Source organism: Acipenser ruthenus, chromosome 50 (assembly GCF_902713425.1).
Source record: "Acipenser ruthenus chromosome 50, fAciRut3.2 maternal haplotype, whole genome shotgun sequence".
NCBI lineage: Eukaryota > Metazoa > Chordata > Actinopteri > Acipenseriformes > Acipenseridae > Acipenser > Acipenser ruthenus.
In genome coordinates, this window is record NC_081238.1 from 1563262 (window position 1) to 1623747 (window position 60486).

Below are 60486 nucleotides of genomic sequence, written 5' to 3' on the forward strand. Positions count from 1 at the left end.
GGCTGTTCAATAATATCAGCATTTAAGTGCAAAACAACATGCAAATTATAAATCGCTCGGTATAAGATGTACTGGAATATTGACACAGATTAACAGTAGACTTCTTTATACACGATTTATAAATATGATCTTTAAAAACAGGTAAGAATTTAAAAACGGCAGGAAAATATTTGACCGTTGGGTTTTTTTTTTTTAGAATTTTTGTCTTGGAAATTCTAGATTTTTTTTTTTGTATTTTATTGTAGAAAAAGACCATTTCTCATTTCCAGGTCTATACTGGGACTATCATACAGTTTGTGTAGCTGCTACAACAAATTAATAAATTCAATTATCTTTCTTTATTCTCGGGTGTGTGCGGCTGTTGGCAAAAAAAAAAAATATGATAAAATCCTTACAGAAACCTTTCGTGTGCATGTGTGCGTTCGTGTGTTAAAATCGCCATCATCTGTCCCTTGCCAAGAATTCCTGAATCTGAAGATCAGCTATTGGTTGATTCCATTCTTTTAATAAAAATCAGGGGAAATAAATCGCTGGCCACTGTCTGTGTAAAAGTACCATTGGAAAACTTCCATGTGGATTTTTGTAGATCCTGAAAGTCGATTCTTAATAATAATAATAAAAAAAACACTGGGAAAAGTAAGGTGGGGGAGAGGGAGGAGGAGAAGAGACCAAAAAAATGTGTTGCTATTCCCAGTGCAGTCCAGGCTAAACGAAACTCCAGAGCAGAGAGCCAGACAGCACTGGCGATCAGCGGGGGGGGTTGATGTAGTAAGGCAGTCTCCCCCACCCCTCTTCTGGGTCAGGCTCAGCGAGGGATGCAGGGGGGAGGGTGTGGGGGGTGTCGCTCGCTCTTTCAGCCTCATCACTAGAGCCGGTGTTGATGTAAATTCCGACTCAGGACTGATCGGACGTCTGCTGTAAACCTGCCAGGAAAAAAAAACAACACTAAAAATGAGTGCAATTATTCAAAGATTTCAAACAGAACACCGCTTCGGTGGCAAACGTGTTTGTATTCGATCATATAACTGAATTTCGACGTGACTAACAGAAAGACGGCCCTTGAGAGTCCAGATAAGGGCAACCAGACAAATCCCTCAGGACAGAGGGAAGGAGACATTTCTTCACACAGAGAGTGGTGAGGGGATGGAATGGGTTACCTAGTCATGCTGTTGAGGCTGAATCACTGAGATCCTTTAAGACCCGACTTGACAAAGTTCTGAGATCAATCAGCTGCTCGGAACCGGACGAGCTTAGTTGGTCTGAACAGCCTCCTCTCGTTCATGAATTCTCTTATGAAGTCAAAAGCATGAATGACTTCTGAAATAAGCCACATACATTCTACTGAATCGCAGATATTTTCTCTCCTTTCCTTAACGATGGGGTACTAAGTGTTTTTTTTTTTTTTTACTGGAATATGAATTATACTTTCGTTTTCAAACGTTCCTGGCAGTACAATCGAAGGCTGGATCTATGTCATGCATTTAGCTGCAGGGTATATATAGCCATGCAAATATGAAATAAATATTTGAAATGGTTTCTGAGATATGAGGAGATGTGGTAGCTGCAGCTTTGCAAAATAAAATAACAAAAAAAAAAAACTGTCAGAAGAGAGTTTGTTTTTCTCGTATGACACAATCACCATACAATGGTAACACATCGAAAGCTCCTGATCATCCGGAAACCAAAGTCACATGACCGGATGTGGCAGTCTCACCTCAGTGCATCCAGCATGGGGATCAGGTTGAGAAGGGCTGTGTCGCTGGGATCGCTGAACCACGACTTTATAGGAATTGCGTTATCTGAAAGAGAGAAGAAGGGGTCTTTAAAATCCTTTAAAAGCTGGCCTTTTAATCTGAACACGATACGGTAAGAACTGGACAGTTTTAAATTGGGAGGATAAGGGCTGGGTAAAATAATAGATTTTAATTTGTATCCATGGAGTCATTCATATTTCATGCAATTGGTTTCAAAAGTATTACAAAAAAATAAAATGACTTTTTTTTTTTCATAGCTAGGAGATAAAAAGTCCTACGTAGGACTTTGTTTCTCCTAGCTAGGAGATTTTTTTGTTCAATTTTTTTTTTCATTGGCAGTAGGACGCTTCTGTAGGTGTCTCATATACAAAAATAAAAATGTAGAGAAACTGAATTTAGGTCTTCCTGCCACTTGGGGGAGCCATTTCCCTGTGCAACAGGCTGGTCAGCAGCGACAAGGGAATTCAGAGCACCCGCCAGCTTATTTATAGAACTATCCCCAGCGAAGGGGTACAGTGGAGGTGGTGAAGTACAGTACGCATGTCACACGTGACACATTTTTTGCATATACCAGGACAACTGCCTATCCAGTTGTCATGAAACTTGGCATTAACATCATTTAACAGACCTGATTGAGTATATCAGACTCTGAAGTTATAATAGTTATTACAATCTGATAAGCGGTTCTCCAAACACAGTCAGCCTCCGTTAATTTGACACCCTCGCTTAATTCGACAGTCTTTGTCCTGAATTTTCGCCATATAAAATATATGCATCCTGCCTCAATTTTTTTAATTTGACACCACGCTTCACTCGTAACTCGACACTTATTACCAGCACCGAAGGGATAAAAACTATTAAAGACACTAGCGGATAACTCGACACTGTCGTTTCACATGACTGACCTCTGACTGGAAACTGATCATTCATTCATTCATTCATAACTACCGAGTGCAGCTGGTTACAGTGTCCGTTCACAATGCAGGAGAAGCGAAAAATGACTTCTCATTCAATTGGCTTCAAAGCTCAGAAGAACTTTCAAAGCGCACGTTTTTGCATGCGAAACAACTGAATGTTTGATATCTGTGTGAAAGTTATTTATTATTATTATTTGTTAATTCTGTATAAATGTACATTTGTTAACTTTTGCTATTTAAGCCGTCATATTAGACAGTACAAGCCAATAACTTAAAGTATAGTCAACAGTTTGTGGTTGGCTTGTTTTTGTGAAAATAATGCTGTGGTTATTTTATTCATTCTTATTTCAATCTATACGAGTTGTACCGAGTTTGTACAGAGCTGTATACTGTAATTGATTCATTCACCGCAGTTCTTGCAACTGTTTTCATAAGGACATTTAACTAAAACTAAACGTGTAAATACTATAATACAGTAAACGTGTGAGATCTGTTACTTGTATGCATGTTAACGTCATGGCTCACGTGCACCCGTGGTTAATGCGACACTAGATGGAATCCCTGTGGGGTGTCGAGTTAGCCGAGGATGACTGTATATGCAAAAATATAAGTGCGACAGAGAGACTGGCTGTATGGACAGACAGACACCTCCATATATGCCCAGTATCTCAATAACATCTGCTAAATGTGTGACATACCCTCCTATAGTCCCAGAATCTGATATACTCAAGAACTTGAATTAAATCATGTCAATACCAAGTTTCATGACCCTTGGATAAGCGATTCTCGAAGATCAAGGGGAAAAAAATGTGATGCGTGACATTCATATGAACGAGTGCCCCACACCCCCTATATGTAGGGCATTTCAAACCTGGCACCCTGGTGTCCCTGCTCAGCTTGCTAAAGCGAGGTCGGATTAAAGATATGCCAATAAAGTGTGCCAATGGAGGGGGTTCAGATCCTCTTCTTACCTGGATGATTTCGATAGGCCCCCGGAGAGTTGTCTAAAATGACGATGCTGGACAGGTCACTGTGCACGACGGACAGGTCTTTAATATAGCTGCCCAGCTCCAGTGTACAGTGCTGCAGAGAGAGAGAGAGAGAGAGAGGATATTATTATTATTATTATTTATTTCTTAGCAGACGCCCTTATCCAGGGCGACTTACAATTGTTGCAAGATATCACATTATTTTTACATACAATTACCCATTTATACAGTTGGGTTTTTACTGGAGCAATCTAGGTTAAGTACCTTGCTCAAGGGTCCTCCACCTGGGATTGAACCCACGACCCTCCGGTCAACAGTCCAGAGCCTTCATATCCTATCTAAGAGGGTGGCATTGATACACTGACCCATATTATAATGCAGTGTCTTGCTGCACGGTCACAGTGTGAGTTTTATTATCCACAGTGGAGGTGTCTTCGTGTCCGACCAGGTGTAGATATGTCACACTGCCAGTTTTGGGCATATCTTGATAACCTTAAATCAAAGTGTGGTCCTGAACACACCCTCCATACTGAGAGACACAGTTAAGGCGTTCGCTGAGTATTAGGCCTTGTATGTAGAGCGATCTATTAGAAATAAATCTACAAGGGTTTAATAGTCTTTTATACAATCTTAACCCTCTGCGGTCCATTTATTCAGCGTGTGTCAGGTCCAATTTATTTTCACACGCGCAGTTTATTTTAGACACGCTGTTTAAAAGTATTCCCCCCCCCCCCCCCCGTAAAACAGGTTTAAAAGGCACTGCATATCAACAGGACACCCAGTACTGCATCATCTTTTTCGCTGTATTTATCACATATCTCTTGATAGTAGTGCATACTGACAAATCATCTCCTGATCACTCGTTTTATCACTAAACTCCTCAATAATGCGATCCAAGTCATTATTTTATTACTGCAACATCTAAAAAAAGCTCTGCAAATGTCTGTGATATTCTTTGAGCGCTGGATACAGAAGCAGCTATCTTGTTTGTTTATGTCCGTGTTATCTATGTGGTGTCGGGGATATCTGTATTCATGAGATACGCCCCCTTTTTTTTTTTCGGCTTCTCTCGGCTCCGATCGATCTCACTCGGCCATCGAATGGTTTTCTCAGCTTTTTCCGGAGAAAAAACGACTAGAGACCTGTTTTTTGCGTCTTTTTGATGATTGTCGGACAGGGTCCGAAGGAAACACTTCTTCACACAGAGTGGCGAGGGGATGGAAGGGGTTAGCCATCATCGGGATCCTTTAAGATCCAACTTGACAGTTTTGAGATCAATCAGATACTAGGAACCGCTGTTAACTGTTGTTCAGTTTAAGTTGACATTTCCTTTTCTAATCTTGGCGTGCAAAAAGCCACAATAATGAAAGCTGGGCTAATGCAAATACTCCGCCCTGCATGGAAAGACATAACCAATATTCTAGGTTTTAAATATTACAAGGAAACGGTAGGTAAACGGGTTTTCCCACCTTGTGTGAACTGTCATGCTCCTGTAAGCACACATACCATACATACAAATTCTGTATTGAAAGAACACCCCTCTAGTCAATGTAATGGAAAACGGGCATAGGGTGACGTGCCAGGTATCCCCACATTCTAGTCTGTGTTGGGAAAGGGGGTCCCCAACTGCCCACCTACCACTGCCCTCCACACAGTGTCAATATACATGCTTAACCTCTGAATAGCCCTTTTGGATCTGTGTAACTTTGTTTCATAGACAGCACACGCTTTATAACATCCATGTTCACGCACACACACTTGCACACAGAGGCAGAGGGCGCTTACCTGTCTATAATATCTTCGTTTCAGGATCTCTCGGTTATTGTCAAGTTTGTCAGCCACTGCAGAGCCGTAGATCTCCATGCTGGCTGTGAATACGACCAGCTCGTACCACTGGCTCACCTGAAAGAGCCACAGAGAGATTACGATCACAGAGAGCGTTCAGCACACACCCAGCTCAGAGACTGCCCTGAACTGCAGGGACCCCCTTTAGGGGCTGAGGGAGGGACAGACAGACAGGGCAGATCAGTCTCCATGCCTCAAGCCTGGCCTGGACTAGAGGGAGCACCCCCCCCACTCCCACCCCTAAAATTTCCATTTGGAACTGTGCGACTCATTCTGTCGCTGGATTTGCATGGATGCAGGGCTTGAAACTTGCACTAGCCCTACACCCAGTCCTGGGTTTCATTACTCCCATTGTTCACGTTTATTATTGAAATGAGCAGGCCTCTGGTACATCTGCTTGGCGTTAACGGATCGCACTTCTCATCACAGCACGAGTACGTCAGACCAGAATTTTACAAACAGGAGCGGTGCATGCAAGGGAGGAACCCTTTAAAAACACACCCCAGATCACTTAGATTAGGCAGTTCTGAAACCCAGCTAGTGCGAGTTTCAAACCCAGCAAATGTTTAGATTGCAAATTAAAAAAAATCCCTCAGCAGTGATTTTTGAAAATGATTGTATGCTAGATTTATCAACACTTGTGTGTCTATCTATCTATCTATAATCTGCTGTTTTGAGTCATTGTTACTGTGGTATTGAAAGGAGTTCATTCCTCCCCAAAATCATCCACCATACAGTATGTCACAAGCACAGTAATGCAGGACAGTGCGACTGTGAGTCCGTGTCACTCTCTCCAAGAACACAGCGCTATTTTCAGACTGCTGTGCCAGAGCAGACACCCGATCCCAGGGCCCCTGTCCCATCCCACTCATAATCGATACCGGGGCAACCCAAAATCCTTCCAGGGCACTGCGCAGAATCCGAAGTTCTACTATCAGAACTTCCAGTTTGATCCTCTAACTTGACTTACTCTCAGATAACATCTTCATCAAGTAACTGGAAGAAACCGAGTCAAGCAGGCAAATGTTTCTGCTCGTGCCTTCAGTGTTATTGATGTCAGACTAGAAGCTGACATTGAATCATTGGGATCCTTGAAGACCCGACTTGACAGAGATTTGAGATCAATCAGCTACCAGGAAGAAGATTAGTACCGACAGGGTGACAGAGTCAAGCAGACCAGCGTTTGGGCTCTAGTGCCTTCATCAGTTATTGAAACTAGAAGAGACTGAGTCAAGCAGACCAGCGTTTGGGCTCTGGTGCCTTCATCAGTGTTATTGAAACTAGAAGAGACTGAGTCAAGCAGACCAGCGTTTGGGCTCTAGTGCCTTCACCAGTGTTATTGAAACTAGAAGAGACTGAGTCAAGCAGACCAGCGTTTGGGCTCTAGTGCCTTCATCAGTGTTATTGAAACTAGAAGAGACCGAGTCAAGCAGACCAGCGTTTGGGCTCTAGTGCTTTCATCAGTGTTATTGAAACTAGAAGAGACCGAGTCAAGCAGACCAGCGTTTGGGCTCTAGTACCTTCATCAGTGTTATTGAAACTAGAAGAGACTGAGTCAAGCAGACCAGCGTTTGGGCTCTAGTACCTTTATCAGTGTTATTGAAACTAGAAGAGACTGAGTCAAGCAGACCAGCGTTTGGGCTCTAGTGCCTTCATCAGTGTTATTGAACTAGAAGAGGCCGAGTCAAGCAGACCAGCGTTTGGGCTCTAGTACCTTCATCAGTGTTATTGAAACTAGAAGAGACTGAGTCAAGCAGACCAGCGTTTGAGCTTGTGCGTTTGTAAGCTTCATACACTTTAAAAACACAATAGACGCAAAAGATCTGCAGTCAATACTCACCACTTCCAGAAAGAAATCCACGTGCGGCCTTTTATGTACAAAAAACCTCACTGGGTGTTTGTCTATTACAACCTGCGAAGGAAGGAGAAGCACAGGGGTCAAAGAACGGCAGCCGCTAAACAGTCTCTTAGGCAGTCAGTAACACCGAAAGAAACTTCACTGTGAGACGAACTTCAAGATGAAAAGTTTGACACTGAATTTCATACATTTATTTATGCAAAGATAAATCAAGAATTAGGGGTGGCATGATTGAAGTCTTTATAATTCATAAAAGGACTTAGTTAGCCCTAACCCACACTTGAAGCGCAGCACAGAAATCGGGACCAGAGGAAACAGTTTTAAGTAGAGATAGACTTAAGACAAAGGGAAGGAGATACTCATTCACACAGAGAGTGGTGAGGGGATGGCATGAGTTCCCTAGCCATGTTGTTGAGGCAGAAACACTTGAATTCTTTAAGACCACACATGACAAAGTTTTGAGATCAATCAGCTACTAGGAATGGGCAAGCACTGATGGGCTGAACTGCCTCGTCTTGTTATTTTCTTAATACACATAGCACCACTGAGTGATAGTTATGCATGCTATGCTCCAGTTAGCAGGAATTATGATGTGACGGTCAGTTTAGTTTTCGAATGCCGAATCCTACTGACAGCACTTCCTTATCAAGTTTTCCCAATTGGAGAAGCGTTTCTCTAGATTCAAAATGAAAGTATTACTGAATAAACACAAATCCTCAGACTTTGATACTCTGCTGAGGAATGTCACGTCTCATCCCAATGGGAAAGCGTCTCTCTTACCTTTAATATAAAATCAGGCGGCGTGCCCGGCCGCACTGTCGGTCTTAAGACCCCGTCGTGATGCGAGTGGATTAACGTTTCATCTAAATCCAGCACCAAAATCTTCCTCTTTACACTGCCTGCAAAATCAGATCAATGCTTTATTACACCTGGGGGGTGGGGTGGGGGGGGGGGGGGATCGACAGAGCACAGCTCCTCACAGGGCCTGGGTTCAGGGAGGAGGGGTGGAGAAAGGGTTTGTTTGTTTTGAGAATTGGAGTTTTAAAAAGGACTCCAACTCCCAGAAGCCTCACACTCTGTAACCAATCGCTGCTTTTCCAACGAGTCACGTGATTCCGGGGTCCTTCGTGTGACCTCTTGAAGTGGAATGCGGCAGAATTGAAACATGGCAAAGGAGCGAAAATATAGGCCAATGTTAGCTTTGAAAAAAAACTCCCATAAAAAACTTATATAGGAAAATGTAAGACCTAAGAATGTAGGTGAGATTTAATCAAATTATTTTTTAGCTTTTGTACGTCATTGCTGTCCTCCATTTTCTGACTGAGTGCAGAAGAGCAGGGAGTTAATAAATAACAAAACAGAAAATCCTGAATGATTTTTCAGTGACAGTGAATCTTATATTCCTTTGGCACTGCCATCACTTGCAGACACAGAAGGCATTGGGCTCCATTTTCATAAACAATTCACCCCCCCACCAGTGTATGGAAGACTTGGTTTTCTCTTTCTGTATCTTACGATAAAACAGCAAACCAAGAGCGGACTGATGTGTGAACGCAGCGCTCCCCACCTCCCTCGCGTCCACATGACGTCTCTCCAGATTGAATTTCCTTGCCCTCAGAACACAAAACATGCAACCCAAGCCAGAGAACACCCAGCCCATAGCGACCGGTCTGCCACATTGTACAGCTTGGGGAGGGGGGGAAAATAAGAAAAGACAATGCTATCAGAACTTACAGAGTCTGTTTCTGGAGATGGGTGACAGCGGTAAGATGTCGTAACGCACCGTCTGGTACTGGATTATCTGAAACACAAGAGCCCACGGTTAGTGCTATAGAGAGGAGAGGTCATGAAACACCAGGACATACAGTAGTTACAGGTCGTGAGCGGACACCGTGACTTTAACATGACAAGAATACCATATATCTTATGTCATGAATGTTTATGTATTTCTCTACATAAGATATCATTAAGATAGCACTGCAGCTGGGGCTCCAGAGTGGCGCATCTGGCCAGGGTGTCCTCGGCTCACCGCGCACCAGCGACCCCCTGTGGTCTGGCCGGGCGCCTGCCTGTAAGCTGCCCAGAGCTGCGTTGTCCTCCGACGCTGTAGTGCTGAGGTGGCTGCACGGTGAGTCTGCTGTCTGAAAAAAAAGCGGGCGACTGACGGATAACGCTTCGGAGGACAGCGTGTGTTCATCTTCGCCGCTCCTGAGTCAGCAGCGCGGGGGTGGTTGTGGTGAGCTGAGCCTAAATAATAAAATTGGCAATTACTGAATTAAAAAAACACGCTTAGCAACAGAATGTATTTGCGATGCAGTGTCACAATGGAAAAAAAAAAAAACTTAACTGTAGCCACATGAGTGGTATGCAGGACGCTTATCAAGCGACTACACACACATTGCTGTTCTCCAGTATTTCTGTATGTATTTCACAAGCCCTGGTGTACACAGGGAAATGTTTGACTACAAAACCTTGGAAAACTACAACTGCAGGTACAAAGATGGGAGTTTTTTTTGGTTTGTACTTTTAGTGCAGTTCTTCTGCTTACAAGTGTTTTGACATGTGGTTTGAATGAAAGCCCTGATGTATCTGCACAGTAAGTACCTTGTTGCATATATTTGTACATAGGTATTGTAGGGTCTTCATATTCCTTGTTTAAGTCTGTTATTTCAGACTTTGGACTTTTGAAAAAAAAAAAAAATTGACCATCACCTTCATTGTAGAAAAATATTTTTTGGAATTCATTATAAAAAGGTACTCTTTGTTTAAGTAGTCCGTATTTAACAGATATTTTCACTTTTATAAAACCACACATGCTGCCTCACTTTGGTGACAGCTTTTGTGGTCAGATGTGCTTTATAAAAACAAAATTCATGACAACCAGCCTCCCTCCATATCTTTCTAAAGATCTACCTTGTGTTATTCCTTCATTTAAACTGTAAAAATAAATTTGGGGTTTGCATAATTTTCATTTTTTGCTTGCACAATTCCCTGGGGTGTCATTTTAGAAAGGGAGAGTTTTTATTACACTTTGATAGAATTCAGCTCTATAAATAAACTCAACTGTTGTCTGCAGTTACATTGCAAGACTGTGCATAAATATACTAACAGTGCAACACATTGTGTGCTGGTAGAGCCTAGCTGTGCTGTACACAGCACAATGCTAGCATGCCAGCACTCTGAATCCTGCTCTACCTACAGCAACGATCACAGTTGGAAACTAGGGCATAAAATGACGTCCTAAATAAACCCCACGCTATACACAGAACAGGGTTTCTCTCCTTAATATAGAAGGCAGTGTGATGGGGGAGCAGGTGAAAGAATTACTGTATTCAATACTTCTTGAATTTTCAAAGAATATTTGAACAGGAATGTTTAGCACTGGTACTGCCTCCTGTATGCTGGGCACAGCCTCGCTTTACTGTACACAGGGCAACGCTTGTGTACTAACACTAGACAAGGCAGGAGATGGATTCACGTTTGAGAAAAGCACTCGGAGCAAGCTACAAAGGAAACGGCTACCGTGTCACAGCAATATGGAATACCAAAATCCACAATCAATAACCACAGAACAAATTCAACTGAAGTCCAAAGAACATTACAGGTACAGCAGGTAGGAGAATCGACTGAGTAGTTAAAAAAAATAAAGATTAACAGCCAAGGACCTTTAGAAAGATGCAGAAGCATCATAATATTGCACGAAAGACCTGTACGCAGACATCTGAACACAGAGGAGCTGTATGCATGTAGACCTCACTGCAAAACACTTAAAAGAAAATTCATAAAACACGCCTGAAGTGTTTAAGCACATCTGGCATTGGTTTAGAAAATGTGTTCTAGGAGCTTGAGTTTTATTTACAAGTTGCCTGAATATATTACTAAATACAAATAATAGCTTTTTCTTTGCAACATTCAAATTCAATATACAAGATTAAAAAAAATATATACAAAAAAAAAGAAACTCGATTAATTGTCGTAGACACTGTATGCATCTCCCAGTCTGGTATGTGTGTGCATCTCTCATGTGGTAGTAATGATAGTCTGCAGGATAGTTTCAAACGCAATGAATCAAAACGCTTCCAGATACACTGCAGGTTTTAAGATGCTCTCAATTGCAACAAACACAATATATCAGTCTTCTGCCCCCTAGAGGATTGCAAACAAGGTATTAAGTCAGTCCAGTGACTCTTTAGACAAAGAGACTCACTAACCTGTTACTGACATGAATACCTGATGTATATTTTCAATGCTATTTTGTTAAATTAATAAAGCACTGAGTTCAACACAATTCTGAATGTGCAAATCAAATGAAGTACAGTTAATTTAAAACGTAGACCATTACAACAGCTGATGCTTTAATAAAATTAATAAAGTGAGTAAAAGGTTACATTTCTCACTGCAAAAACCCTGCCTGGTGGATTTCATTGACTTCTACTAAAAAGAAGCATTGGTACAGTTATACAAAACGTTTGGACCGTTGCTCCAGTTTCTGATAACTATTCAACTTCAGGTACAGAATATCTTCGCAGTGAGTGTTACAGAAATGGAGCTGACACCTGTATCCCGCTCTCTTCAGTGCTGAAAGAGTAACTTACTATCGTCTGTAAAATCCACCTATTCATTTTCACATGAAGAAAGCCATTATAAATACACACAAATCTAGGATGAGGAGAAATGTAAGGAAACAACATTATCCACACAGGAGGCAGAAATGATCAGTTTAACCCCGAGGTCTGTACTGAAGCTGGGGGGAATCAGTGGATCCTGAACTTTGCTCCCTGTTGCAGAGCTGGGGATGACCCACAGATAGTACCGTACCAGCTACTGTAGTACAGTCCTGAGTGGCTAAATTCTCAAGTTCGTTGCAACTGACCATCTCAGTATGTGTGTGCGCATGTGGGTGTGTCTCTCTCTCTCTGTGTGTCCACCGTCACCCGACACTGACAGACACACTTCCTTTGGCAGAGTCCGGGGCAGTGTCCCTCTCGTCCGCTCTCTATTCTGGGTGCTCAGCTGTCCCTGTGTGTCAGAGAGACGGGACGGGGTCACTTTCAGAAAGACTTCTTGCAGAACTGCCTGCTCTGCATGGGCACAACCCCTTCAGTCATCTGTGTGTGTGTGTAGAAATACTAAAATAAACTGATCTCGTGTACACGGTCTGTGGCAGGCAGCTAGAACCGAAGAGCAGCTCCAATGCTTCAGTGAGATATTATTATTTGTTTATTTAGCAGACGCCTTTATCCAAAGCGACTTACAGAGACTAGGGTGTGTGAACTATGCATCAGCTGCAGAGTCACTTACAATTACGTCTCACCCGAAAGACGGAGCACAAGGAGGTTAAGTGACTTGCTCAGGGTCATACAATGAGTCAGTGGCTGAGGTGGGATTTGAACGGGGGACCTCCTGGTTACAAGCCCTTTTCTTTAAGCACTGGACCACACAGCCTCCAGATATGGGATCATGCGTTTATATACCAGCTATAAATCACATTTATTCATCATGCATCAAGTGCTTTTGGTCACAACACGCAGAACGCATCCCTCTATTACGATACGCACCTCGCGTAAGGAGACGCAGTGAACCGTGACACCCTCGTTGCTGATTCACCCTGGTTTTGCTCAGTCCCTTTGAGGTGAAAAGGGGTGGACTGGAATTTTGGGGACTGTACCCTAACTTGCATTCCATTTTAGATTCAATCTATTCCACTACAAAACAATGCTACCTTCCTTCAAAAACCTTTCTATTTAAAACTATTATTCAGATTCCGACAGGGAAGTGGTTTTTTAAAGAGAGAACAACTGGAGCTACAGCACAAAACTCAACCGAGGCGCGCAAGGTTAAAAACAATATCAAAATTAAGCTAAGGAAACCCTGCAATATCAAAACAAATACTTTATTGGTTAAAAATAAAACAGTGACGCATATCGGCTTAGCGTTGCTAACCCACAACATTTTGTAATGGTTGACCAGGCTTTTAAAAGACAGGACAGAAACGCTCCAATACAGAACAGGGTTGTTTATTTCAGACGTCACTGATGGATTGGTTTGCATTCTTTTTGCTACATTCATTTTAGCAAGTTTGTTTTGTGAATGAATAGGAACTGTCGGATCTGCCATTGTAAGCAGATATCCATTTAATGCCACTGCAGTGCCTTTTGTAAGATCCAGCGAAAGGATCCCAGTGATTCTGCCTCAACATTATTATTATTATTAGTTTATTTAGCAGACGCCTTTATCCAAGGTAACTTACAGAGACTAGGGTGTGTGAACTATGCATCAGCTGCAGAGTCCCTTACAATTATGTCTCACCCGAAAGACGGAGCACAAGGAGGTTAAGTGACTTGCTCAGGGTCACACAGTGAGTCAGTGGCTGAGGTGGGATTTGAACCGGGGACCTCCTGGTTACAAGCCCTTTTCTTTAACCACTGGACCACACAGCCTCCTTACATGGCTGGGTAACCCATCCCATCCCCTCACCGCTCTCTGTGTGAAGACGCGTCTCCTTCCCTCTGTGTATTATCACTTCGCAGATCTCACATTTACCTACATGGACGATGCAAATATCAAAACGTGTATTTGACGACAGTACTGTTTTCATAACATTTGTTAACAAAAGAGGTTGGCAAAAGTCTCTTTTCCAGGCTGCTCTTCCTGTTGAAGGAACGACATATGCAGAGTTGCTTCATGGAATTCTTTTAGGAGATGTGCTTCAGAATGTATTATTTTATTGTAGATAATGGCTTTCCATTTAGCTCTGAAACCCCAGAGGGTGGGTGCAGGGCTAGTGTGAGTTTCACTGCTCATGCAAGGCAGAAAATATGTTATTTATACCTGATAGCACACAGTCTGAATGAGCAGCTACGCGATTAGTACAGTAACTGAAGTGTGAGGACAAAATTAACTTGACAGTCCAGACGCTGGATATGCGCCTCCCTTTAAAAACGTTACTAGTTAAGCAATAGTAAAGACTTTTTTTCTTGTGAATGAAATATCAAATACAGAGGATTGGTAAAGCGGAATCGTTCACCTGATTCCCAATCACCGCGCTTTAATTAATATTTTAAAAACATTCTGATATACAAAATAAAGCTGTATATCGGAGGAAGTATAAAGAAGGTTGCTGGTTTTAATTAACGAGTTTACAAATGCGTCTTTAACACAAACCTCTATTTAATTCACAAAAACTACATTTAAAAAGCACACTACAAATAACTTTGTTCACCCGCAGACATTAGAAAAAACACAAACTGTATCCGAGACGCTGAACAGTTGCTGTGGGTTATTTTCTCTTGGCATTCATAATCGAGGCCCAGTTTTGAATTCTGCAAGTGTGTGTGGGGGGGGGGGGGGGGGGGGGGGCAAAAAAAAATAGGAATTTCCTTCAAATTCTGCTTTGCTTAAGAATAAAACTGAAACTGAAACGAAATGTTTCTGCATTGCACTTTCACACACTGTAGACACTTGTTATTGCTATGGATGACGATACATTACATAGAGAGAGACTCCTTGAATCAACAATACAAACGACAGCGTGTTTGACAGCACATTACAGCCCAACTAACACGTAAAACGCGTACAGTTGTTGCTATATTTGTTAATGATGAACTGCACTTAAATTCTGTGCAAGGTGATTTCTGGTAAACACAAATTTAAACTAAATAGGTGCATGGCCCCAGTACGTGCTTAGGGCAGTTATTCTGAAATAGAAATACACTAATATTCTGCAATGGAGGAAAGTTCAGTCGTGCATCATTTCAACGACATTAACACACAGACACACGTCTGGGAGTTTTAAACGAGCTCAGCTCTCAATATTGTGGAGTTTATACTGACTAAACTCCCATTTCCCTCCAACTGCTAAACTAACGACGCGTTTTAACGACCGATTTCACTTTAAGTTATGAGCATATAACGCAAATGAAGTTTGTAACGTCGCGTAAAGGTGTAAAACATAAAATTAATATATCATTAAAACAAATACGCAATATTGTTACGTCTAAAAAATGCACCAAACCGACACACACTCTGAAAATTTCAAAATGACTCCCCAACGCGGGACAGCTATTATTAATACTGGAAGTTAGCGTGTGTATATTTCAGTGTAATAATAATGTGTGTAGGTGAAGAGGTTGTGTAAGATGCTTGTGTTTTCTTACCGTGCGGAGGTGCTTCCTGAGTATATAGAGAAAGAAACCCCAAATCCGTGACGTGACCCCGAGAAAAGTGCGGATCCCGAGGAGGCACTGCCGGGTCTTCAGCATGGCGAGAGCCGGGGGAGCAACTGCACACACCGGGGGCACAATACTGAGATCGAGACGGACCACCTGCGACCCGTAACTAACCAGGCAGGCCGTCGGTACCGTGCCGTGCCGTGCCGAGCCGAGCCGAGCCGAGCCGAGCCCACTTCCAGGTATCGAGTCTAGCGGTTTCCTCGAACTGCTTGCAGTTTTTTTTTAAAAAAATACAACATTTAAAAATATTCCACCCAAAGTTTCTTGAGACTTTTTTTCTTTCTTTTCCCCCAAAACCAGCGAGTCCGCCTCCTTCCTCCAACCCGCTTCACTCACAGCGAATCCGGAACCGCACTGACAGCCGCCATCGTCTCCAGCGCGTCACTTCCGCGGAAAAAAAACTCACGCTCCGGCCAAAGACGCGTCCGCGGGCCCGGCACAGTAACCGGGAGCGCGCACGCCGTGGGGACGCGCCTCAGCTTAAAGAGTGCAGGGTGCGAGCAACTTAAAAAAAAAACTGAATTTGCTGCAAAGTTTGACTGGCTAAAAGTTCCATCTTCAACTCTATTATAAACATTGCTCAGTGTTGTTTTTTTAAATTAATTATTTATTTCTTAGCAGACGCCCTTATCCAGGGCGACTTACAATTGTTACAAGATATCGCATTATTTTTTACATACTATTTCATTATTTTTTACACATTATTTTTACATACAGTTACCCATTTATACAGTTTATACAGCAATCTAGGTAAAGTACCTTGCTCAAGGGTACAGCAGCAGCGTCCCCCCCCACCTGGGATTGAACCCACGACCCTCCGGTCAAGAGTCCTAACCACTACTCCACACTGCTGCCCGTTTTAGTCAGTAAAGGACCAAGCAGTTTCAAATATCACTCTCCTCGTACCCTTTTTATGACATCAGCAGTTGTTTTTTGGTTATTACTGCAATTAATTAAACGCTGTTTTGGATGCTTTTATGAGTCAGTATTAAAGTTCTTCCACCACAGGGCAGGAGCGCCACTTCGTTCTATTTGTCATTGACATTAAAACCCGCAGCCCCGCGGCAGTCACTGCGCAACCAAGCAAAACCAAACGGATATGTAAGATCGCTGTTTGGGTGATTGTAAAAAAAAACCTGAAATTTATCATGATCAGCATATGCTTGTATGCAACACTCCATTCATTAACGGGTTCTTAATTCAAGTTGCAGATGATCTCATTTTAAATGAATCACTATTTGTTTTTCTTGTATTGGGTCGAAATGTCATTTTAATAATTTATGTCCCATGAATCATTGTCCATAATGTTCTTTAGGAAGGGGGATACCCCGAATCCTCTCCCCTCCCATCTCCTGAAGCAAAAGCAGTGATGTGTATTTTTACAGCGCTAGCTCCCTCTAGTGGTTGAGAATAGGAACTGCATGAAACAGTGATTCAGTAGCAGTACAGTAACACACTCGAGGGCCTTCATTTTCATTTTTTTTTTTTTTATTTCCTGGTAAAGTGAAAACGGGCGAAAATTAGTACGTAGTTTTTGTTAAACCCAGGGATTTTTAATGCAAACGAAAAGGGCTGTGAATAAAGGACTGTGTACATACTGCAGTAATCAATTTAACAATTTTAGTTCATGATAATCTGAATTACAGTAAGTATACACAACACCCAGGTTTTTCTGTGTGTTGTGTATGTCTTACAGCACTGGGGTGGAAGGTGCTGCAGGATCATGAAGGTTACAGTCTGGTGTAGAAGCTGAATTTAGAGGAACGGATGTCTGAGAGACACTTGTAGGTCACTGTGGTGTTATATAAGTTCTTAGAAAAGTCCCCAGGATGTGACGCGTGAAACAGAGAACGAGCTCAAACGAGTAGAGCCAACGTCCTCTTTAACTGGGACTGTATAGAACACAGCATACTAAGACAGTAATGTCACATTTAGCATAGTGTTACTATAGCCCAGAATTCACTAGCCAGTCTTTCTTATGTTTTTAAATGGTAAAATTTTTAGTGTATGATACCCACGATCACAGGATACTGCTGTGCACCGGGTATGAAGCCAGCATCTCAAAGGGTGTGGTCTTTCTCATCACAAAATCCCACGACCCCAATACAGCAGCCGTCTTGGGTCACAGGTCAAACTGCAGACCGCTGTTAGATGTTCCATCCTTTCCAGAACGCTGAGAATATAAAGTCAGCCCCTACAATACTTTATGAGATATTCCCAGTTGAAACAGACAAGGCAGTGAACTGACAAGTTAAAACACAAAAACACACACACACACAGCAACTCCAGGGTTTAGAATGAATTTATTCAAAAAATATATACAGAACTCGTGGTCCAGTAAGTATTCTCCTCCGTTCTGAAAAGTATTAAGGTGGATGCTAATTCACTAGCCTCTCATTCACGTCTTTCGTTTCAGCAGGCCTGGGTTCCAATCTGGGGCGCGAGGTGGCACAGACAGACAGAAAGACAGACAGACAGACAGCGGGCTAATTCACTAGCCTCTCGTTCCTGCCTTTCACCTTTCTCTGGAGGTCTGGGTTCCAATATGATCAGGTCACAGATGGGCGGTTAGTGGTTTCAGCCCCTAGACAGACACATTTATCAGTCTCTGCTTGAGATAGGCCCAGGACTGATTGGCAGGCAGGCTGGCAGGGGGTGTTCAGGTCTGTCTGTCTGTCTGTCTCTCTCTGTGTTAGTGGAATCTCTCATGGTGCTGACTATAGCCAAGGCTACTGTCCTTCTCCCTTCATCAGAGACTTCTTTCACAAACTATAACTAAAAAGAGTTTGAATCAGGCAGATCTCTAGATGTCTAAATCGTCGTCGGGGTCCTCTTGGTCGAAGTCGTCGCTGGCGTCCGGTTCGTACAGGATTCTGCCCCCGCCAGAGCGAGGCTGCAGCAGTGACGACTTCCTGTAGGAGACAGAGCTCGTTATCCAAGTGATATTCCAATACTTACACCTGCAGTGCACTGCGCCCTGCAGCTGTGATATGCAGAGTACACCTCCAGGACTCACTTCTCCTCGCTGAAGGTGAACGGTAGAGACAGGTTCTCTCTCGCACGGCGCTCGTCCTCCGACAGGCGGAGGTTAAAGGTCAAGTTGGCCGCAGGGTCATCCTGCAAAAGGAAACATGGAAAGTGAATGAACGATACATTCCAGTGACGTTCACTACAGGTCAGAAGGTTGGAAGCAGCACACGGCCTGCAGTGTAACTGGGGAGGGGGAGTTTGTTGCCAGATAACTTCACTCTGTATCACTAAATCTCTTGCTATCCCCGAATAGATAATTGTGTCCTCTTTAAAAAAAAAAAGGCTAATGATTTTAATGAGTAATCCATCTCACAAGTTCTGCAATACCCTAACAATACCCTAACTGGGAGGGGTGTGGAATGCACCTGGGAGGGGTGTGAAATGAGCCTGGGAGGGGTGTGGAATGCATCTGGGAGGGGTGGAATGAGCCTGTGTGGTGGAATGAGTCTGGGAGTGGTGTGGAATGAACCTGGGAGTGGTGTGGAATGAGCCTGCAGTAGTGGAATGAGCCTGGGAGTGGTGTGGAATGAGCCTGGGAGGGGTGTGGAATGAGCCTGGGAGGGGTGTGGAATGCACCTGGGAGTGGTGGAATGAGCCTGGGAGCGGTGGAATGAGCCTGGGAGCAGTGGAATGAGCCTGGGAGGGGTGGAATGAGCCTGGGAGCAGTGGAATGAGCCTGGGAGGGGTGGAATGAGCCTGGGAGCAGTGGAATGAGCCTGGGAGCGGTGGAATGAGCCTGGGAGGGGTGTGGAATGCACCTGGGAGGGGTGTGAAATGAGCCTGGGAGGGGTGTGGAATGCATCTGGGAGGGGTGGAATGAGCCTGTGTGGTGGAATGAGTCTGGGAGTGGTGTGGAATGAGCCTGGGAGTGGTGTGGAATGAGCCTGTAGTAGTGGAATGAGCCTGGGAGTGGTGTGGAATGAGCCTGGGAGGGGTGTGGAATGCGCCTGGGAGGGGTGGAATGAGCCTGTGTGGTATAATGAGCCTGGGAGAGGTGGAATGAGCCTGGGAGAGGTGGAATGAGCCTGGGAGTGGTGGAATGAGCCTGGGAGTGGTGGAATGAGCCTGGGAGGGGTGGAATGAGCCTGGGAGGGGTGTGGAATACGCCTGGGAGGGGTGTGGAATGAGCCTGGGAGTGGTGTGGAATGAGCCTGGCAGGGGTGGAATGAGCCTGTGTGGTGGAATGAGCCTGGGAGTGGTGTGGAATGAGCCTGGGAGAGGTGGAATGAGCCTGTAATAGTGGAATGAGCCTGGGAGTGGTGGAATGTACCTGCTTGGTCTCCCCCCTGCTGTCTGGGGCAGGCTGCTTCCTGGTGCTCAGGTCCCTGAGAATCTGCACTGAGAAATCCTCCCGGACGCTGTAGCACTCCTCCTGAGCAGGAAAGGAAAGAAAAAGATCCAGCAAAGGGGCAGAATGAGAGCTAATCTGAGTCCATTGTGTACCTGCATAGGATTCGGTACATAAGACAACAGACAAGCTCTGCAAATATCCCCCCTGTGGTAGTTCTATTAAGGGGGAAGCAACTTCCAGAGGAAAGATTTCATTTTTGTCTGTCCCATCTTGTAGAGCATTGTGTTTGAGGGATCTTCCCTGTTCACAGTATAACTCAAGGTCGATGAAATGCACTTTCTTACCTCTCGAGACACTCTGCCAGTTTTTCGGCGCAGCAGCGTCCTCACTATGCCATTTGGCTCCGCCTCCGCACTCACACTCCCAGACACAGGGGTCACTGTGACAACCGCAGTGGCCATGTGACACACGCTACCCACAACCCCCTGCTCATGGAGGTCAGAATGCAACAGTGCGACGACACGCTTCACTTTCAATCCTGAGGAAACAAAAACATCACTAGAGCCCAAACGCTGGTCTGCTTGACTCAGTCACTTCTAGTTTCAGTAACACCAATGAAGGCACTAGTGCCCAAACGTTGGTCTGCTTGACTCAGTCTCTTCTAGTTTCAGTAACCCTGATGAAGGCACTAGAGCCCAAACGCTAGTCTGCTTGACTCAGTTTCTTCTAGTTTCAATAACACTCATGAAGGCACTAGCTGAAACACTTGTCTTACCTCCCCTGCTCAGCTCCTGCAGTGATTGGCAGACTGCAGTGGGTGGGGTGTGGAGTAACAGCCAGCTCAGCGAATCAATGACCAATGTTACAACCTTGGGGTCATCCGATTGGCTGATTCGGTTCCTCATGTTCTGAGCGCTGTAGTCTTGCACTGAGAGCTTTCCCTGTCCCAGCCACTGCAATGGATCAGAGTACCCATCATGAAACACCAGCCTGGGAAGAAGGAGAGGAGAGGACAAGCTAACCACTGCACTGAGACCAAAAAGCTAACCACTGCACTGAGACCAATACACCACTGCACTGAGACCAATAAGCTAAGCAAAATTAGTGACTGTCTAATTTAATTGATGACTTTAATAGGCCACACCTGCAATTCATTTAAAATAGTAAGAGAAAAGGAACAGAGCCACAAATGGTAAAAAGCATGAGACTTTTTGACGTTGTTTCAGATGCCTAATTAAAGCACAAAGTGGTCTAACATTTTCACACACGAGTGCCTGTTGTTTCTATATCACTGATTACTGAGCGGAAATTGAGATTCTCACACCCAGAGATTTTCATGCAGGCGGGTATATAAAGGATACCAGAGACACATCTTGAGGATACTGGCAGCGAGATGAGATTGAGTTTTACACACTGGTTTCATGGTGCAGCTGAAAATGTGACAGAGTTGCGTTTGCAGGATTGTACTGTGGTCTGAAGGTCAAAGGTTAAAGATGACAGTCTTACCTCGATGCTGGACCACTGTCCAATCCGGTGCAGAGTTCATCTTCCGAAACTTCAAACCCCAAAACATGGACCGGCTCATTACTGAAACAATGCAAATTACACAGATATTTCTACACTTTGTAAAGCACTCTTAACATAGTAGCAAGCAAACATGCACCACCTCACTGACTGCATCCACCACAACCTCACTGCATCCACCACAACCTCACTGCATCCACCACCTCACTGACTGCATCCACCACCTCACTATATCCACCACCTCACTGACTGCATCCACCACCTCACTGCATCCACCACCTCACTGACTGCATCCACCACCTCACTGCATCCACCACCTCACTGCATCCACCACCTCACTGACTGCATCCACCACCTCACTGACTGCATCCACCACCTCACTGACTGCATCCACCACCTCACTGACTGCTTCCACCACCTCACTGCATCCACCACCTCACTGCATCCACCACCTCACTGCATCCACCACTTCACTGACTGCATCCACCACCTCACTGCATCCACCACCTCACTGACTGCATCCACCACCTCACTGCATCCACCACCTCACTGACTGCATCCACCACCTCACTGCATCCACCACCTCACTGACTGCATCCACCACCTCACTGCATCCACCACCTCACTGCATCCACCACAACCTCACTGCATCCACCACAACCTCACTGCATCCACCACCTCACTGCATCCACCACCTCACTGACTGTTATAGTTAACAAAATAATTCCATACTTTCTCATTCCATTCAAATCGTGTGACAGTGACCTTTACACTCCGAAGCCCCACCTACGCTACACAGAGAGAATAGAAAGCGGGCGGACAGCTGACAGGTCACTTCGTCACATGACTTGTATGGGATGAGGAAGGCTGTTCAGTCCCGAAGCTTAGAATTCTCCAGACAAGATCAAAGCCAGGTCAGGCAGACTTAAAAAAAAATGATAAGAACTCAACTTGGAGAAAAAGACTCCAGAACCACTCTGAAGGATTGCAAGTATATCCCAGCTCCCTTCCTCTGTGCCTTACCGCAGCACTGCAGCCTTGATGAATCCCTTCAGCAGGCTTCGGCCGTCACATTCAGCACTGTCTGAGGGGATTAGAGAGACATGCAATCATCCCATAAACCATACCTTATGGGCAGCAGTGTGGAGTACTGGTTAGGGCTCTGGACTCTTGACCGGAGGGTCGTGGGTTCAATCCCAGGTGCGGGGACACTGCTGCTGTACCCTTGAGCAAGGTACTTTACCTAGATTGCTCCAGTAAAAACCCAACTGTATAAATGGGTAATTGTATGTAAAAATAATGTCATATCTTGTAACAATTGTAAGTCGCCCTGGATAAGGGCGTCTGCTAAGAAATAAATAACAATAATAATAATAATACCTGCTGGACTCTGCCATTCACTGTGTGGGTCTCCATTTTCCAATTGTACTTATGATACAATTGATATAAAAGTATGATAGTGCTGATTACACCCCACTTAATATAACTGTGGGAAGCATACGACATGGTTTTAATGATTATGTTGTACAATATCACACACTGTTAGTCTTAGTGTTATTGATGTAGAGTAATCACTCAGTACCGTATTCTGAGTTCCACAGCAAAACAGGCAGATTTCACTATTGTAACCATGTATGGTTAGTGCCTTAAAATTGATATTAAGATAGTCGCACTTCATACAACCACGGGGTGTAAGCTAGTTGTTTTGAAATTGTAACCACGTACAGCCATGACTTCCACGGTGTGCTCTGTACGTGTGTTAGAGTTACCGCAGTGTGTGAGCGTTATGTGTGGTCGATAATGGAAATCAAAAATAAAACATAGAATATGCATTTACCTTTAATGACGACCAGCCCTCCCCCCTCGCTCCCCTGTATGATCTCCACCAGCATGACCCAGTCTGTGTGATGAAATCCCGCTCTGAACTCGCAGCCCTAACGCTGCATCTGCTTCGCTTCATACTACAGAACGGTAGCGAGAAATACAAACACACCCCCCAGCCCCCTCTCAACACATCACCGCGGCGACTCTCACTCTGCGCCGGGGATCACACGCGGTCTCTTGAATTGACGTGGGTGTTGCCTCAAGGAACTACAATGTGGATTTTAAGATATTTTTAGCGGGGGACTGCAACTGTAATTAAAATAGTCTGTTGACCACACAAGGGCTCTATATAGCTATAAAAACTACTGCTTTAAAATGATGTCATTAAATCCTATTCCTGTGACGTAAACAGTTCGAATTTGTGTTTTGAATATAAGGTTTTAAATTTGCATTCATGTAATTTATGTTGCTTAAATAAAAGACAGAAAAGTTATGCTGTTGTATTTATCGTGTTATCCTATAATAAAATATGATAAACCAGCCCTGTGGGAAAAATCAGAAACTGCAGTGCATCACTCTTACCAGTAATTCTTAATCTTGGTATTTTTTTTTTTTTTTTTTTTGCAATAAATTATTCAGAAGAGAATATTGCACACATACAGACAACAATGTTCATAAGTTACTTTTGTTGTGCAAATCCTGCCTATGCGTTAATAAAAACCTGCCATTCAAGAGTCAGCCAAAATATGCATGTCATGTTGTGTTTCTTATATTTTTCGACAACACATCGTTGACAAGCATTTATATTTACATTTGTTTTAATTGGTATTGCTACATTAGTCAAATAAATGTGAACCACCTGGCATAAACTTTCAAATCCCACCGTTCCCTTGCTGTTTCTAGTGATTGACTCAGACCTAAAGGCAACATGACGTTAAAGACAAAGGGGCTGTATGGAGGATGTAGTTTTTTAGACACATTTGACTTCTGTTTACCTCCTTACCGCTAAGTCAAACGTTTTGAGGATGCTGGGAAATGTAGTACAATTACCTGTAGCTTTCTCATAGATATCAATAGGACGACCTCAGCCAATGAGCACATCTCCCTAAAGCCCCGCCTTCTCAGCAGTTACAAGGAGTCGTGCAACAATCCCGTGGATGTGTAGTTCTTTATCCATACCTTCCTCATGCATATGAATGGAATGACCACCCTTGTAGAACTTCATCTCCCAGACTCCGATGCGTGTCCTGGTGCCGCGAGGGGCCGCCCTGGAGTCCGTTGACAGTGGTAATGGTGGCACTCGACTGGAGCGCGCTGAGACGACACGGAGTCGTTTTTTTAGGAACTTTTGTCTTTTTTGAAAAAAAGGGATTTGGGTTTTTAAAATAACGTCTGGCAAGTATGACGGAAACCGCCGTTCGTAGCGGGTGTTAGGGAATTGACTCGTTGGGAAAAGGTTTTGTGGCAACTTCGGAGCCTGAGGTTTCTAAGACGAAGCAGGTCCCGGCATAGCAGCTCCTGGAGCGGGGAGCGACTGGATTTCAAACCGGGGGTCTGCCGTCGACAACAGGCGGTAACAAGCTTTGGTAGCACGGTAGCAAAATAGCGGGGGAGTGGAATTTGTGTCTTCGGCTAAACGATTCTTCCCGGCGGGGGCTTGAGCTCCGGACAACCGGGACTGAGAGTGATCGAGTTAGCCCAGACTGGAGGGAGGCCTCTGGCGACATAATGCTCGAAATCATGGCCGAGCATCAAGGTAAAAAGAAAAAGTCTAGAATTGAAATAAGATTACGTTTATTTATATATAACGTTAAGGCCTTAAAAAAGGAAAAAACGCGATAAAGCGCTGCCGTTTAATTGAATTTGTTAAACATTTGTGTGTTTGGCTGCACAGGGTTTGGCATTATATTATCTAAAATAAGTTTTATTAAGACGATAAAAGTCATTCTATGTTGCAACTTTACCTTTTAAGCCCGCTTACAAACTAAAGCAATGTAATGCGGACTTTAAAAATATATATATCAAAAATAATAATTCGTATCGAGAAAACGGCAGGCCGCTTTAGATTGCCATAGAAAAAAAGGCTTGGCATGGTTTGTTGTCATTTACACAATGTATGGGTGGAAATTAATTTAAAACCTAATATTTATGTAATTAAATATGAAAACCGATCACACACCGGCAATCAAATTGTAAACAGAGTTTCCTTCGTGTGAGAGGGTTTTGTTTAAACAGTTAGGAAACTACAAACAAAAAAAAAAGTATCTGATGACGCTGTAAAATAGTCGATTACATGCTCCTGTTGATAGAAAATGTAGATAAGTTGCATTTGAATCTCAGTAAACGTTTGTATTCATCATGGGCCTGGCCAGCAATGTAATGGTGTTGATATACAGCACACCAGCAAGGCCGGAGGAAGCAGATTTGTTGTCAAACAATCTCGCATTAAATAATCGGACACTTTGATATACAGCATACTATATTTATATGACCTGAACCGGGCATAGCATTGAAATTTAAGTCACAGGTCTGTTTAAATGTCGCATTGAATGCATATATTGGTATTGTCTAGTTTATACCGGCTAGTTAGACGGATGGACGGTGGCAATTAAAAAATAAATACAAATAAAATGTGTCTTTCTCCCTACAGATTCCCTTCTGAAATGTAAAGCGGAGTCTCTGGTAAGTTGCATTTTATATATTTACTGTTAAATGCATGGATTTTATTTGTACTGCAGCTAGCATGTGCTGTAATCTTTGTATTAAAATAACAGAAAGCATATCAGGATTGGTATCCGCGATTAAGATACGAGGACTAGTATGTGGAAATTAATTGCATATGAATTGATTTAGTTGTACGATATTATTACCAGGTTTTATGTCTGTCACAGTGTATGGATTTTCTTTGTTGCATAAAATCCTACCTCTAATAATGGAAAGGTTGCCTGCAAAGATATCGTGTGTTATATGCTAGGAACATTGATAGACTTGTTTCTGAGATTTAGTTAATTTGGTTATTTCAACATCCGAAACAAAAGCAGACTATCCTTGAAAAAAAAAAAAAAAAAACTGTTTGTTTTTGTAACCCGACACCGGTTAACGTTGGGTCTGTAGTTTTTATAATATTTTATACTTAATAAAGTACGTTAACCACATTTCAGATATTAAATACAGGTTCTGTTTCTGGTTTAAGTGTTGAAAACTGTCTGTTTGTGATTTGTAATAAAAATTAAGAAAATATATTATGTGAACTGGTTTTACAAGACTGAAACAGCATATGGTCCCCTAAAAAGCGAGACTTATCTCTTTGAAATTGTATTTGCTTTTTATGGTATGTTTACTTATTGTAGGTTTTTTGTAGGTAATATTGACGTCTTTATAAACCTTTGTTTACCTTTTAGAATATCGTGTTTGAAGTTGTGACTGGATTATTACCGGTATAATATCGTGTTCTGAGGTAGTTTTTTTTAGGAATTTGTAACCGTCATTGTAAAGTAGTATTGCCAAGTATATAAATATCCATGCAATTTCAATGCATGTGAGGCTAACAGAAAACAAAGGCATTCAGTGAAGTTGCTGGGATGCTGTAACGCCGGAAAGTCCAGTGCTGTCCACACAGGACCTCCGACCAAGCCCTTATTTCATTAAAACTTTTAGTTTCAATTAAGAATTAATAATTAAACACTGTGTTGTGTGAAATGGACCACTGAACCGGATCATTGACCTAGTATCTGTAGTCTTTCTGGTTACATGTGGCGGGTCAAACATTGGCCCACATCTACAAGACCTTAGAGTGGCCTGTTGCCACTCTCTGCTTGTTGCTATGAAATGGCTGTGTTGGCCAACTGCAGGCAGCCAATCAAACCTTCCAGTGGAGTCATGTGACATTTTCAGGGCTCAAGTGTTGATTGTCTGTTTTAATGCATTTTAACCAGATAGATTTTTGATGGAATATTCATGTTTCATCTTCAGCTGTTTGATTGGAGAAAAAAGTGCCCACTTCCTGTATTTACAAGTCTTTGAGTAGTTATAGTTTTGTTTAATTATTGTCAATATAGGTTTTAGTGGTAATGTGTTTTATTTCATGTAATGTTCACTTTTAAATTATTTATTTCTTAGCAGACACCCTTATCCAGGGCGACTTACAATTGTTACAAGATATCATATTATTTTTACATACAGTTACCCATTTATACAGTTGGGTTTTTACTGGAGCAATCTAGGTAAAGTACCTTGCTCAAGGGTACAGCAGCAGTGTCCCCACACCTGGGATTGAACCCACGACCCTTCGGTCAAGAGTCCAGAGCCCTAACCACTACTCCACACTGCTGCCCCTACTATATTGTATGATAGACCTGGGTTTCTGTAGTGCTGTACACATGCAGTCTTTTACTGATGGGTTTCCTGGTTTAGTTACAAACATTCAGAATGTGTTTGTCTAATGTGCTGCCTAGATCTGCCAGCTGTGTGGATGGGCTCTGTTATTCTGTGTGGCCTTCCAGAACTGCTCCAGTGAATACTGAGTCCCCTGTCTCTTTGGGAGCAGCGGTTCCTGTGACTCACAGCAGACAGTGTTTAAAATCCGGTCCTGGAGGGCTGGTGACCCTCCTGGTTTTTGTTCCAACTGTATCCTAAATTACTTAGTGGGACCAATTAAGCTTCTAAAATGGTTTGGAGACCCCGGCCCTAGCGGTTACATTTTGAGTAATAATTAGTAAGCAGAATTACATTCTTCACAGTAGGTGCATTAATAAGAGTTTGGGAGTTTGAGATCCTGTCTCCTAGTTTTTGATAATGGACCTGGTATAGCTGCAAGTGAACATTTTTATGTGAAGTTTGAAGTCAAACCACTAAGTGGCGCTAGTTAACAGGAGCTTGATTTTCTTTAAATTGTTTCTGATGTGCTGCTTAAGTTGTTCAGTTTTTAAATGCGTTTTTAGCAACCAGTTTGAGTTCGGTGGAATCGTTTTTTTTCCGTGTAAAAGATTTTCATTTACCTGTGTTTACTTGACTTAGAACTGGGGTTCTTTTATAGTTTTGTCTGAACATTCTGTAGGTTAAAGTGTAAAATAGTTCATTTAAGTAAGGCTAATTTTATTTCAACAATATTTAAGTCATTTCCACACGTATGCCTTTACAGATGTGTTTTCCAACTAGACTTTAACACACTATGAAAGTTTGTAACCAAATATGCTTAATCTAGGGGTGTTAGTAGTTTAGTTTAAATGTTGAAAGTTTCGAATTTTGTCTAACGTAGATTTAGTGGCTGCTTCAAGGGAGGAGGCAGCTATAAGTGTGTTGAAACACAGGGGTGTATGAAGAGAAAAGGACACCTGGCTATAACAGTCTCTCTATGACATGCCGTTCCTGGGAGTTTATAGCAATAACAACTTCTCTGTTTTCTTGTCTCCCCCCAAAGCCTCCCGAGAAGAGAAAGCGAACTGTGGAAGACTTCAATAAGTTCTGTAGTTTCGTCTTGGCCTATGCAGGCTACATCCCATCCACCAAAGAGGCGAGTTAGTGTTTCTTTTCTGCCCTGGGACACCCTCTCCCTTTTCCTACCCAGATGCCAAATTTAAACTGTTTTGAATTGTATGGCAGCCCCTGCTTAAACTATTCACAATTTAGAAATGCTAAAATAAATGTTCCAACTCTTTCAATGCCTTCAAAGTTTGTTTTAGCGTTTATGAATGTAGCACTAGTGAGTGTTTTAATAGTTAAAGATAAGAGTCTGGTTTCTTTTGTCTCCCTTTAGGAAGGCCAGTGGACGCCGCCAAGCTCCAACACCCCTCACAAGCCAGCAGGGGGCGGTGCAGACGCAGGAGATGGCTGGGCCTCAGCCCAATCCGACCTGCACACCATCCAGACCTTCGTGCGCAAAGCCCGGGCCTCCAAGGGGAAGGGTCTTCGCCGGCTGCACTCGGACAGCTCCCTGCTGGACAAGATGAGGCTCAAAGACTCCCTCTTCGACAGCAGCAGCAGCAGCACCGCCTCCTCGACACCCAGATCAGAAAAGAAAAAAGAGAAGAAACTCAAGAAGCTTTCCCTGGGCTCTGCCACCTTAGCAACAGCAGGGGGCAGCACCAACACAGGCCAGGAGAAGCGAGCCCGCATCAAACGCAGCAAAAACCCCAAGCCCACCAAGGCCCTGAAGAAATTAAAGAGCTCTCCCCCGAGCGAGACGGACTCAGAGGGAAGAGCAAAGGAGGGGGAGGCGCCCAGCCTGGGGCCGGAGTTTCAGGAGAGCCTGGGTCTGAGCGGGCAGGGCTTTGGGGAGCAGCGGCCCAATCACAGCAAGGAGGCGGGGTTTGCAGAGCTGCTGGGCGGGGAGTCAACCCGTGATGCGGACGCCAGCTCCAGTGAGGGAGAGACCTGGATTGCAGATGAAGATATCATGGTGGAGTCAGGTAACGGTTTTGGCTGATTTTTTTGTTTGCTATTGCTTTTGACGTTGAAGATGAAACCGTTTCTCACACGTAGGGTTTGGTTTATCGGCGGTCAAGCTGTTTGCTGTAGAGATTTGTGTTCGGCGTCTATTTATTGGAAACTGCATGATGAATCCAAAATATATTTTTTTCATTCCTTGAATAACCCTGAGCACAGATCACAGATGGTATGGTGTTGAAGCCAGTGTTTTTTTGGGAGGTTTGTCATGGAAAACCAAGACCCGATTTGACCATGTTTTAAGATCAATTGGCTTCCAGGAACCGAATGAGCTTGGAGCGGCCGAATCGCCTCCTCTCGTTTTTGTAAATGTTCTTATATTATGAAAATAGGACTGTGTAACGCATGTAACCCAAATGGTCTGGGAACTGCCCAATTTAGGTAGGGGGGTGGTCTAGTCCAGGGGTCTCCAATCCTGGTCCTGGAGAGCCCCGATCCTGCAGGTTTTATAGGTGCCTTTACATCATTAGTGTCTAAAGATCTGGAACACATGTTAATCCTGACTAAGCCAATCACTGGTTCAGTAAGTCATTGAGAAATTGGCTGGAATGAAAACCAGAAGACCGTTTGAGTCTCTAGGACCAGGATAGAAACCTCAAACATCGAAAATGAATTCAACCAGCCGCTCTTGCTAAATGCAGCCGTGCCTGTTTGTTGCCTTCAGTTGTTTTGTTGACACTGCTGCTGAAGATGATTGCAGTAACAGCCTGTGCTTTTTCAACCCCATGCAGGTGACGACTCGTGGGACCTGATCACCTGTTACTGCAGGAAACCCTTTGCAGGGCGGCCCATGATAGAATGCAATCAGTGTGGCATCTGGGTGCATCTCTCCTGCGCCAAGATCAAGAAGTCCAACGTACCCGACATCTTCTACTGCCACAAGTGCAAAGACACGCGCCTCGACCGCCGCTCCGGGCACAAGAGAGAGCCTGAGAGGGTCTGAATCTGCCCCCCTCTGCACCTCCCTCACTCCCTAAACACGTGGACACGAGCCGCTAGGAAAGCAGGCTGCCTGGGACGCTGGTTCTAAAGCAGGCGAAGTTTGAATGTAACGTGCGATTCCTTTTTTTTTTGACAGTTTGTAAACCAGAAGGCTTTTAAACTCCTGGAAATAAGGCAGGTGCAAGGTGAAGGTGAACTGAATCCAGCGGTGAATGCAGAAAGGTTGAACTGGGTTGTGATTCTACTTTACTATGTTGATTTACCCTTCAAAGAAAATGCTTGTCTATAGCTTGATGCTGGAAACCGTTTGTAATCAGGAAGGCATTAGCTAAAACATTTGATTACTGGTTTCTTTTAAGTTTTACCAATTAGCCTTCTGCTCCATCCTTTACAATGTATAAAGGAGAAGCTAAATACAGAAACCACAAGCTGTTTACTGCTTTGATAGGTTAGGTTAACCAGTGATGAATTTCACTTTCCAAGAAGTATTGTCTTTACAATCTGAAGTTATATGAAGAATGTCTTTAAATCTCTGCCTGTTTTCTGGTGAAGATAAGTTCATTCGGAATGATTTAGTAATAAAAGCACATTGCAACAGCAAAAAAAACAGATGAATCAAATCTCAGGGTCTGCTATATATCATATATACCTGTAACACAAATAAGTTTCAACGCATTGTACGATAAGACATCTAACCTATCCATATGTGGAAACTAAATGATCATTTGTTAATATTTTAGACAAATTCAGAGTCTTTTTTTTTTCCCCCAGTGTGAATAGTTTGAGTAAAAGCTGGTAGCAAAGACACTAAGGCACAGTGCCCCTTTCCTGTTATTTTTTTTTAAATAATATATAATCACAGAACCATTTTTAAACCATAAGGTTTTGACAAATCTCATTTTTTTTTTGGTGGAAAACAAGTTATATTTTGTAGCCAAGTTTTCAGCTCAATACTAGGCACTCTGATAATTATTTTCATTGAAGGGCATTTTCACAGTAAGTAGCTGCTGTAAATATTTTAATGTCTCTTGAACTCGTTTTTTGAGTAATTTGTCCCCAAAATGAGGTGTCTTGGTTTGAAACGATTGTAAAGACACTTGCTACATTTGAGTTGAAAAATGAATATATCTCCGTGTAGACAAACAGTTTGGCTAAGCATCTTTGCTAAAGACATGTGTATCCTCGGCATTGCCTAATTCCTTTGCCTGATATGGGTGATGGAACTATTCCTTAAGATAAAGGATTCCTAACCAAGGATTTAAAAGCAAACCTCAAACACTTCAGCGCCCTCTATGTCCAATGCTGGTATTGCTCATTGATTTTTATTTTCCACACAACAGTATTACAGAATGAGCATGTGATGGTAATTCGGTTTTGTAAATGTTTCAAGAGCATATAAAACAGTATGCAAATAAGTTCGCAAATATGCTGGTTATTCTGCCTATTCTGGTAGATCTGTGGTGATCATTTCACATTTTCTTTTCAAACTGTTGTAAATGATTTATTTGTAAAACATGGTGGAATTATAGTACATTGATAATTTATACTATAAGTTTTTAAGAAATTATACCCCATTTTTGTTGTAAAAAGCACATCATTCAAGCAAATTCCAGCAGCTGACTCTAAATGTAGCAGATGTCTTTAAAATGGTCCCTCTGTGTTTTTCCAATCACAGTGATCCAGACTCGGAAATCCAGGTGGGAGCACACATTCATTAAAGATACATGCATCTCTGTTTAGGGACTCACTTGTGAGGGGTTGTGTCAGTAAGGTTTGTCCCACATCTTAACCCCCCTGTAACACCTGCAGCAATGGGACTAAGCAACCCAACCAAAGGGGCTTTAAACAGCAGACTGTAATCACACATCAGGTACTTGTGAAAATACATCTAAAGTAGGGTTTTGAATCTGCAAACACAACTACCTGATGTAGATCGTGATTTCAGTTGAGTTGGAAAGTGGAACTTCAGTTTGTAATCCTGAGTGACAGACAAGTAAAACGAAACATGATCTTTAACCCAGCATACCTGTGTTGCAAATTTCAAATCGAGGTTCAAAAAATTTCTAAAATCGAAAAACGAAAGCATGGTCAGTGACTAGCATTTCTACTGGAAGTATCTCTCAATGAGAAACACTTCAAGTCAAAACGTTTGGACCTGAACTTTATTCTTTAGGTATTTCTGTGTTTCACACTACTGGTTCATAGTTATTGATAACACGTATTTGCATCATACCTTGTGTGTTAGTGCTATATATACAAGTGATGAGGCAGTTCGTCACCTGTTATCTTTCTTTTATCCAGGTACATTAAGAGCCTGGCCTTTTCTCTTCTCGGTTCAGTTTAAATGTTCATACTGAGAGAACATAAGCCAGTAGTTCATGGTTGTGTACATTGGTTGTAGAATAAGCCCTTGCTGTTTGCAGACCCCCTTCCTTTCCCCACCCCATTTATTTTTTAAAAGTTGGGTCCTTTCCCAGATCTTGTACATAATTTGACCCTGATATTGTAAATATGTGAGAAAAAAAAAAACAAATGTTATATTTTCTGTATCAGTTGTTTTTTCTTTAGTAAATGTAGCTTGAAAAATACATTTCTTGATCTTAATGTGTTATGTATATAGTGTCTGTTTCAATGAGCTAATGTTGAGTTGTTTCCCACTTGCAGAAAGAAAGTACAGCAGTACCCTGTTTTCTAAAGGGTCCATCGGGTGGCGATTTTGCCTAGAAGGGAACAGCCAAAAATGAAATATTTTCTGTGGAAGATTTCACCTTTAATTCAACTACCATAGAATATCTTGGCAACAACAGCTTTTCACTTATATAGCACCTTTCAGTACCAGAGCCTCTCAAAGCGCTCAGCAGATTTTAGAACAAAAATGATTAAATCATAGTTTCAAATTAATAGTAAATCATTAGTCATTAGTCAGCTATGAAAAATCAATTGGTAACATTAAAATGTGTACCAGGAAATGCCTTTTCCCAAAGGTGTGTTCTTAAATGAGATTTAAAAACAGGAACAGACCAAAGGTGGTAAGGAATTGCAAAGGGGTGAGGTAAGAGAATGCCCTTTTGCCCTGGCATGCATTTTAAATGGGCATCCTGGGGGTGCAGTGTGTTGCCAGGCCTGTATGGTGATAATAATACAGGAAGCTATAATGGAGCAGACCATGAAACGCCTTATAGGATCTTAAAATCATGTGTAAATCGTGCTAGAAGCCTGTGTAATGAGGTCACTACCGTGGTGCTGTGAGGGTATTTCCTATACTTCGTTAACACTGCCAGCTTGTTGTGAACAATCTGAACACGTGATCAAGTGTTTGGGCAGGCCAGTGAAGAGCACATTGCAATGATCAATCCTAGAAAAGACAAAAGCGTGGGTAAGTCTCTCAGGCACGGACAGATAGGACCCGAGTTACATTTCTAATATTCTATTGCAGAACTTGACTGGCCACCTTATTATTAGTATTATTATTATTATTATTATTATGATGATGATGTGTTTTTTGTATGAAATCTAAGTGAATGCAGTGTGCAATTTTGCTAATTAATTTTTCTACACTCGGTTTTTTATGTAAGTGCCAGCTCATTATTATCATTATTAGATATGATCACTATTAAAACATGATATTTACATTTTTCACAACTTAAAGGTGAAATCCATAGTAAATATTACATTTTTGTCCGTAACTCGTAAGCACAATACCCATCTTGCAGACCCTTGTCCTTTTAAGGCGACTGTATTAACTTAAATAAATCAACACAATCTGTTGCTTCCCAAATTCATTCTATGAATCCATGACTTCTCGTACTGAGATTATTACAAAAAAACGAGCTGAAATCTAACGTTAAACCAGCCCCTCTAATATGCAGTATGAATAACTTGTCTTTTTGACTCGTTTCTGTAAGTCTTACTGAGATCAGACCCCTACACAATACAGCACTGCTGATAAGTATTTGTGTTTGTGTGTGAACGATAAAGGGACTTTAACTCCTGTGTTTTTTTATAATACATAGTTAAATAAGAATAATGAAACAGTATAGCTAATTTTAATGTGATGTCATTTCCATCTGATATATGACTATATACAGTATCACACACCAATATCAAGGTCTAGTGTGTGTGTGTATATATATATATATATATATATATATATATATATATATATATATAGATATAGATATAGATATAGATATATAGAATCTCAAAAATGGTTTAAAAAACTACAGACAGCAAAATTGTAAGCTGCCATCAGCCTGCATTTCATTCTGATGGATATGTTTCAGATTCTAGGTCATTCGTAAATGAGAAATTTGAAATGCTTTATTCAATGTTATTGCATCACAGACATGTTAAATAATGTTAACAGTTTGGATATTTTATTAAATAAAACACACACAATATTTTAATCTAAATACTGAGTTTAAGACTACCCATATTAAAATGGAGCGTTTCAAATATTGTGTTGCAGAGAATGGTGCTACATTTGAAAACAGAAGTTTATAGTGACATACTCTGCAGAGTATATTAATATATTTTAAATCGAGGTACTTATTTCTCCTGAAACAACACACGCTGCACAAACTGAATTGCGCATCCTGTAATGCCCAATATTGCCACTAGGAGGGGCACTTTCCTACAAAACCTTTTTACATACCGTGATTTCAACAAGGGGATTACAGAAACCGAATTGAATTACAAAGACTGGATCAAGGAGGTACCTTAAAAAAATACCCCTTTACACTTACAACTGTGTCAGGGCTCCAAGTTTACCCTTTTCAGAAACGTACGAGAGGAGGCCATTCAGCCCATCAGTGCTAATGTGTTTCCTAATAGCCGATTGATATAAAAACTTCAGTTCTAAGAGATCCTGTCAAAACTACACACTTGAGACCTATCTAGTGAACAGATGGAATGGAAAATGCATGGAATCGTTGTGTTAGCTACAATCATTACGCTGTACCGTAGTGCATATACAGCGTATTTCAATGGACAGGTATAGAGTCAATGCTAGCTGATCACTCCTGCTCCAGTTGGAATATCTATTCATCTTCTTTATAGGCAGTCACATGGAAAAAGCGTTTCAGTCCTCGTGATCGGAATCGTCCGGGTCCCAAGACAATTCTGGTTCATCCTGTTGGAAGAACAGTTTATTTTATGGTTAGTGTTTTACCGTGGTTTTTACACAGTACTGAGCTGTGAAGAGAGGCTGAAGGAACTGAATCTATTTAGAACAAAGAAGAATGAGGGGGGCTGGTTGAAGTCTTCAAAATCTTAAAAGGACAAACCCTAACCAATACTTTACAGGAACCAGGACCAGAGGACACAGCTGGAAAGCAAGTGGAGACAGACTCAGGACAGAGGGAAGGAGACACTTCTTCACACAGAGAGTGGTGAGGGGATGGAATGGGCTACCTAGCCGTGTTGATGCTGAATCTCTGGGATCCTTTAAGACCCGACTTGACAAGGTTTTTGAGATCAATCAGCTGCTAGGAACCGGGTGAGCATTGACAGATCTCATGTTCTTCTATATTTAAAGGGAATAACCTTTCTTCTGTTCTTATGTATTCAAAGGGAATAACCTTTCTTGATGAAGAAAGTCATGTAAACAATTCCTTGATGTGAATTTGATTATCTGACCCCCTGATCCCAGTTGGGCTCTTAGAGGTTTTACTGTATAAAAACCAACACAGCTGTTTTATATTTGTCAAATATAGTACATAAGAGCTCCAGTTATATAGGACAGAATCATTTTTAAATGTTCCTAGTAGTTTTAGATACTTCACCTGCTAGGTTATTCCATGCATGTATTACTCTCTGTGTTAAAAAAGTGCTTCCTACCTTAAGTTCTAAACTCTACTTGGCTTCCATGCAGCCCCTCCATCTCATCCTACTCTGTGACATACAGACAGGTGGATGTGCAGACATCTATCACTAGAATCTGAGACTCGCAATAACATATGCTAAATAATATTAAAGCTTCATTAATCTACTATACTCAGTCTCTTCTAGTTTCAATAACACTGATGAAGGCACTAGAGCCCAAACGCTGGTCTGCTTGACTCAGTTTAGTTTCAATAACACTGATGAAGGCACTAGAGCCCAAACGCTGGTCTGCTTGACTCAGTCTCTTCTAGTTTCAGTAACACTGATGAAGGCACTAGAGCCCAAACGCTGGTCTGCTTGACTCAGTCTCTTCTAGTTTCAATAAAACTGATGAAGGTACTAGAGCCCAAACGCTGGTCTGCTTGACTCGGTCTCTTCTAGTTTCAATAACCCTGATGATGGTACTGGCTGAAACGCTTGCTTGACTCAGTTTCTTGGAGTTTCAATCACACCGATGAAGTCATTAGTTGTTTGTTTGTTCTTTTTTTCCTCACTAACGAAGGCACTCGCTGGATTACTTCTCTACTTGACTCATTAATTCTGATATTTTAATGATAACCTTTCTTCCCCTGCTGTAGCTGTATTATGATGCTAACCTGCTTTGAAACAACCTAGGACCTCATTAATGAAAGGTTACAGTAATTGAGCACAGCTCAGGGGAGAAAGCAAGCTGGCATTAACAATCACAGGATTACACTTCAGGGACGCCTCAGTAATTGTTTACTGATGCTAACGTCTGTGCAGCAGAAACTCCAAAGGGAATTCTGCAGAAAACCTTGATTGAAAATAAAAAGGTATTCTCATATCACAATGGACTCAAAAGAACTTGATAATATGAGTTTGCGTTTGTTGAAATCAGTTGCAGGTATTAGCATTCACGATTGATCTGTGCAGCTTGTTTGTCTGTCTGTACAGCTCTGGCCAAATGTTTTGCATCACCTAGAATTTAGGATTGAGACATAAAAAAACAACTATATGAATGTAATTTACATCTTTTATTTAACATCATGCAATGAAAGAAACTGCAGAACGATATCGCAAACGTCTACAGGAAGCCATAACAGTAGTATTTCATGTTAGATTTCGAAATGTCACATTTTTCCATTTTTGTCAGTTTTCAGTTGAGCATACAGAAAACGACAAAACAGTGTATAATTCAGTATGGTTTGCTTGACTCAGTCTCTTCTACTTTTAGTAATACTGATACAGGCACTAGAGCCCAAACGCTGGTCTGTATGACTCACTTTCTTCTTGTTTTACCTCAATAGAATGGAGGGAACACAAAGCCACTTTTCCAGGAGCAGCAGCTTGAAACCTGGTTCCAGGAGTCCTAGTTTGAGGTTTGCTGTATCAAACCCCCCCAAGTCTCCCCTGGTGTGCCGCGCAGGGGCCTGAAACCTCGTCTCCTGAAACCAAGTTCCAATCCGCAAAGGGGCTCCGTGTTCCCTTAGCATAATACTGATGAAGCCACTTGTTAGTTTAACAAAGAAGTCAATCAATGTTTCTTTTTACACTTCCTAGTGCTCAGTGGCACTTAAGATGACAGCTTCCATTGTGAATAAGCTGAGCTGCTTGTTCAGAAAGGGAACATTTGAAAGAGATCTGACTGTTACCTGTCGGCTTCTGTGATTGGAGAATGATGAGCTGCCAATCGAATCCACAGGAGCAGAGACACGCCTCCTACAAATTCAAAAACAAAAAAGGAATGTTAGTCAACTTGCTGTACTTATATTTGGTGCTCCTGAACTGTGAAGAGAGAGAGAGAGAGAGAGAGAGAGAGAGAGAGAGAGAGAGAGAGAGAGAGACACACACACACACACACACACACACACACACACTGGTCTGCTTAACTCAATCTCTTCTAGTTTCAATAACACTGAGGAAGGCTCTACACCTCTGCTTGACTGAACTCACCGTTTGGAGTTGTTCCTCTTGCGGTTGTTCTTGTCATGGTGGTGGGTCTGGACGGAGATGCGCTCCAGAGGAGAGTTGAAATCGGACGGCCAGGTGTTTCTTCGGACGCGCTCGCTGTCTGTCTCCTGAAGGACGTGGAGCTCTCTGTCTCTCCGGGTCCCTGGGACAGGCAACCTTGGGCCCCCAGCTTCCAGCCCAGCCCCCTGAGGGACAAACAACACCCACAGCTATAGTGACCCGCTCATAACGATACCATACAGCTCACCTTTTATGAGCATCCATTTGTGTATTTGCATTGTTTTTTACTGTTTGTATTGAATGTACTATGCCCTGTATTTCACTGTATTTAATGTATTATACATTGTTCCTCATTATTATAGATATGACTAGATGCAAGGGATCATATATTCAAAGGGATTCCTCCATTCCTTAATTAACTGCTATTTTTGTAAAGGAGAAAAAAACACATTCATCTTACGAAATGAAAAACAAAACACACTTAAGAAGACTTGAAATCTATCACTTAGTTGTTTGCTTCTAGTTTTGTAAAATGAACAGGGTTTTTTTTACCTCTTTTCAACACTAAGATCATTAAATACTGCGGTAAACGCTTTCGAAATAAGGCCATTGGGGTATACAGCAGCTCATTGTGTGTTTACTTTGTTTTTTTCTGTCGTAATAGCGGGATGGGTTTTGTATCAGGATTCAAGACCCCGCCACGGTTTATTGTAGTTCACCAAATGGTTCCTGAATGAAGCGTGTTTTTGTAGTTGGTATGAACACACACTCTCCCTGTCTCTCTACATTTTTGTCTTTTAAGTCGTCCACCGTTAAATCATAATTTCATCATATTATACATCATATGTTTTGCATTATGTGTCACAGGCAGCAGTGTGGAGTAGTGGTTAGGGCTCTGGACTCTTGACCTGAGGGTTGTGGGTTCAATCCCAGGTGGGGGGACACTGCTGCTGTACCCTTGAGCAAGGTACTTTACCTAGATTGCTCCAGTAAAAACCCAACTGTAGAAATGGGTACTTGTATGTAAAAATAATGTGATATCTTGTAACAATCGTAAGTCCCCCTGGATAAGGGCGTCTGCTAAGAAATAAATAATAATAATATTGCATCACAATACCTATGGTGACATCCAGTATTGGTGAAGTTTTAAAAAGTAATCCATTACAGTTACAAGTTACTTGAACAACATTGTAACTACTTAGAACTTTGAAAAAAAGATTGACTAGTTATATATTTTTTTCGGTTTGGTCAGGCTGCAGCTTGAAATATTCTTTGAAGATCCAACTATCAAACCCACTCCTTCTGTCCTCGGATTCCATTTGCTAGCGAGATGAACTATAACGCGCGTTCGTGTGAATGCCGAAGCGCTTAGTGATTGCATGCATTAGCCGTAATCCTTTTTTTTAAATGTAACAAACCACGTTATTTTTTCCACACAAAATGTAATCTGTTACCACATCCCATTGCCTGTCTTTAACAGCATTGCACATGAATAAACTGTTTGGCGTTTGTGCCGAGCCCCACAGTATGTGAGTACACGAAACACAACAGCACCCAAGGAGCAGACATCGCCCTGTAATTCCTCTCTAATGACAGCGGCCACCAGATCTCAACCAGTCATCTGCCCCCAAGACTCAAAACAGCTAAGATGGGGTGCCTGACCCACGCGTAACTGTGATCGCTTTAGCTTGACTAAGATCAGCAAGTAATTAAAGCAGCACCTGTATATAACGAGGGATCAAAAGCAGCTTCTCCGAGAAAGGGTTCAAGCAGAGATGCATTGCAGATGTGTAATCTATTCAAAGACAATCGACTAGACTTCAAAGTGTTTCATAGTTACGGATAACCTTAACTGTATTAATTGATATTATGAATGCGTTTTTTTTGTTTGTTAGTTAACTAATTTTGTATATTTTGCATTGATAGTATACAGCTATGACCAAAAGGTTTGCATCACCCGATATAATTAATACATTTTTAATTACATATCGCCTTGTGGTTTTCCATATGCTTAAAGAAAAACTGACACAAATTGAAAAATGTGACATTTCAAAATCGAACATGAAATACTGTGCAGTATTTATGGCTTCAGGTAGACTTTTGTGATATAGTTTAGTAGTTTCTTTGATTACATTATTTTAAATTAAATATCTAAATTGGTATATATATATATATATATATATATATATATATATATATATATATATATATATATATATATATATATATATATATATATATATATGTAAATCATTCACAAATGAATGCTAAAAAAAACTAAAGCAAACTCCTATAGGTCTTTCTTTACGATCTATGGACCATCTTTTATCCAGACTTTAATTAACTCCTATTTTTTGAAAAGAGAAAAAATAACAATACACAAAACTAGCATGCAAGTAATATTTTCTCTTACCTCCCCGGCGCCACTAGGTAAGACAAACCCTGAAGTCGCTTCCAGAAGCAGCAGATACAGCGTCAAGCAGGGCAGGAGAGACCGCGGCCACTGCGCCTGGGAAACACACACACACGGGACTGAGCACAGCGACGCGAAACACACACAGACAATGTGCAAAAATAACATCGTGTTTTCTCATTTTATTAAAAAAAAATCAAATGTCTTCAACACATTAAAATATATTTTATTCAGAGAGCATCAGTTGTCATTATATGTAAAATTGTGGTTCAACTAAAAGAAAGCTAACGTTTCAGCTAGTGCCTTCATCAGTGTTATTGAAACTAGAAGAGACTGAGTCAAGCAGACCAGCGTTTGGGCTCCAGTGTCTTCATCAGTGTTATTGAAACTAGAAGAGACCGAGTCAAGCAGACCAGCGTTTGGGCTCTAGTGCCTTCATCAGTGTTATGAAACTAGAAGTCAAGCAGACCAGCGTTTCAGCTAGTGCCTTCATCAATGAGGCAAAACTAGAAGAGATTATTCTAAAGCAACTATTAAAAATATGTGATACATGTTATGAAGTACAGAAGTCTTGATAAAGACCTTTAATCACAATTTGTCGTCAAACTATTTGACTAGCTCCTAGTAGGATAGACCCATTACCTCTACTGTAAAAAGAGACCTGATTCTGTTTATTAGATTCAGTTTTACATACAAGAATTCCAAACCTAAGAAGTCTCTTGTTCAGATGTACTTTCACAGATTTGTCAAAGCATGTCACTACGTTACTACAAATTGCAATGTCTTATAGTTCTGGATTTCTTACCTTGCCTCTTGTCGTGGGTGAAGATTGCATTGTCTCTCGTCTCAGCACAGTCACTGGCGGTGTGTGGAAGTTGTGTTTCTGGATGCTCTGCGTGAGGTGCCTTTATAGGTTGAATTGTGGGGGTGGGTTTATATAGAAAGCGCTGGTACCACTGCCTGCTGTGTGTGTGTTCTGAAGACACAATAATTACACCACACAAAGACTGGGTCGCCCCTGTGTGACCTGAGGTCAAACCCATTACATCTGGCATCCCAGACACTCATCTAGAGAAGAGAACAAACATTAGGACATGATTAGGACATTTGAACCATTCCATGGATGTGTTTATACAGGATACCAGAAGCTATTACAGAGTGCTGGAACGGCTATGTGGCTAGCTGTCTGGTACTCAGATACAAATCTAAGAAGATGAAGCACTGAGCTTTCTGAGATCTGAGCAGGTTACAATCCATGAGGAAGAAGAAGAAGAAGAAGAAGAAGAAGAAGAAGAAGAAGAAGAAGAAGAAGAAGATCTCTTGATCCATCCCTCCTACTCTGCTCTGGCCTGACCTAAGCACCTCGTTACTGGATCCTCAACTGATGCACTATCCTTGCACTGCTAATCTGCCATTGTTGATACAAATAGTTGTAATCCTAACTTGTTACTTCTTATCTCATACTGTATTCTAGTAGTATTTGCACTTACTGTAAACTGCACTGTATTTAAATCTTGTTTTTGCACTGTAACTTTGTATTGCCCTGTAACACCTGTAAGTCGCCTTCGATGAAGGCATCTGCCAAATAAACGAATAATAATAAAATGAAGAAGTTCTGAGCCTGCCGCTGCTGTCTAGTTTATCTTTCTGAGATCAGATCACAGCCCAAGAAGCAGTCCTAACCAGGCTATGTAATGTGCATTAAACTCTGATCTCTGAGCAAGCTCGTTTCACTTGTGACTTGAACTGCGAGTGAACTAACTAGCTCCCTGTGTGTGTGTGTGTGTGTGTGTGTGTGTGTGTGTGTCTGTGTGTGTGTGTGGGCAGTTTTGCTCAATTTGATTCCCTCCCAAATTGCCAGCCACTTGTCCAAATAATAATAATAAGAATAATACGAATCCTGCTATCCTCTCATCATGCCACTAATTGCAGGAAGTGGACTTGCAGTAGGCCACGTTTTCTCTTTCCCCCCATAGGAGGGGGGCGCCCTGTCCCTAATTAGAGCTATTTCTGTCCCGGGACGTTGCCAAAGATAGTCCTCGCTGACAGACTCCCCTGTAGCTCTGAGTGCTGAGTACTGGCTCAACTCACTCCACCCTGTCACACTATCAATGGAGCCAATATCCTCTCCACTGACCAGTGTCTCCTACCGTCTGCTTCAAGTCTATTACCACTTCATTTCCAACCATGTCCTCTGGGCTTGGCTTCTATGCTTAAAGTATTGGTTAGGATTAACTTTGTCAACTCCTTTTAAAATGGTGAGATTGTAACAAGATTGAACCTCTGAGGGGCTCCCGAGTGGCGCATCCAGTAAAGGCGCTCCGCGTGGAGTGCAGGATGTGCCCTATAGCCTGGAGGTCGCCGGTTGAGGGCTTAGATCGGCCAGGGTGTACTCGGTTCACCGCGTACCAGCGACGCCTGTAGTCTGGCCGGGCGCCTGCGGGCTTGCCTGTAAGCTGCCCAGAGCTGCATGGTGAGTCTACAGTGTGTAAAGAAGCGGTCGGCTGACGGATCACGCTTCGGAGGACAGCGTGTGTTCGTCTTCGCCCTCCCGAGTCAGCGCAGGGGTGGTAGCAGTGAGCTGAGACTAAAAATAATTGGATATGTCAAACTGCGAGAAAAATAATAAAAATAATTGACTTTAACTAAAAGTAATTACTAAATTAAAAAAAAAAAAGATTGAACCTCTGATTAAACCAAAAATATCTATTGCTGATACGACCCGGGTGTATTTGTGTTTTCTCAATTGTGAAGTGAAGGAAAGGCAACTTTTCTTGTTAGGAAATGAACATATTGATTCACAGGCTTGTTTGGGTTCATTTAATATCTGCAGACAAAAAAACATGTTAAAGGGAATGACTTGAAAAATCTGAGCATCAGCACACTTCTTTCAAAACCGCACATTTAAGACCGAGAAGGCGAATTTATGAATGTATTTATGATTTATGAAACTATTCTGTTATTAAAGACACATAACTCAGCTGTTGCAAAAAACATAAAAAAGATAAGTGAGGTTTTTTTAAAAAAAACACACTACTATCTATCATTTAAAGAGAGCCCGTCTATAGGCTTTGTTTTTAGACAGCTGGCCAGCACCATTCCGGATTTCCTGAGCGGTGATTGAGGAGCCAAGGGGAGCCTTTGAGATGATCTACACACAGATAAACCCTGGAGAATGTGTGCGTGTGTGTTAGTGTGTGTGAGTGCTTCTGTGCACTGCCTGCCTGCCAGCCTGTCTACCTCCCTGCCCCTGGCACCGCTGTGTTCTAACCCTTCCTGCCCCTCCCCTCCTCTCGCCAGCCCCTATAAATATCACTGAAACAGCCTGGTCCAAATATAGATATTCAGAGACGAGAACAGAGCCTGCACAGTGTTATCTGTCAACAAATATTTGAAATTGCTGAAGTGCTTTTTTTTTAAATATGTTAAACTACCAGAGATTGTGGATTTGGGGTCTTTGTCATATTAATGAGTGGCTAATGTTCATTAAATGCTTGTATTTAAGATGTTTTCTTGAGTTATCTTATATTAAGTGTAGGGTGCCAATACCTTGTTGTGGAGAGCCCCTACAAAGCACTAATTATTATTATTATTATTTGTTTATTTAGCAGACACCTTTATCCAAGGTGACTTACAGAGACTAGGGTGTGTGAACTATGCATCAGCTGTAGAGTCACTTACAATTACGTCTCACCCGAAAGACGGAGCACAAGGAGGTTAAGTGACTTGCTCAGGGTCACACAATGAGTCATTGGCTGAGGTGGGATTTGAACCTGGGACCTCCTGGTTACCAGCCCATTTCTTTAACCACTGGACCACACAGCCTTGGTTGGACAAACCAATGCAGCTGTCCAGCAGAAGGACGGCCATGTCTCCAATGATAAGGGATTCTAGATAACAGCTGCTTCAAAACCATGGCACTGGTAATTGGATCCCAGCATTGTAGAGTATAGAGGATGCACAGCCTAGGCAAGCTAATGTATCAATGGCATTGTGTAATAGACTGGAGCTACTCTTTGTGATCAGTGGACGCTTGCTCTGTGTCCTGATCCTTTCAAATACTCAGGGGGGTTGCAGGGGACTTAACAGCAAAGCTACATTGCCGTCAATAGAATCCAAGCCAGGGCTGTGAAGATGTAATTGCGAAGTGACCTTTTCATGTGTTGAGCCTCTGAAGAACATCTCCAAACTTACACAGCAGTGTTGTTTGTGAACTGCGCCCCAGTAATGGGAACATGAATACATGCATTAAAGGGTAACTGTAATGCAGATGAATATATAACCAATTGAAAACATGTTAACTCTATTTTTTTTTTCAGCCTCTCTTTGAGCAGTATATCGTATAAAAACCATTAAAAACAAATGCACATTGAATGTATTGGAGCTCTCTTCTGTCGTGCTTCGTGTGACGTCCTGTCGTTGACTCGCTCTACAGTCACACATAGTATTCTATTGAGCGGGTGTCCCGTTCCTGTATTATGTAGCCGTTGTTTTGTTATCGCCGCGCTTTTTTGGTTTAAAAGCTTAGCCACACAAACATACTGTTTGTTACCGTTTTTCCTTTAGTTATTTTTGCGACATAATTCACCCTGCCGGTGCTCACTGGCGCGGGGGGGCTGTCAACGATATGACGTACAGCGGAGCCGGAAAGGATCCAATATGGTGGCGGACTGCATTTCTAGTTGACGTATTAAGCTGACAAAAAAACTGAAATCCTGCCCAAACGCTTGAGTTTTAAACACTGGCGCAGCGAAACGCATTTGTTATGCAAACAGATCATTTACAGAGCTTTGTTATTTTGAGCTCCCCTTTAAAGGAGAATTGGGTGGCTGCAATTGATAGCACTGTCCTTGCGACATCGTTTGCTTGTAAAACAGAACAAACAAGCAGAAAGATTCTCAATACAGGCAACACCTTTCAACAGCAGTTCCTAGCAAAATAACTATTTCTGTCTGCCGTACAAGAGGCTTGATACAACAGTAGAGAACGCTTAACATTCAGTGTTTGTAATTACTGTGTATTTACATAGTAGTTGTTTAGTAAATACATGTGTGCTTACACATCATTACAATGTGATGCAATGCAATTCATATGCAAACCTTTTTTGCGCGATATATACCGTTACAAATGGGTTAGGCTTAAATCAGAAGATTTAATGCAAGGCAGAGCTGTCTATTGATGTGTGTGTTAGCTGCAGGAATTAGACCCTGAGACAGAAAGCTGCCGTTTAAATGCTGGTGCACAAGGTTATTAAACAAAAACAAAACTAGGAACAAAATAAACAGGACACGGGCTGAAATAAAACGTTCAAACAAACAATGTTGCTTCCTTTTATACACATGGCCACTCCCCAATTAGCATCAATTACCTAATTGGGGAATGACCACACCTGTGATTGCTGGCAGGGGCAGATTTAACCCCATCCTTGCCAACCTTACATCCCCCCCCCCCCCCCCCCACATATTTACAGCAGTAGGGCTTCTTTATAGTAATAGAGGATTGATCATTAAAAGTAAGCTGTTTTTATTTGTTATATATCCACTATAGGAGGCTGTGTGGTCCAGTGGTTAAAGAAAGGGGCTTGTGACCAGGAGGTCCCCGGTTCAAATCCCACCTCAGCCACTGACTCATTGTGTGACCCTGAGCAAGTCACTTAACCTCCTTGTGCTCCGTCTTTCGGGTGAGACGTAGTTGTAAGTGACTCTGCAGCTGATGCATAGTTCACACACCCTGGTCTCTGTAAGTCGCCTTGGATAAAGGCGTCTGCTAAATAAATAATAAAGGTTTCTTACTTTTATTTAGCTTCAGAATTGTTCCTAACGTTTCCATCAAATAAAACCCCAGCCAACCCATACATAATAATGATTCACAAGATTCTGGGTAAGGGGAGCACTATATTAACCACACAACCTCTGGCTGGTTTTCATGTGGGTGAAGTCAGCAAATTGGCAATGTTTCTTTTCACTAGAAAAGGATTTTCATGGAAACACCTTTGCCTGAATTTTTAGACAGCCATAACTGCTAATTTGCTTTGACATTTTAATGGAATCGCCAGAGAAGTGAAGGAGAGCGAAGGTATATTTGATCAGTTGGAAAAACGATTGCTGTGTTCAGTTAGTTGCAAAGGATGTGTGTGAGTGGATGATTTTGTTTTGTATTATGACTTCATTCCTTAGTGCTAATGCCTCTTGACTGAGGTTGCCTGGAGTTCCTCTTTGTGATCAGTGAAGAGGCTGGTCTGTGTCTGGGGTAATTACTCTGAGTTAATGAGAGCGGGTCTGTTTTAATTAACCGAAGCGCTGCGCTGCTGTTGCTGCTGTCATGCTGTTTGCTCATTAAAAAAAAAACTCTCTGCTGTACCTGTAACCTGGCAATCCCTCTCAACACCTCCTCACCTCGCTCTCTGTCATCTTCCTCTCCCCCTGTCCCCCTTCTCCCCATCTCTCTATCCCTCTCCTTCCCTCAATCACCTTTTCCTATCCCCCTCCCCCTGCTGCTCCTTCCCCTCCCCTGTCTCTCTTCAACTCTTTTCTACTTCATCCCTCTCTTTCTTTCTTCTTTAATTGTCTTCCTTTCCTCCCTACAGCTCCATCTCTCTCTCTCTCTCTCTCTCTCTCTCTCTCTCTCTCTCTCTCTCTCTCTCTCTCCCTCCAATTTTCATCTGCCCCTCCTCTCTCCATTCCCCTCTCTCAGTCCTTTCATTCCTCTCTCATTCCCTACCTCTCCGACAGGCAAATCTCCACAGAAATGTTGCAGCTTTTCTATGCTTTACTGTACCCCTCCATGCTTTACCATGCGTCCCTATGCTTTACTATGCCCCCTGTGTCTTTTCCCTCTATGATTAGCTACCAAGAACCAGCAACAACTTCTATAAACTTCTATAGACTGTAAATCTGCACTATGATAATGAGGCATTCAAATGCCCCTCCCTCTCCCTCTCTCCTATTACTCCTCTTCACAAAGTTCACCTCTACCTTGTCTCCTGTGCTTAGTTGGTACATGTTGAATGCTGAATGCCCAGCTACACACTCGGACTCCTGCTCTCTGCCAATCTCTCCATCAAGTCACAGGCTCCTCGCGCTTGGAGTATTATTGGAAGAAGCAACCACTAATTTTAATCTTTTCTAATTCTGAATAGCCTCGATTTTAAACCGGAAACTGTACCTGTAACCTTTTTCGAATTGTCCAAGACAACACTGGATCTGTCCACACAGCTGCCCTGCACATTGGACACTGGACGGCTTTGGATATCACTGTGTCATCAGTTTTCTACATTTTCCTGGACTTTATCTTGTTCATCTTTCAGTAAATGTTTCGACAATCAAATAATGAGTCTTGGACTAATTAGTCTGTCCATTGAGACTTTTTAACAATATTTAGTGCGACTGCAGCAGACTGCTGTAATCATCTTTCTCGGTCATCGCTGGAGATATAGTCTGTCTCTCTCACACCAAAACGAAAAGGTTATAAATTTTATGTTCACTTCTAATATTATAAAAAAAATAGATACTTTTGAATACTTTTTTGTTACCGAAAATATTGGAAATGACTTTCTTTGGCATCTCATTATTTAATTAAGAATTTCTTCAAATCACTTACAACGCCTAAATTATTTTGCAGTTCTTTCAAATAACCATTTAAATATTCCGTCAAATATCCATCATACTTATATATTTTATTTATTTATTCATTTATTTATTATTGCTCAAATTGCACTGTATTTTATGGGTTACAGTTTTAGCAATGCTTTGTATTGGCACTAATAAAGTACATACAGTTTAACTGAATTCACAGTTGGCAATACTTGCCAATACGTGTCGTTTTACTGCCAATAAAATATATAATTGAATCAAGTTGGAATACTGAAAACAACAGGGAGAGGGTGACAAAGAGAGTTGGTTAAAAATCTAAAACTAGTATAGCAATTTGAGATCCAACCTTAAGAACTATTTACTTCTCTGATGTGATTACTCCAAAAATCATTTGAAAGTGCTTGAATACAAGAGTCAATATTAAGGATATTAAACCTTAGACTGCCAAGCTGCCAACCTTCCTGACTACAAACCTACCTACTTACATCTATCTACCCAAGCTTAGAAGGCATCTCCGCCTACTTTGAGATCCACCATGTCTTTGCAAAGTGAACGTTTAGAAGTTCCCTCAAGTCCTACATCTTGGTTCAACTCTACTTCCAGTTCTACAGGATTCCCACAAGGTCTCAACTCAACAGAACCCTACCCTGATGAGTCACAGCCCTCCTGGTTCACACAGGACCGCCTCAGTACCATCCAGATTTCCTCTATGGCTTTGGGGGCCATCTTCTCAGCCGGGGTCAGCACCTTCTTCCTGTCCGTGTTCCTCCGTAGCCCACAAACCCGAGAAAAAGCCCGCTTCATCCTGCTAGCCTGCGTGACCACCAGCCAGACCTGCTACTTTCTCATGCAAGCCACCATCTCCTCTCTCCACCTTTCCCAACACCACATCTCCTTCTTCTCCTGCGCCATCGTCTGGCTTCTCTCCAACACAGCTGGAGGTGCCGAACTCTACAGCCTAGCTGCCATGTCCATCGACCGCTACCTTGCGGTGTGCCGGCCTTTCCTCTACGATGGTCTGTGTTCTGAGACGAACCTTGGCCGGGGAGTCCTGGTCATCTCCCTGGCTTCTTGCCTTCTTCCTTGTTTCACCTTTCTCCTCCAAACGGGCTTTGCTGGACACACTGTTACCTTTGAAATCCAAGGCAAATGCACCATGGAATCCTTGGAGGTCCACGCGTTCCTCTCCTCCTGGCGCCTCGCTCTGTTCTCCTTCCAGTTCCTCGTCTGTTTCCTGATCATCACCACCTCCTATGGCCTTGTCGTGAAGGAAGCAATGCATGCAGGGATTATCAGCCCTCTGAACCAGCGAGCTAGGAGAACCATCTCCTTCCACATGGTCCAGCTGGGTCTGTACCTGATCCCGGTGGTGATCTTCGTTATCTACAGCTCCCTCCCCATCGGGGCTTCTCTCCTGCCCGGGCTCACCACGGCTAACAACTGCGTCTTCATGGTAGCCCAGGTCATCAATCCACTGGTTTACGGCTTCCGCTCCAGCGAGCTCAAAGCTTTCTTGCCATCGCTACACCGGCCTTCAGTCAGAATCGGGGTTCAAACCTGAACCAGGTACTCTTTGATAGTCACACTCTGAGTCCAGGACTTAGTACTAGCTCACTCTAAAGCATGGCTGTAAAATTCAATAGTTCTTATGAGAAAGGTCCTTTATTCTCAGTTTTTATCGAAGGCTATAGGTCGGAAAGAGATTTTAAAATATATGTTAATATTGAAAAACAGTAGTATCTGTGTATATGAGAAAAATACTTCCCTCTAGGTAACAGTGAATGTGTATAATGTTATTTCTGTCAATGAATTGTGTTCTTATTTATCATGAATTACTGTTTCTACATGGATATTATACATGTTTTATAAAGTCACCATTATATTTTACCTTTGAGGTACAGTCTTTGAGCAAGCCTGAGCAAGGTGGAATTTCTGTTATATTTCTGTTTCTGAGTCCTGTATAAAAAATAACCACCAGTAACTCCCTTCTGTTGGTTAAACTTTAAGTGTGTCACTGAGTTAAATAGTACAAATAGTTGACAGGTTGACTTTAAACATATATCAATAAACCATGTATGTGTCTGTTAGTCAATGCACTATATTGTGACACTAATGTTTAGTGCTGTATTTTGAAATAAGAAAATAAGAACTATTTATTAAAGTGTCTCTAAACGTACCCCCTGGAGGGTTTACAAGCAGTATACTTTGATTCCTTTGCTGTATCCCATGTTGGTTATATATTGCAGGCTCTCATTATATTTCTTGGACAACACCGGATGCAGCGAATGTAAATCTTTTCTCGTGAACACTGCAGGGGGCTCTGGAACCCTTGAACACTGCAAGGGGGTTCCGGAACCCTTGAAGGTTCTAAAATTCCATTTATATGTAAATAGTTTGCAATGCATTTCAATCTACAGCGTTAATCAGGCTCCTCCACAGCAGAACCACAGTGACTTTACTAGGTAAAGTGCTGCCACCTGCTGGCAGTCCTCTGAATTGTCACAATACCAATGGTCTCTACATGCTTAATGCAAATAAGTGTTTTCAATGCGTCTCTTATTTGATATTTATCGATGCCTTCAATTTGACTGGATTGTTTTAGTGCTACGTGACCTTTTGTAAAGGAATATCTGTGTTTACTATCTGCATCTATTGTTATCAAGAGTCCAGATTTGAATAATAGGACATAAAAATGTACCTTTAAAATGTATTTTTTTGCGTGTTAAATGTTCAATTCGGCAAATAGATCCAGGTTTATATGAAAAGCTGCAGGAAGCACAGAGAGGGTGGCAGGCTGGACTAGGAGCGCTCTTGTAAATGTTTGTAGTTACCCCAGGGAGAGCCGCACCTTCCCTTTTTAATCCTCAAGGTCACCTGCCTGACCATCCATCCAGCTCCAGTGTCCTATACAATGGGGTTAAAGGAGCCCCCAGTCTTGCAGATAAAAGTTTAAACAAAGAACATGAAGGGTTCTCAAGGTGAGCGAGTCAGTGTTGGTGACGTGGTTCTTGGGCTCTGGTTTTTACCAACACAGGTGCTGATTGGACCACAGAGCCTCCTATGATGTCATTCCTACAGCAGGCTTGTAACAATCCAGTCCAGTTTTATCAAAACACACCAAGATGTGTCATTGATCTCCTTTATATACCCGCCTGCATGAAAACCTCTGGGTGTGAGAATCTCAATTTCCACTCAGTAATCAGCGATATAAAAACAACAGGCACTCGTGTGTGAAAATGTGAGACCGCTCTGTGCTTTAATTAGGCATCTGAAACAACTTCTCCTGCATTTTACTATTTGTGGCTCTGTTCCTTTTCTCTTACTATTTTAAATGACACTGCTTGTGTGTCCTATTAAAGTCATCCATTAAATTAGGCAATCACTAATTTGTCTATTTGGACAATGTACCAAGATTTTCCGTTCCGGTGGTTTGAGTTCATTTGCATAACACATCAACACTCCAGAAGCAGTGGGGGTGCTCTAAGTGTTTTTTCTAAATCGCTTCCAAAAATGACAAAGTATGAGGTGTAGGCATGTGCATTATTAAAAACATGTTCCATACAAATCTGTGTTTTTCACAGTTGCATTAAAGCCAGTGAACCCTCATTCTAAATTACAGTTCCATATACATTGTAAATCAGATTTGTATTGCAAATCCTACAGATGTCAGGACTGCCCAGTCCCTGACCACATTCCGGCGCCTCCTTAAGACTCACCTCTTCAAACAGCACCTGTAGAACTCCTCTGTTTGTATCCTGGGACACTATCACCCTTCATGTAAATGTGCTTTATTTTGCTCTTATCTGCCCCCTATTTTACTGCATTTAATCCTGTACTTCAGAATACTGTAATCTGCCAAGTGTTTAACCTGTAGTACTTTGTATTTAATCACATCCTGATGTAACTATCACTATTTAATCATATCCTGATGTAACTATCACTATTATCTGCTGTATTATTGAATTCTGGTTTGTCACACTTGTACTTTGCTTGAACAAAAGTTATTGTATTTCTTGCTCTTATTGTATTACTTGTATTGTAACACTTGAAATGTATTTGCTTACGATTGTAAGTCGCCCTGGATAAGGGCGTCTGCTAAGAAATAATAATAATAATAATAATAATAATAATAATAATAATAATAATAATAATAATAATAATAATAATAATAATAATAATAATAATAAAAGGCTGGAAGCATGCGTTAGTAACATAATTAATGTCAATACATATAATGAAACGAAATCTGTGAATCTGACCAGCAACTGTTTTATTTGGAACGGCCTTATAGATAAATACGCTGCTGGGTGGTTTATAGTCATGGATGGTCAGTATAGAGTTCTGTATATGCACCTTGGAAAAATAACAGAAAACATAAACCACAGATGCGGATCATCCAGTTTTATTCCTCCTACACAGCTGTTTCTGTTTCAGTTAATGATTGTGTTTCAACCTACATATTGAATTGATGATCATTAGCACCTGTTTGGTATAATTGTTTAATCATACACCTGACTATATGCCTACAAAATCCCTGACTTTGTGCAAGTGTACCTAGAAGAATTGATGCTGTTTTGAAGGCAAAGGGTGGTCACTCCAAATATGGATTTGATGTAGATTTTCCTTCTGTTCACTCACTTTGCATTTAGTTAATTGATAAATATAAACTATTAACATGTCTATTTTTGAAAGTATTCTTACTTTACAGCATTTTTTTCACACCTGCCTAAAACTTTTGCACAGTACAATATATATATATACACACTGATTTATTTGGTACGGCGATTGCCAATTCAACATTTACCTAACAGATAAATCTGAAAAACATTATTATCCACCAATTAAATCTAATACATTTGCCTGTGTTAGCTGATTTTGGCTCTGGACTCTTGACCGGAGGGTCGTGGGTTCAATCCCCAGGTGGGGGACACTGCTGCTGTACCCTTGAGCAAGGTACTTTACCTAGATTGCTCCAGTAAAAACCCAACTGTATAAATGGGTAACTGTATGTGAAAATAATGTGATATCTTGTAACAATTGTAAGTCTCCCTGGATAAGGGCGTCTGCTAATAAATAATAATAATAATAATAATAATAATAATAATAATAATAATTTAGTTTGAACTTTGTGAACAGTACCTGGAATGACCACTGGAGGGAGCAGGGTGCGCATGAAATCTGCAGCCCCACAGAGCAGGCAGGCTGCCGCAGTGAGGTTGAGTAGACGCCCCGGTCGCTCTACCCATCTTACCGGGATAACGTGGGAGAACAAAGGCTGCAGCGAACAGGAGAAGCACACAGGAGGCGGATTCAACACCCGCAAGGGGAGCGTGCTAATTAACAAGAGGCTATCAACACTGTATGAAACAGCGGAGGAGTGGAGCATAGCACTGGTTTGGAAAGAAACTCTGGAAAAGAAAACGTTTATTTAAAAAAAAAAGAACTTTAAAATATATGAACATATCTCGTTGTTTCCAGATCATTTTTCTGTTGAATTGATCTGCTGTGTGACCTGCCAGTGCAACCTCGTTTTTTTTTTTTTTAATTGTCCATCTAAAAATAATATTATGTCATTATTTCTAGGACTCTATTTTCTTGTGGAGGAGTGCCTGGGAAATTCAGTCTGCCTTTGGCTTCATAGACACAGCATGTGTGTGGCTATCCCAAGCAACTGTACGCCAGTCACATAGTGTAACTGGGGTCTGCACATTACACCTCGCTCTGCTTGTTTCAAATTCAATGTAGTTAAACCTTGCCCTGGATCTCTCCACTTCTGCGTAACTAGGCTGTATTAACGCACCTCCTTCTACTTGCAATGGTACAATCTTACCAGTAGAGGGCAGTGTTGACACACGGCTGTATTTTTTTTTTTTTCAGTCCTGTCTGCAGACCTCGAACAATTGAGAATTGAAATGGAAAGAAATCCATTATGAATCGTTCTAATTTAATACTGATTTATTTAGGTAGTTATGGACTCTGGCGAGGGTATGACGCAGTCCATCAATTCCCCTTTGTATGGAGGCACCAAAAATAATTCAGGCAGTCCCCATAGGTTATATAATATCCATAGCTCTAGATTTATGACAGTTACCTTCCGTTGAGTAAAAACACCCCTGTGAAGCTAGGCACCTGGCTATAATTCTTACAAAGACTGATACATATTAATGATCTGTTACACTGTGTATATACACACTGTAATAATGAAAAGAAAGCAGCACACACAGCATTCAAATATCGCGCTACCAAGCTTTATATTCACAGCATTGCCATCCTGCAGAGCAACACGTGCTTGTATTGAATTAAGTGTTATTAAGTGAGTTGCATGGCTGTTAACTGGGAGTGATGTTAACAGCAGTGTGATCATAACCAACGAGACATTTCAATGAAGGGGGCTGGCAGATTGAAACCCAGGCCTCCAGAGAGGAAAGGCTGTCTGTCTGTCTGTCTGTCTGTCTGCCCAACTGTCTGCCTGTCTGTCTGTCTGTCTGTCTGACTGTCTGTCTGTCTGTCTGTCTGTCTGTAGGAATGAGAGGCCAGTAAATTAGCCCAGTGTCTGTCTGTCTGTCTGCCTGACTGTCTGTCTGTCTGCCTGTCTTTCTGTCTGTCTGTCTGTCTGTAGGAATGAGAGGCCAGTAAATTAGCCCAGTGTCTGTCTGTCTGTCTGCCTGACTGTCTGACTGTCTGTCTGTCTGTCTGTCTGTCTGCCTGTCTGTCTGTAGGAATGAGAGGCCTGTGAATAAGCTGTTGTCTTTGACATCTTTCCCACAGCTAATCAACATCTTGTCTCCATCCCTCTCACCCCCTACCCAGTCTAATTAGAACCTCCAGCTAAATAGCTAATTAGCATCTGATCAAAAGCAGGTGCCTCCATAGTGAGTCAACACTAATTACATTACCTGTCTAATTCCATTTGACAAGCCAGCCATGAGGCTGAATCCCTCTAAGAAACAAGCCCCTCCTTTAAAAGGTAGAATTGGATTTAATACAGATAATACATATATTTCGAGATTTAGCAAAATGTTACATTAAAATGAATCTACTTTGACTTTTGCAAAGTAAATAGCAACCTCAGTGAAATGAGGATAGTTGTATTGAATCAACACTTTCAAGTCAATGTTCTTCCATCTAATTATCCACCGCAGGTATGTATCCATGGACAGCCATGTGTAAGTGCATCAGAACCCCTCAAGATGTGTCATTGATCTCCTTTATAGACCCGCCTGCATGAAAACACCTCCGGGTGGGAGAATCTCAATTTCCGCTCAGTAATCAGTGATACAGAAACAACAGGCACTCGTGTGTGAAAATGTGAGACCGCTCTGTGCTTTAATTAGGCATCTTAAACAACTTGTAAGAAGTCTCATGCATTTTACCATGTAAATGTTCCTTTTCTCTTACTATTTAAAATGTCCAAGTTTTCAAAATATGCACAACAAATCAAAGCAAAGGAAGCAATGGATGTTCTAATGCATTTGCACATGCTGCGTGTTTGTCTATATATATCTGAAAAACTTTGCATCTATTTGTGATCAAGCTTGGTATTAACATTACATTACTATATAACCCCACATAAAGAGCATACAGAATGCCATCACAATTGTAGAAGCACTTCTCTAGGTATATGTAACAATGTACAGGTAGTGGACAAAAAAATGGAGACACCTGGGTAAATGAGGGACACCAAGTATATTGAAAGCAAGGGCTTCCACACAGGTGTGGCTCATGCGTTAATTAAGCAAATAACATCCCAGCATGCTTAGGGTCATGTATAAAAATGCTGGACAGGCCTGGTTGCCTATAATTATGGCTAGCATGGCTGCAAGAGGAGACAGCTCAACTTGCTGATGTTTCACGAGCAACGGTGTCTAAGGTGATGTGGGCATGGAACTCCAAGGGAAAGACATCATCAGCAAAGGGCAACAGTGGGCGGAAGCGCATACTCCAAGATCGTGATATCTGTGCATTAATTAGAAGTGCAAGGCAAAACAGGCGAGCAACTGCAGATCAATTGACTGCAAATTTCAACCTGGGGCGCGAGCAGCCAGTTTCATCAAAAACGGTCCGTGGAGAACTCCACAGAGCGGGATACCAGGACATGCAGCCCCAGCAGGGGATGAGAAGAAGGGAGGCAGCACGGAGGGGAGAGGAGAAGGAGCTTTGAATACGGGTGTTGGGGAGCAGATGGCAATTAGACACAATTCTATTTCAGAAATGTCGCTCTCTGGCACACAGTAAAGGACTCATTTCAATATGTCTTTAAGCATCACATTGCCGCTGAGCAGGAGCTACAACCCATAATGAGGTCAATTCAATTCAGTTTGAACGCTCAAATATGTTCCCACAGCATGGCGCTGAGACGCTTGGATAGCAGCCTGTGTTCTCAGCCAAGTAGTTGCCTGACTTCAAGAGCATCCTGATTGTCACTGCGTATATCATCATAATGATATCTTTATTATTATATAGCGCCTTTCATAGTGGACCACCATCACAAAGCGCTTTAGAGAGGCAGGCTGTGAACTGTGCATTATATGCAGAGTCACTTCCAATAGGACGTTGATTTAACATCTCATCCGCAGGACGGAGCACAAGGAGGTGAAGTGACTCACTCAGGGTCACACGCAGTGAGTCAGTCAGTGGCAGAGGTGGGATTTGAACCTTCTGGTGACAAGCCCTGGACTTTAACCACTGGACCGCATTGCCTCCTTAATAGGCTCCCATATGGCTGTCAGAAGCATGTCTGATTTCTAATCTGGTACATCGGAGTGTGACCATGAACCTCCTCCTGGTCCGCTGAGACATCAGTATGAAATGAGCGAGTGCATGAGGGTTTAAGGTCAATGCTGGTGCATTAGCTCAGCTGTTACAAAACTCAGAGCTCAGAAGATGAAGTCTGATCAGCAAACTTTGCAAGCTCTTGAGACATAGCAAAAAAAAAATGGACTATCAGGTGACAATAGTGCATTGATATATAACTAATGAGTAACTCTCCAAAGAAATGGGAGAAATCAGTCGGTCAGTGCTGGAGTATTAGTGTAAGGCTTACAGAGTTGCAAATTTGTGAGGTTTCTGAATTTAGCTAAACATGAACTACTTTGTTACGCTGTAAAGATGAGACAGACAGGCAGTTGATGAGATTGCTTGAAACCCTGGAGAGAGCCCTCAGACTGATTCACCGATAGCCCACGATGATCCTGGAGGTATTAGAGGCTTCTCTGTCTGTCGCCTCCATGCCTGGTATTTATACTATATGGGCTTAGGACATACCTGACTACAGTCTTTTTATTTGTTATCTTACTAATTATCAATTGAACTGAGACCTTTAGCTGTTGCTCCAGTCAAGGGGATAGCAACTGCTAAACCAATCTCTCGTACAAGCCTACTGTGGTTAATTGCTTACCATCTTTCATCCCATACATCTCTGCACATGCTTTATCTCTCTGAACATTTTACACCTACCTTGCTCTGCTTATGTCAAAAGTCACTCATATTAAACAGGTTTACCAATAGATTTCACTCTCATATGATATTTTCAATAGATTTCACTCTCATATGATATTTTCAATACATTTTCCTCCTACAGCTCTGGCAAAAGGTTTTGCATCACCCTATAGAATGAACTAATTTTGCTTCGAATGAATAATGTTAACATATTGATTGACACACCTCTTTGTAGTTTTCCCACATACTTAACTAAAAACTGACAATAATTGAAAAAGGACACATTTCGAAATCTAACATGAAATTCTACTGTACTACTATTATGGCTTCCGGTAGACTTTTTCAATATCATTTTGTAGTTTCTTTGATTACACAAGGTTAAATAAAAGATCTAATCATATATATATATATATATATATATATATATATATATATATATATATATATATATATATATATATATATACATACAGCTCTGGAAAAAATTAAGAGACCACTGCAAAATTATCAGTTTCTCTGGTTTTACTATTTATAGGTATGTGTTTGGGTAAAATGAACATTTTTGTTTTATTCTATAAACTACTGACAACATTTCTCCCAAATTTCAAATAAAAATATTGTCATTTAGAGCATTTATTTGCAGAAAATGACAACTGGTCAAAATAACAAAAAAGATGCAGTGTTGTCAGACCTCGAATAATGCAAAGAAAATAAGTTCATATTGATTTTTAAACAACACAATACTAATGTTTTAACTTGGGAAGAGTTCAGAAATCAATATTTGGTGGAATAGCCCTGATTTTCAAGCACAGCTTTCATGCGTCTTGGCATGCTCTCCACCGGTCTTTCACATTGATGTTGGGTGACTTTATGCCACTCCTGGTGCAAAAATTCAAGCAGCTCGGCTTTGTTTGATGGCTTGTGACCATCCATCTTCCTCTTGATCACATTCCAGAGGTTTTCAATGGCGTTCAGGTCTGGAGATTGGGCTGGCCATGACAGGGTCTTGATCTGGTGGTCCTCCATCCACACCTTGATTGACCTGGCTGTGTGGCATGGAGCATTGTCCTGCTGGAAAAACCAATCCTCAGAGTTGGGGAACATTGTCAGAGCAGAAGGAAGCAAGTTTTCTTCCAGGACAACCTTGTACTTGGCTTGATTCATGCGTCCTTCACAAAGACAAATCTGCCCGATTCCAGCCTTGCTGAAGCACCCCCAGATGAGTCCAATTTTCAGCTTTGCCCAACACCTTGTCGTCTAATGGTTAGACGGAGACCTGGAGAGGCCTACAAGCCACAGTGTCTCGCACCCACTGTGAAATGTGGTGGAGGATCGGTGATGATCTGGGGGTGCTTCAGCAAGGCTGGAATCGGGCAGCTTTGGCATGAATCAAGCCAAGTACAAGGTTGTCCTGGAAGAAAACTGGCGACTTACAATTGTTACAAGATATCACATTATTTTTTACATACAATTACATTTTTTTTTTACACATTTTTAGAAACTCTAATTCTAAAATTCAGAACTTTTGGCCATAGCTGTACATTGTACTTAAATAGATCCAATTCAATTGAAATCCAACAAATAAGTAACATTTCATGGCCTCCACTTCCACCAATGCATAAAACATTGCAGTCATTCACTTTAAAAACATACACGTTTTAGAATTTAACCAAGTCAGACTGCACTTTGCTGGACTGAAGCAGTGATCCTGTAGTAATCAATATTCTCATGTTACCTGGTTATAATATGTGTTCACTTACCTCTAAAGGGTAAAGAGAAATTGCTGTGCTTTCTGAAAAGGGCAGAGTAGAGTCACATGTGACTTCAGAAGAACAAAGCTGCAAACTGAAGTGACTGACTCTTTGTTTGTAGACCTCTTCTGAGGCTTTCAACACATCGAGAATTAAAACTGCAGTCTCCAACTATCGTGCTCCTTTCATTTCAGAAAGAAAGAAAAAGAAAGAATGAATGAAAGACCACCCTTTCTCTTAGGGGTGAGGGAGGGAGGGATGGAAGGAGCATTTCAGTCTCCATGCCTCAAGCCTGCCCTGGACTGGAGGGAGCACCCTTTCTCTTAAAGGGGTGAGGGAGCAGTTCAGTCTCCATGCCTCAAGCCTGCCCTGGACTAGAGGGAGAACCCTTTCTCTTAGGGGGGGTGAGGGGGGAGCAGTTCAGTCTCCATGCCTCAAGCCTGCTCTAGACTGGAGGGAGCACCCTTTCGTTCTCTTAGGGGGTGAAGGAGGGAGCAGTTCAGTCTCCATGCCTTAAGCCTGCTCTAGACTGGAGGGAGCACCCTTTCGTTCTCTTAGGGGGTGAAGGAGGGAGCAGTTCAGTCTCCATGCATCAAGCCTGCCCTGGGCTGGAGGGAGCACCCTTTCTCTTAGGGGGGTGAGGGAGGGAGGGAGCAGTTCAGTCCCCATGCCTCAAGCCTGCCCTGGACTGGAGGGAGCACCCTTTCCCTTAGGGGGGTGAGGGAGGGAGGGAGCAGTTCTGTTTCATTGCCTCAAGCCTGCTCTGGACTGGACTGAGGGAGTGCTCTTTTCTCTTAAGGGGGTGAGAGAGGGAGGGAGGGAGCAGTT

The 60486-nt window shown here is 42.0% G+C and overlaps 4 protein-coding genes across 4 annotated transcripts; 2 read left to right on the plus strand and 2 right to left on the minus strand.

The window, feature by feature from the left end:
• Positions 1-483: 483 nt before the first annotated feature.
• LOC117967622 (CTD nuclear envelope phosphatase 1A) lies at positions 484-16001 on the minus strand. Its single transcript, XM_059015451.1, has 8 exons — positions 15520-16001; positions 9098-9164; positions 8144-8262; positions 7346-7417; positions 5446-5562; positions 3643-3754; positions 1715-1799; positions 484-923 (listed from the first exon to the last, which is right to left on the minus strand). Exons 1-8 carry the CDS (start codon positions 15622-15624, stop codon positions 866-868), a joined length of 735 nt encoding a protein of 244 aa, XP_058871434.1. The 5' UTR covers positions 15625-16001; the 3' UTR covers positions 484-865.
• Positions 16002-17878: 1877 nt separating this feature from the next.
• Positions 17879-23530, minus strand: LOC117967623 (elongator complex protein 5-like). Its single transcript, XM_034914869.2, has 8 exons — positions 23277-23530; positions 22463-22523; positions 21422-21502; positions 20691-20905; positions 20260-20453; positions 19895-19996; positions 18611-18711; positions 17879-18506 (listed from the first exon to the last, which is right to left on the minus strand). The coding sequence occupies exons 1-8, from the start codon at positions 23329-23331 to the stop codon at positions 18398-18400; spliced, it is 918 nt and encodes a 305-aa protein (XP_034770760.2). The 5' UTR covers positions 23332-23530; the 3' UTR covers positions 17879-18397.
• Positions 23531-24456: 926 nt separating this feature from the next.
• LOC117404617 (PHD finger protein 23B) lies at positions 24457-34642 on the plus strand. The gene is made up of 5 exons (XM_034007535.3): positions 24457-25019; positions 25914-25945; positions 28683-28775; positions 29019-29670; positions 30439-34642. Exons 1-5 carry the CDS (start codon positions 24992-24994, stop codon positions 30648-30650), a joined length of 1017 nt encoding a protein of 338 aa, XP_033863426.1. The 5' UTR covers positions 24457-24991; the 3' UTR covers positions 30651-34642.
• Positions 34643-49004: 14362 nt separating this feature from the next.
• Positions 49005-50030, plus strand: LOC117970979 (olfactory receptor 5AN1-like). The gene has a single exon (XM_034918831.2). The coding sequence runs from the start codon at positions 49005-49007 to the stop codon at positions 50028-50030; it is 1026 nt and encodes a 341-aa protein (XP_034774722.2).
• Positions 50031-60486: the final 10456 nt, after the last annotated feature.

Bases quoted from the DNA above. Each gene is read 5' to 3' on its own strand.
- LOC117967622 (XM_059015451.1), bottom strand. From the start codon at position 15,624: ATGCTGAAGACCCGGCAGTGCCTCCTCGGGATCCGCACTTTTCTCGGG. The intron at 9,165-15,519 runs GTAAGAAAACAC...CTTGTGTTTCAG, and splicing joins TCAGGAAGCACCTCCGCACG to ATAATCCAGTACCAGACGGT. The intron at 8,263-9,097 runs GTAAGTTCTGAT...CTGATTTTGCAG, and splicing joins CATCTCCAGAAACAGACTCT to GCAGTGTAAAGAGGAAGATT.
- LOC117967623 (XM_034914869.2), bottom strand. From the start codon at position 23,331: ATGCTGGTGGAGATCATACAGGGGAGCGAGGGGGGAGGGCTGGTCGTC. The intron at 20,906-21,421 runs GTAAGACTGTCA...CCTTCTTCCCAG, and splicing joins GACAGTGGTCCAGCATCGAG to GCTGGTGTTTCATGATGGGT. The intron at 18,507-18,610 runs GTGAGTCCTGGA...TGTCTCCTACAG, and splicing joins TTCACCTTCAGCGAGGAGAA to GAAGTCGTCACTGCTGCAGC.
- LOC117404617 (XM_034007535.3), top strand. From the start codon at position 24,992: ATGCTCGAAATCATGGCCGAGCATCAAG. The intron at 25,020-25,913 runs GTAAAAAGAAAA...TTCTCCCTACAG, and splicing joins AATCATGGCCGAGCATCAAG to ATTCCCTTCTGAAATGTAAA. The intron at 29,671-30,438 runs GTAACGGTTTTG...AACCCCATGCAG, and splicing joins AGATATCATGGTGGAGTCAG to GTGACGACTCGTGGGACCTG.
- LOC117970979 (XM_034918831.2), top strand. From the start codon at position 49,005: ATGTCTTTGCAAAGTGAACGTTTAGAAGTTCCCTCAAGTCCTACATCT.